A 72,089-nucleotide genomic window follows, 5' to 3' on the forward strand; every position below is an offset into this window, starting at 1 on the left:
AGGGGGCTTCTCAAACCATGCTAAGGGGATGAACTTTATAAAGGAGGAACAGAGAACCACTAAAGAATATTAAATGTGAACGGATGATAGCATCAAATCTATGTGTTAGAAATCTCACTTTATGGTGTGTGGAGCAGGAAATGAAACAAACCAATTAGGCTTCTATTAGATTTTTCAGAATGGGTGTTGATAAATGTCTAAATCAAGCCAGTGACAGAGTAGATGGAGGAACGAAGATGAAGAGGTGAAATATATTAAGATGGCAGAAACTTTAAGATAATATGTGCTTAGGTGGAAGGAAGCAGTGCAGTATGATTACAAACTTTCTAAGCCTATGATTTGATTGACAATAGTCTAAACCTATAATTTGACATCCACTAAAATGGGGATGAGGAATGAGAATATTCTGTACAGAGAAGGGTAGACATTTGGGGTTTGAAGTATCTGTGGGACTTCAGTAAATGTATAAGTATATTGAACTGAGACTCTGGAAGTCTCAGTAATTACTGAATTACCGATGGAGAGATTGCGTCTAGTTGCATTAATTTGGAAAATGTGTGTAAATCTTCTAACAGTCTCTAGCACATAAACTCTTCTAAAATATTAGTTATCCCTGTCTTGTTCTTTTATGTACCCAGAGTGCTCTGTACTTTTTAAGCATCCTCTGGGGCTGCACATAAGCCATGAGAACTTTGACAGATGGGAAGTAGACTGCCTCCTAGGAATGAAACCCTGAGACCAGCCACACATAGTTCAGAGCAGAGATAAGCAGGAGGCACTTGCTTGTTTCCATGGCTGCCTGATGAAAGGCCATCATATCTAAAGGGCACCTCGTCACATGTTTTTCTATATCTGTAAATGGGTTTTGTTCCAGTCATCCCTTCTGCCATTAATTCCAGAAGCAAGGTGAAAACTAGAGCCACAAAGGAGAACAGATGGAGGCTAGTGGGGAGGAGGACTAGAGACCTTTCTAGTCCTAGACACCACTCCTCGTGGTGCCAAAAGGATAAAGAGTTGGAGGTTCTTCAGGTGAATGAGATATGCTGCCCACCTTCCTCAAAGAGTTCTGACCAAAGGGGAGGCTAGAAAGGGAAAACAGCAAAGAAACCCCAGAAAGGCGGTGGGAGAATAGGAGACGTGTCTTCTGCCCTCCCTGCTCCATCTGGATGGTCTGGGGATGGGACAGGGCTGGAGAGCAGCAAGCAGATGAGAAGCAGGGAGAGAAAAGTCTCCACATAAATTGCAAAAGCCCTAGGGGTTTCCGAATGGGCAGGGACCACCAGAGGTGTTGACTGCATGGTGGACCCTCACAAGTCTGTGGCCAAAATGAGTCTACCCATTCTGGGGAACCTCAAGATAAGAGATGATGCAATAGTCTAGCATGACGATTTCAACAGTAGGTGCCAACATCGTGCTTAAAATGAAGACATGCCTATATACATACTTCTTTTCAAACTGTGATAGAGTTGCTTTACAATGTTGTCTTAGTTTCTGCTCCATAGCAAAGTGAATCAGCTACATGCATACATATATCTCCTCCCTCTTAGACCTCCAACCGCCCCCTATCCTACACATCTAGATCATCACAGAGGGTAGAGCTGAGCTTCCTGTACTATACAGCGGCTTCCCACTAGCTATCTGGTTTACCTGTGGTGGTGTATATATGTCATGGAGGTTCCTTGTGGTAATAGAATTACCACATGACGCAGAAATCTCACTCCTGGACATATACCCTGAGAACACCATAATTCAAAAAGAAAACACATGCATCCCAATGTTCATTGCACACTATTTACAATAGCCAGGACATGGAAGCAACCAAAGTAGCCATTGACCGAGGAATGGATAAAGAAGATACGATATATAAATATCAGTTCAGTTCAATTCAGTTGCTCAGTCGTGTCCGACTCTTTGCGACCCCATGAATCGCAGCACGCCAGGCCTCCCTGTCCATCACCAACTCCCGGACTTCACTCAGACTCACGTCTATTGAGTTAGAGATGCCATCCAGCCATCTCATCCTCTGTCGTCCCCTTCTCTTTCTGCCCCCAATCCCTCAAAGCATCAGAGTCTTTTCCAATGAGTCAATTCTTCGCATCAGGTGGACAAAGTACTGGAGTTTCAGCTTTAGCATCATTCCTTCCAAAGAAATCCCAGGGCCGATCTCCTTCAGAATGGACTGGTTGGATCTCCTTGAAGTCCAAGGGACTCTCAAGAGTCTTCTCCAACACCACAGTTCAAAAGCATCAATTATATATATATATATATATATATATATATATATATATATAATGCATGTATGACATATATATATATATAATGAAATATTACTCAGCTATAAAAGGAATGAAATTTGGTCATCTGTAGAGACATATGTTTTCTTTTAATTTTAAAGACAAAAATCCCAAAACAAAACAGGTGCATAAAGACCAAACCAGCCACACCAGTGAGGGCATGATGCCAGCCGGAATGCCCTTTTGATCGACATTATGTGAGTTTCTCTTGCACCAAAATGCCATGCCATGGAGAGGGAGAGAGGAAAAAAAAAAAAAAAACAGCCCAATTGGATTGTTTGAATTTCATCCTTTTATCTCTCCAAAGAGAGTAAGTTTAGTGGAAAAAAACCCACATTATCTCAAATAAGAAAGTAGTGATTATTGGTCTCACCCTTTCACCCCCTCCACTTCTAAGAATAAAAGCTTGTAAGAATATTTTGATCATTCATAGAAAAAAAAATAATAGCTCCATTCTTTTTCACACCTAGGGAATAATGGGTAAATTTTAGGCCCTACTGCACAATCATATAATCATCAAATTGTAGTAATAATGAGAGATTATTAGCTCTGAGAGTACAGCAAAACAACATTTTAAGTTGCAAACATGCTGGGCCACTCTAAGCAGTGATCGGAAAGGCAATTGATTCCTGGTGTGGAGATGGACGCATAGCAATGTGGCCCCTAAACGTCATGTACTTCCTTGGCAAGACCACTGTTACTGAGAACATACTGAAGAGGGCTGTTTCCTGGTGTTCCCCAGCATCTAGTTCCTTTCACTCACTCCAGATTTTATGCCCACAAACGCACCTTCTAGACTATCTCTAGGCTCATTATGTTTGACGTCAGGAAGTCATGTTCCAGTCACAGGAAGTTCAGATCGCATCAATGTAATCATTCATAGAAAACTAGGGAGGGACTTCGCTGGTGGCTCAGCAGTAAAGAATCTGCCTGCAACGCTAGAGACGTCAGTTTGATCTCTGGGTTGGGAAGATCCCCTGGAGAAGGGAATGGCAACCTACTTCAGTATTCTTGCCTGGAGAATCCCATGAACAGAGGAGCCTGGAGGGCTACGGTCCGTGGGATCACAAAGAGTTGGACACGACTGAAGTGACTTGGCACAGCACACGTGGAAGTGATTCCTGATGATGATTTTGTTTCCCATGTAGCTTGATTCCAGGGAGAGACTTTGATGATGATTCCAGTGCAAACTTCCTAATCTCAGAGTATTACCTCTCCAACTCCTCTCCATTTCCACGGCTATGGCACTAGTCCATGCTACCGGGCAACCTTCGCCTAGAGAGCTGCATGGCCTCCTGCCCCAAGGTCCTGCTTAGCCAAGCTGAAATTTTTAAGCTTGCCTCAGATCATGTTACCCTCCTGCTCAAAATGCCCCTAAATGGTTCACACTCAAAATAAAATTCACAGCTCATAGGACATTTAGGTTTGGCCCCTGCCCATCCCCATATCCTTCTCTCTGCCTTTTCAGTCACCCTCATCCTCTGCTACATCATCCGCACCATGTCACCCCCACACCTGGCTCCTCGTGGCCTCAGAGACTTGGCCTTTCCCGAATGTTCTCCCTGTCCTTCATTCAGGTGCTTCCTCCGGTGTCGTCTCATTTTTGTTTTCTAACAAGGCTCTGCTTCCCTGCTACTTTGGAACACAATATCCTGTTTTCTTCTTCTTCAAAGCACTTATCACTGCATCATTTATTACACGGGCTTCCCAGTCAGCCTAGTGGTAAAGAATCCACTTGCCAATGCAGGAGCCACAGGAGATGGAGTTTCAATCCCTGAATCGGGAAGATCCCCTGGTGGAGGAAATGCCAACCCACTGCAGTATTCTTGCTGGGATACTCCCATGGACAGAGGAGCCTCCTAGGCTACTGTCCGTGGGGTCACAAAGAGTTGGACATGACTGAACACACACAGAACATACACATATAGTACATACTGTATCTTTTTACCCTTTCACTATGGTTTACAACTAACATAGCTCACAGTTTACCACTGTGTCCCTAATTCTTGAAACTGTTTTGCACATAAAGAGGATTCTGTACATGTTTATTTAATGTTGAATAATTGAAGAAATTAACTTTCTGATTCCAGCATTGACTGTACATTCTGTACATATTAGTAACATTTCTGTCAACCCAGGGTACTGTAAGGAGACTGTATTTAGGTACCTTAAGCCTGTAGTGAGATTCTGGAACATACCTAATAGAAAATGGTGGCTTTTCCCTCCAACCCTAGAGTCAAGATAGGTTTGAATTCCATGACTTCCTAGCTGTGTGACTATGCATAATGCATTCTCTCTTTGAGCTTGTGAAATTTTTGTTTCCCCATTTGTAAAATGAAACAGTAACAGTCCCTACTTCTCAGGACTCATGTGAACATGCATAGAATAATTACCCGGAGGGGTGGGAATGGGAGCTGCTGCAGCTGCTGCTAAGTCGCTTCAGTCATGTCCAACTCTGTGCAACCCCATAGACAGCAGCCCACCAGGCTCCCCCATCCCTGGGATTCTCCAGGCAAGAACACTGGAGTGGGTTGCCATTTCCTTCTCCAGTGCATGAAAGTGAAAAGTGAAAGTTAAGTTGCTCAGTTGTGTCTGACTCCTGGTGACCCCATGGACTGCAGCCTACTAGCAGGGGAGGGATAAATTGGGAGATTGGGACTGACATATTCACAATACTATATATAAAATAGATAACTAATAAGGACCTACCATATAGCAGAGGAAACTCTACTCAGTACTCTGCAATGACCTATATGGGAAAAGAATCTATAAAATCTATAACTTATTCTCTTTGCTATATAGCAGAAACTAACACAACTTTGTAAATAAGCTGTACTCCAGTGTAAATACAATTATAATACATATGAAAAATAATACCTGTGAAGGCCTAGCCCAGCACCTGGCACAGAGTAATAGTAGAGACATAGATACAGATTTTTTTTTTCTTTTTTTAATCACATGGCCTCTTTTGAGGATACTGCTACCACCTCCTTCTTGGCACCATTTCTTACTCACATGCACAGTTCTACAGTCATTGGATATTCGCCTAGGATGCCTACCAGACAGAGAATTTCTTTGTAAGAAGAAACTTACTAAGCACCAAGCAGTGCGTTTCTTGTCTGTCACACATGCTCAGAGGTAAGCTACTCAGCTGAGTTGACTGTCCTTATATGTTCAACTTATCCTTATCCCTCTTTTGCTTATAGAGACAAAGGTGTTTAAATCTCCTCTTCTTTGTCTTTACCACTTTATCATAAAAATGACGGGTACTTAAAAAGTCAAAGCAAAGGTAGCAAGTGTATGGTGTCAACTTTTGATGCAGCCTGAGCTTGAATCTCAGCTATATAATTTATGATTTGGGTGGCCTTGCACAAAATGGTCATCCTTTCTGGTTCTCTCCTTCCTCTTTCAAACATGGGTGATACTAGCTACTTCTTAGAGTCGTGATAGGAATCAAAGAAAATATAGGTAAAGGGTCTGTCAGATACTTAGAAACCAGTTTAACTTTCCTGCCACATTCAAGAATCCCAAGGAAGGTTCTATGAATGGCAGACAAGGATGTGGTTAGGAGCACAGACTCTGAAGCTGGGTTTCTTGGCTTAATGCCTACACCCATCTCTCATCAGCTGTGGAACTCCTGTGTGTGCCGCTTAACCCAGAGGTGCCTCAGTGTCCTGACAAGTCAAAAGAGAATAATATTTACATCACAGGATAGACCCAACAATTAGTAAATTCTAAATGTGCCCGACCCCCCAACACACACACATTTTTACATATTAGTGGTCACCATGTCCCTTTTAGTTTAAAAACACTGTTTAAAAAGTGATATTTTTCTTCATTCTGGAAACTATTCCTTCATCTTTCTCCTCTAAAAACCTCCTTCCTCCCTGATCATTCAGTCTGTGTCATCACTTTAATATCTCACTAGAAAATACATCTTTCTTCTCATATTCAATAGTTTTTGTTCCTTTATGACCTGTAAGTTGAGGCTCTAGTCTGCGTGAATGATTCTTTACCAAATAAAGCTGAGTTATACTATACTCTAAGGAGCAAAAGCTGAACTTTGGTGTCTTTTTTTTATCAAATTGTATTTATTAAGGTCCTGTGTTGCTGGCAGTATGCTCTTCTTAAAAATGTTCCAAATACAAATGCCCTCCATGTGCTTGACACGTTATCTGATCAGTCAATTGGGGAAAATGAAACACTATGTTTCTATATCTCTTCCATAGGTCTGATTCTTCTGAAAGAACAAAACACAGCAAATCTTTTACTGTCCAATCATTCCACGTTTTCTCTAAATTTAAATTATTATCAAGTACTTCATATTTTCCAGTTGTTAAGAAGGTCACGGGGATGACTAATTCCTTTTCAAAATGTGGTTGCAATATAAACATCACCCATCATTCTTCTATTAAGTTTATGTTAAGTGATTTTCAAAATATATCACTGTTAATTAAGCCTCTTGCAGACCTTGAGTCTCATAAAAAACAAACACAACAAAACAAAAAACCTATGTCTAGCTTATCTCTGAGTGAGGAATTACAAACAGCTATATTTTTGTTCAGTTTGCTGTTTCTCTATCTTTCCATTTGCCAAGTGGTGTCCAGGGAATGATACAGCCTTGGGGGTCATGGAGTTCTGGCTGTCAATCCTGACTCACTACTGAAGTGAGCTACATTGAGTACTTACTTGATTGCCCTAAGCCTTACTTTCTCCATCTGGAAAATGAATAAATGATTCCTCGCTTTGTAAGGTTGCTGGGAAGACTAAAGCTTATGGAGTATCTAAAGTGTCTTGCTCCGTGCTGTGCTGTGCTCCATCCCTTCAGTCGTGTCTGACTCCTTGTGACTCTATGGACCCTAGCCGCCAGGCTCCTCTGTCCATGGGATTCTCCAGGCAAGAATACTGAAGTGGGTCGCCATGACCACCTCCAGGGAATTTTCCCGACCCAGGAATCGAACCTACATCTCCTGCATTGCAGGAGGATTCTTTACCACTGAGCCACAGGGGAAGCCCCTTACCTTGCTCATAGAAGACAATAAATGGTAAGGTTTTTAAAAAATATTTGCATACATTAAATTTTACATAAAAATGTGAACACCTACTTGCTTGCCAGAAGACCTCTTTGGCAGTTACTCAATGCAGCCCATATGAAAACAATGAAACAGAATATCTATGAATGAGAAGAGAAGTATTCTAACAGGAAACATTAGGTGTCGAATACAGATCATCTTCCAGGCAGGCAGAGCAATAATCATGGGTCTCAGGAAATAACAGAGAGAGAGTGTAGTAACAAAGAGAGAAAACAACATCCGGATAAAATATTCTAGACCAAAATTAGCACTAGATCCTGAAACAGAGAGAGAGCACAGAAAACCTTAGGAGTAAAAGCCTGAACTATAACTTTATAAGAAACTTGAAGCAGCCTTATAGCATTTGATTTTGCCCATTTTATAGCTGAAAGTACTGAGTCTCAAAATCTTAAGTAATGTGATCAAGATTATACTGCTATAAGTGGCAGAGATGGAACTTTGTCCTAAGACGGTTGTTTATTGCTTTTTTATGCATTTTGTTTCTTTTTATCTTTTATATTATTCCCAGAAATATGTATATATGTATTAAAAATATATAATTATTGATATGTACATGTATGTATATATACAGGGCTTCCTAGGTTGCTCTAGTGCTAAAGAACACACCTGCCAATGCAGGTAGAGATTAGAGACATGGGTCAATTCCTGGCTCAGGAAGATCCCTTGCAGGAGAGCATGGCAACCCACTTCAGTATTCTTGCCTGGAGAATCCCATGGACAGAGGAGCTGGTGGGCTATAGTCCATGGGGTCACAAAGAGTCTGACACAACTGAAGTGCTTAGTATGCATGCATGCATGTGTGTGTGTGTATATATATATTTATGTGTGTGTGTGTGTATATATATTTGTGTGTGTGTGTGTGTGTGTGTGTGTGTGTATATGTATATATATGTATTAGTTTTGAAGGAACTACCTTTTTTTTAGAGAATGACATTCAGTTTTGGTTTACCTTTCATTAAGAACCCTGATATAGTGAAATATGTCATCTTGGACCAGCAATAGAATTCTTTTCTAAACATCTAAATGCTAAGTTTCAATTTGGGATGGATGTCATTGTTAGAAAACTTAAATATGGTATGGGATGGATTTCAGTGTATTTAGTGAAATTCCTTTAAAAAAAAAAGAAAAAGAAAATGTGATTTAGATAAATGACCATGTATAAAATGTAGGTCTGCAGAAATAGGTCACCTACTAGAACATGGCCATGACCATCCGGTATTAAAATAGCTATGTGCTGTGCTGGTGGGCTGCAGTCCATGGGGAATCAGACACGACTGAGCGACTTCACTTTCACTTTTCACTTTCATGCATTGCAGAAGGAAATGGCAACCCACTCCAGTGTTCTTGCCTGGAGAATCCCAGGGACGGGGGAGCCTGGTGGGCTGCCACCTATGGGGTCACACAGAGTCGGACACGACTGAAGCGACTTCGCTGCAGCAGCAGTGCTGTGCTTAGTTGCTCAGTCATGTCTGATTCTTTGCAACCCCATGGATTGTAGCCCATCAGGCTCCTCTGTTCATGGGGATTCTCCAGGCAAGAATACTGGAGTGGATTGCCATGCCCTCCTCCAGGAGATTGTCCCAACTGAGGGATCAAACCCAGGTCTTCCACACTGCAGGCAGGTTCTTTACTGCCTAAGCCACCAGGGAAGCCAAAGAATACTGGAGTGCGTAGCCTATGCCTTCTCCAGGGGATCTTCCTGACCCAGGAATCAAACCTGGGACTACTGCATTGCAGGCAGATTCTTTACCAGCTGAGCTGGTAAAGCTACCAGGGAGCTACCAGGGAGGTCCATTAAAATAGATATAGGTTTTAACAAGAACATATTGAGTGTCCATAAAGCTACAATTATAATTATGAATCTGAGAGGAGACACAGACATGGTGACGAATAAAACACAATGAACACTTTTGAAGACATTAGAGTATATGTACAAAACAGTGTTCAGTTCAGTTCACTCATTCAGTTGTGTTCAACTATTTGCGACCCCATGGACTGCACCACGCCAGGCTTCCCTGTCCATCACCAACTCCTGGAGCTTGCTCAAACTCATGTCCATTGAGTCAATGATGCCATCCAACCATCTTATCCTCTGTCATTTCTTACTCCTCCTGCCCTCAATCTTTCCCAGCATCAGGATCTTTTCCAATGAGACAGTTGTTTTGGATCAGGTAGCCAAAGTATTGAAGTCTGCTTCAGCATTAGCCCTTCCAATGAATATTCAGGACTAATTTCCTTTAGGATTGACTGGTTGGATCTCCTTGTAGTCCAAAGGACTCTCAAGAGTCTTCTCCAACACCACAGTTAAAAGCATCCATTCTTCCGCACTCAGCTTTCTTTGTAGTCTGGCTCTCATATCCATACATGACTACTGGAAAAACCAGTAGTTTTTTCTAGCTTTGACCAAAGGGACAAAACAGTGTGATGAATGCCAAATAATCATAGTTGAAGCCATGGGATAAATTTTAGCTTACTAAAATATAGATGGTTCATGATTTGTTCAGTCAGCCAAAATAGCCATAGGGACTATTTGAGGTTGGTTTCCCCAGAAAGCAGACTCAGATTATTTTTAATTTATCAGAGATTATTAAAGAAATTATTTTTGAGATCGATGTTGTGGAGAGGAAAGTAAAGAGGCACCACTGAGCAGAGGCCCAAGAGCACCCCCAGCTGACCCCATGAGGGGTCTGTTGGTTGAGTGAGCTCTCACAGCTATCTTCTATTGCAATGATAAGGCTGGGATTGTACAGCCTCTGAGCCCCTCAGTCAAGGAATGCTGGCCACCCTAGGAAAGGGACGTGGCTTTAGGCAAGGTACCTGTGCACTTGACATGTCTCAAAGGAACTGACCAGTGAGTGCCACCTGTCAGCTGCATTCCCAGTAACAGAGGCAACTGTCTTTCAATCTTGCCTTGAGATCTGAGCAACATTTCCCAGCATCCATCGTGGAGACATGAACACTGCGCCCTTCCCTTCCTCCATCCTCAGCATGTGCCTTTTGTCCTCAAAAGATTTCAGAGTTGATGAGATACCTACCCAGCTCCAAACACGACATTTCCACACAAGAGCACACAAAAACAGGAAGCAAAGGGACTATCATCTAACACTATTCTTTGATCAGAGAAAAATCTTTCTTAATGGCCTTTCAGAAGAATTTCCCCTATATTTCACTGGCCAAAAATACTTCTAGAATGCAATCAACATTCATTATCCAGGAAGAAAGGAAAATGGCATTTTGTAGTGTTATAGACTGTATATTTGTGTCCTCCACAGTTCTTGTATTAATGCCCTACATGATGGTATTTGGAGGTAAAGCCTTTGGGAGGTGGTTTTAGCTCAGTTGGTAAAGAACCCACCTGCAATGCAGGAGACCCAGGTTCGATTCCTGGGTCAGGAAGATGCCCTGGAGAAGGGATAGGCTACCCACTCCAGTATTCTTGGGCTTCCCTTGTGGCTCAGCTGGCAAAGAATCCGCCTTCATTGTGGGAGACCTGGGTTCAATCCCTGGGTTGGGAAGATCCCTGGAGAAGGGAAAGGCTACCCATTCCAGTATTCAGGCCTGGAGAATTCCATGGACTGTATAGTCCATGGGGTTGCAAAGAGTCGGACACAACTGAGCAACTTTCACTTGTCCATGAGGGTGGAGCCTTCATAAAAGAGACCCCACAGTGCTTGCTCACCTTCTGCCATGTGAAGACCAGCGAGAAGACAGTCTCTTTAAACCAGGAAGCAAGGGATCACTAGACATTGACTCTTCCAGCACCTTGATCTTGGATTTTCCAACATCAAGGGCTGTGAGAAATAAACATCTGGTGTTTAAGCTTGTGTCTATAGAACTGTCTAAGCTCAAATGGGCTGAGACAGGTAGGTTGGGTCAGAACTGACCCTGGTGACACAGAGGCATGTCCAAGTTACATCCAGGATTTGGGAGAGGGGTCCTTAGTAGGATGTCACAGGGGAGAGGAGGATGCTCACACAGTAACACTTAAGGCTTCTGTGTTCACGTTTATTCCCAGGATTTTGAGTCTGAGGCAAGCCTGTGAAGGTTAACATTGCTCAGCCTCAGTTTCATCCTCTGTAATGGAAATAATAATAAAAAAATAAGGTAGTTAAAAGATGTGGGAGCTAATGGAGTTAAAAGCATGCTATAAACTGAAGAATTAGGAAAGAAGTAGGTATTAGTAGTAAGCAGTGCTAATAATGCTACCTATTGAAATTCACTAATGTAAATCCACAAAAACAAGAGGAGCTTAATACAGATAGATTCTAATAAAACATGCCATTAATTTGAAGACATGGTAAAAACACTCCTTAATACTTTTTGTGCAATGATCTTTGCCAAGCAAAGTTGATCCTGTTTTCTTGCTGGTTAAATATTTTCAAAGACTCCTGAAGCTTTCTCGTTAAATGTCAAATGCTTCACATGAGTGAATAAAGGTTCCCCGGTCATGCCCTCATTTTCCTCTGTAGTTCCTGTATTGTGAAAGAAAATGAAAGGGTTAGTCGCTCAGTCATGTCCGCGTCTTTGCGACCCCATGGATTGTAGTCCACCAGGTTCCTCTGTCCATGGGGATTCTCCAGGCAAGAATAGTGGAATGGGTTGCCATGGCCTCCTTCAGGGGATCTTCCCTCTTCAGGGATCAAACCCAGATCTCCCACATCCGTGGGCAGATTCTTTCCCATCCCAGCCACCAGGGAGTCACATGGCCTCATTTAGTCTTCGCCAGCCACAAAGTCTCACCGAGCCCCATGTGCATCAAGGCTTTTATTACATATTGTCTTTCTGCCTTGAATGTCCCTTCACAGTTATTTATCTGCTACTCTTCATGCTAGCCACTGCTGAAGACTGTCATCCTTTCCCTCACCTCCTTGACCTTCCCTCAGACTGAGATGCTGGTCATTCTGCTTGACCTGTGAGTATCACCATCAGAGCACACCGTGCACCTTGTCATTTTCATCTTCATATTCTCACCATGATCCTTTGATCTTCTTGATGGCAAGTGCTATTTGATGGCAAGTCTCTGCCCCCTGATAATGTGCTATATGTGTATGTTGAACGGAGACTCTGCATGCTGCATATCGTCATATAGTCTATAGACATACAGTGTTCTTAAGAGCATATTGGAGTCAGACTGCCTGTATCCAATCTTGACTTTACCATTTTCAAATTATATGACCTTTGGCAAATAGTTTACCTTTCTATAAAATGAAAACTACAGAAAAACTAAGAAAAATCATAAAAGATACCCAAGAGTGCCAGACACAAAGAAACACTAAAAAGTTTAGCCATGATGATGATAATGATGATATTAGGAAGAAATCCCATGGAAAGGTACCAAATCCTTCATAGCCTCCACTAACTTCTGGATGTGAAGATAGTGAAGAACAGGGCAGCCTCACATGCTGTAGTCCATGGGATTGCAAAGAGTCAGACATGACTTAGCAACTGAACAAAAATTACTTAATGCAAGTGGGATTCCTCATATTATGTTAGATATGTAACAGGTAATCAATAACTATAGATTAATAATAGTATATAAGTATATGTGTGTGTGGCTACATGCTACATGCCAAATAGTGTTCTAATAGGTTTCATATACACTAACTGATTAATCATTTGAGGAAGCTACCATTATCATCCCCATTTTTGCAGACAAGGAAACTGAGGCACACAGAGGTTAAATGATTTACCCTACTGGTCTGTGGCAGAGATGGGATTCAAACTTAAGAAGTCAAGCTCCAGAATCTGTTCTCTTTCTTTTCACAATATCATGAATGAGTAAGTGAATGAATAAACTTTATCACTTAAACACATTTAGAAAAGGCGTCTACATGTCCTGTTCTTAAACCCAGAATAATTTGAATTTACCAGTTCTATCTCCCTTTTTTCTGTAGCAACTTTTTGTGTTGCTTCTGCTTTTGGTTTCCTCAATGAATATACCAGGAAGTGGAAATTAATCACATGGAATGAGATGCTAGCATTGAAAACATCAGTGTGTCTGCATCTCTGTGTTTAACAATTAAGAATATAAGGTTGGTATATCAGATTAGACTGATCTTGCCATCTAGGGCCCACTCTACAGTCAACTAAAACTATTCTTGTCCCCATTTCTTATTTTCTGTATGACCCTGAGCGAGGCTGATCAGGTGAAATGTTTAACTACAACACCCAGCAGCAGCAAAGTCAAAGAGCAAATTTAAAACATGGTAGGGATCAAAAGTCAAAGAACAAGTTGGTGAAGTAATAAAAAGGAGGATAAAGTATAACCCTATGTGTAGAAGTGATCAAGTGTTGGAAAGTCATAGAGATCCACACCAGATTGTGAAGTGAACAGAAAGCAGGTCAGGGTAAGTGGTAACGCTGAGCCTGCTGTGGTGATTCTTCTGTGATGTCTAATTAAGACGTTAGGGATTTTCAAGCATCCTAGCTTCCTTATTAACCCATTATAAATTGGTTTTCAATTAATTTATCTAAACTTTCTCTTAAGATATTAACAAATTTAGTTAGAAACTAGACAGAAAAAGGAAGATAATTTAGAAATTGTCTATTTCTTTCATTTTAAAATAAGTCAACTGTACCTAAAAAAGTCAAGACATTGGTCTATAATCATTCAATGAAAGCAACATACTTTACAAGTTTGCAGCCCCTGCAGAAAGTGAAATTTCCTGATTCATCCTAAACTTAGTATTTTTAATTTCCAAAGGTACCTCCCCCCCTCCCAAGAAAGACCCATTTTGGAGATACTACAATTGAGCAGTATGTCAAAACTCCCATACAGATATAATCTCCAGTCTTGCATGTAAAAGTCTTTAAGAAAAAGATTATTTTTCACTATTTTTTGGAGGAGCCATCCATTCAGGATTGAGTGATTGGACATACATTATGAATTTCAGTTGAATGAAATCAGAGCAGCATCATGAAAACAGTTACCTTTTGATTGCAACTGCAGGATGTCAAAATGTGTGCTGCAAATAGACATAGCACAGGGAACTGAGGTTGGATTTGCCCCTGCAGAATTCCAAACTCTCCCTTACAGATAGAAGAATTAAACAAGTCAGTATCAACAGCTTCTCAGGGTAGTACACAGAGAATACATCATCACCTATGTGTGTAATGTTCAGGAAAAATAGAAGTTTAACCTACATCCAATCATGAGAAAATAATCAAGCCATACTGAGGGGTAGTCTACAAAATAAATGACCTGGAGATTTTGAAAATATCAACAATATCTTTAAAGTTTAAAGAGCTTCTACTGCCTAATGTTTATCTTTCTGGTGACCAGCCCCATCATGAGACGAGCTAGAGGTCTCCTTGGATGTCGTTGCATTAGCTGAAACTCAAGTGTACCAAATAAGTTCCTGATGAACACTAAAAGACACTCCTATCACTTAGAAAATTTCAGTTGCTTTATGGCAAGATCTGAGGATAAAGACCAGATATATTCCTTTGGTCTTCTGGAAGCCTGCAGGACTTTTCTCTCAGGAATGGGTCATTTGGCAAGTAATTTCTGAAGCTGGTAAAGGACATGGAAAGGCAGTTGTGGGGCAAAGAAAATGATCTTAACCTTTTATCAAAAACGTTTTGAAGTATCTTTCAGGAGGAGTTTGGGTGCCTGTATGTTCACTGAGTGACTTCCCAGATTCAGTTCAGTCCAGCCACTCAGTCATGTCCAACTCTTTGTGACCCCGTGAACCACAGCACGCCAGGCCTCCCTGTCCATCACCAACTCCCGGAGCCTACCCAAACTCAGGTCCATTGAGTCAGTGATGACATCCAACCATCTCATCCTTTGTTGTCCCCTTTTCCTCCTGCCCTCAATCTTTCCCAGCATCAGGGTCTTTTCAAATGAGTCAGCTCTTCACATCAGGTGGCCAAAGTACTGGAGTTTCAGCTTCAACATCAGTCCTTCCAATCAACACGCAGGACTGATCTCCTGTAGGATGGACTGGTTGGATCTCCTTGCAGTCCAAGGGACTCTCAAGAATCTACTCCCAACACCACAGTTCAAAAGCATCCATTCTTCAGCGCTCAACTTTCTTCATAGTCCAACTCTCACATCCATACATGACTACTGGAAAAACCACAGCCTTGACTAGATGGACTTTTGTTTGCAAAGTAATGCCTCTGCTTTTTAATATGCTGTCTAGGTTGGTCATAACTTTCCTTCCAAGGAATAAGCACCTTTTAATTTCATAGCTGCAGTCACCATCTGCAGTGATTTTGGAGCCCCCCAAAATACTAATTCCCAGGTAGCACCAGTGGTAAAGAACCCTCCTGCTAATGCAGGTGATGCAAGAGACGAGTTGGATCACTGGGTCGGGAAGATCCCCTGGAGTAGAAAATTGCAACCCACTCCAGTATTCTTGCCTAGAGCATCCCAGGGACAGAGGAACCTGGCAGGCTATAGTCCATGGGATTGCAAAGAGTCAGACATGACTGAGCAGCCACAAAGTTCATTGGATATCCATGTTGCTATCATTCGAAGTGTAAGGGCAACCATTGTAGCAAATTTGCTACAATTTCCATATTTAGCAAATTGTAGTTTAAACTATTCCACAGAGTGTTGGAGGGAACATTTTTCAAACAGACCCACATCAGCAGTCATCAAAGGGCTGAGATTCCAAGATTTAAAGGTGAGGCACTCTGAGTAACTTGAATGTTTTGAATGGGCTTCTGTTTTGGGTCTTCCCTGGTGGCTCAGATGGTAAAGTGTCTGCCTGCAATGCAGAAGACCTGGGTTCGATCCCTGGGTCAGGAAGATCCCCTGGAGAAGGAAATGGCAACCCACTCCAGTACTCTTGCCTGGAAAATTCCATGGATGGAGGAGCCTGATAGGCTACAGTCCATGGAGTTGCAAAGAGTTGGACATGACTGAGCAAATTCACTTTATCCTTTTCCCAGTTCCAAGTGGAGATCCTCCTACTGGTTCAGTTCGGGTAGGTAATTGCTCCAAAATCAAGTAATCATGCCTATGAGTACAGGGACAAATTCTTAGCAGCTTGTCATCCCTCTATAGTAAGGGTCTAATGAGCCTGGAGAAGAGAAAATATGTCTGTCAAGTAAATAATAAACATGCTAGTAACTTCAACTTCTAAAAAAAATAAACAATTGAAGAAACTATTTTTATTAGAAGAAATTATTATTTTCAAAATTGATGACAGGATAAGAGTTGAAATTACTTATGGTTTTTAAATACCCATGAGTGGGGGGATGTGTGTGCTCACATGTATGTACAAACATGTTTCAAAGAGCATAAAATGATAAGATAATACTGGAACTATGAGTTATTAGTAAATCCAAGCTGTGATTGACTTGATCAATGTCAGTGTTGTTTCCTTGCTGATGGTTTCCATTTATCAAAAATTAATGGGAACAGAATGGACTACTGCAGGTGATGAATTTTCAAAGATGGCTTTCATGCCAGTTGGCCAATCGGACACCCTACCTTGGCTCTGTTGGGCTTATTACTGATCTTTCAGCTATTTGAAAATCTCTTGACAATTCTCCTTCACACAAAACGGAGCCAGCACTTTCAAAAAGATCTCATTAGACTTCTTATAAAACTGCTACATGCTAGAAAGACTTTCCATCCCAGAAGGGTTTCTGCATTTGAACTTACCAAGCCTCTATACAGTTCTAGTCCTGATTAGTAATTTGTCCTCCTAAGAGCTTTAAAGATACACCTTTCTATGTCTGTAATTTCATGCCTTTCCCATTTTTTTTTCTTTATTGGCACATTCAAATGTATTTTACTCTCATCTTGGATCTGTCACTCAGCATATGTCAACTTTAAGAGTGCTGGACTGTAGCAGTGACTGTCAGTAATGTTTTAGGGAAAAAGAGAAAGAAAGAAAAAAGAAAAGGAATACATGCACCGGATCTCAGAAAGCTGCCTGCCTTGATATATAACATCCTGGCAAGTTATTCTAAATTATTTCCATCAGACAACCAAATGCCAATCTATACCCTTATCTGGGAGGAACAAAGGAATATTCTTTGACTGTAAGCTAGGAAATGCCATGTCTAATCTATTCATATCATCTTTTCCTTTTAAATTTTCCCAACACTTTTATGTAAAGCTCTTCTATTTCTGACCCCCTTCTCACTAAACCCCTCATCCTCAGCCCCCCATTTCTTCTGTGAAGTCTTCCTAACAATCCCTGCTTCCTGTCTGATGTAACCATCCCTCCACTCCCCTTTCTTTCATTCTCTGGTCAGACCTTGATCACTGTATTTGCCATATTTCTTTGAAGATTTTAATCATGTATCTGGCCCCAAAACTCAGACCCTCTCTGGGCAGAGACTGAAAATTATCATCTGAGCCAGGGTCTAACACATACATAAACAGCCCAGATTAGTGATCCAAGGATGCTTGCCTGTTGAATCAATAATCAGATGGGTATAAAGATGGATGGATAGATAGATGGACAGATAGATGAATGGATAGATGTATGGATAGATGGATGAATGGATGGACAGACATGAAAAACTGGGCTGCCTTCTGTAAGTATATGGGATGACACCTATACATAGTAGACATTTAGTAAAAGTTGTGAGTTAAGTTGTGTATCCCAAATATGAGGCAGAGATAAATAAAGCAATAGAAAGCCTTTAGAAAGATTACCTACTAGATGATTCAAAAAGTAAAGTGTGAGAGCTCGAAATAATTATTAATATACAAATTAAGTAGGAAATGAAGGGATTCTAAGGCAGCTATTTACATTTCTTTCAGCAGAGAAGGAATGAACTTTGACTCAAGGTAAAGTTAGCTTTTCTAAAACCACAAAGTGGCAGAAAGTAGCATTTTCCTTATGTAGTGATCACTTTTAAAGACAAGGTAAGAAATGTTGGATCACACTATATTCAATCTGTTAACTGATAGTTTTTCACCAACTTCCTTGATAGTGGATCTGGAGTCAGAAAAATGTGTGTTAAGTCCTGACTCTGCTACTAACTGTATGACTACAAATGTAGGAAATGCAAGCATTGAATTATCAGATATTTACTGAGTGCCTGCTGCATGGCAGACAACAAAGCAACTCATTGATTTTCACAACAACCTGATGAAATTTTCCTTTTTCCTACATAACAGATGGTAAAACTGAAGCACAGAGTGATTAGGTAACTTTGCCAATGGCACAAAGCAGCTGTATTAGTTTCTCATTGATGTAAGAAATTACCACACAGTTGGTGGCTTAAATCAACACAAATTTATTATCTCACAGTTCTGAAGGGCAGAAGGAAGGTTGCAATTCATTTCTGTAAGCTTGAGTTGGAGTGTCTACAGGGTGAGTTCCTTTAGGAGACTTAAGAGAAGAATCTGTGTCCTTGTCTTTTCTAGCTTCCGGAGGCTTCCTGCATGCCTTGGCTCATGGCCTCTTCCCTGCATCACTCCAAGCTCTGCTTGCAACATTACCTCTCCTATGATCTTCTCCATGTCAAATCTCCCTCTGTTCTCTTCCTATTAGAACACCTATGGTTATATTTAGTGCCTACCTGAAATAATCCCCCAATTTCAAGGTATTTAATCACATCTGTAAAATCCTTTTTGCCACCTAAGGTAACACTCATAAGTTCAAGCAATTCAATTCCAGGTATATTGGGGAGCAGCTATTCAAGCTATCATAGCTACTGAGTTTTGGACCTAAGATTCAATTCCAGAAATTCTGGTTCTACAGGAAGCTGGTCCTATCACTACTGTGTCTAGCCACCTCTCTATAATGGAGTGTAGCTGTTCAGACAAGAATTGTAAGAAAAAGAACCTACTCCATGTAGTCTAAGAAAAGTAGGGTATGGGGCTTCATGGAGCCCAGGGGCTAGGATTCAACAGAAGTTCAGGAAAGGTCCAAGTATATTTATGATGAACTCTTAGGACATACATTTCTGGGTTTGTCTGCATGTCTCATCCATTCTTCTCTCTCTGCAGCTCATCTTTCTCTGCACCCTACATGACAGGAAACTGTCATAGCTCAGTTTTACAAGTTTAGGGTCTATCCACACTACAAAACACAAATCTGTCCATCTTCCCCTCTGTAAGTGACCATGGGTTCTAACTAGCTATGCTGAGGGCTCAATCACAGAGCACAAATATACTTTCTGGGTGAAGTGAGATTAGAACCTGAGCCAATAGGACATTTTTTTAAGAGTTGAGGCTTAGAAGCTGAACAGAGTCCAAATAAGTCACTTCTACAGCTTTCATCTTAGTAAACTCTCTAAAAGCAGGGACTCTAGATTCTACTTTGATTTGAAATCCAGGAGAAATGTGACAGAATTTATTCTAATTCTGCAAGAAATGATAGCAAAATTACGAAAGCAGCCGGTCCCAATATACAGAGGGAGAGGCCCTAGGAGACTTCAGCAAGTGACTTGCAGCACAGCTGGAAGGTATTCCCTTCCTTCCCGCTTCCTACCTTCTTTCTTCTATCTTCCTTTCTCCTTTTCCCCTCCTTCCCTCTCTCTCTTCTTTCCTTCCTTCCTTCCTTTCTCTCTCCCTCGCTCACTCTGCCTTTTTTTTGGTTATATATTTGTTTGGTTGTTAGCATATATATATGTGTGTGTGTGTGTGTGTGATAAGTGAAAATGGCTCAGTCATGTCTGACTCTCTGCGACTCCATGGACTATACAATCCATGGGATTATCTAGGCCAGAATACTGGAGTGGGTAGCCTTTCCCTTCTCCAGAGGATCATCCCATCCCAGGGATTGAACCCAGGTCTCCCACATAGCAGGCGGATTCTTTACCAGCTAAGCCACTATATATATATACACACACACACATACATACACTGGGAAAAAGTTATTGACGTGAAGGAGAGGCACTAGGTTTCTTCCCAGAGACTTTGGGGAGCTGTGGGGGTCAGCTGGGCCTACACCTGGGGATGAGTATCACCTCAGACAAAGCATCGAGGGACTTTCCTGGCTATCCCATGGTTAGGATTTCCCCTTCCAATGCAGAGGATGTGGGTTTGATCCCTGGTCAGGGAGGTAAGAACCCACATTATTTGCAACTGAAAAAAACAAAACATAAAACAAAAGCAATATTGTAACAAATTCAAAAAGACTTAAAAAAATGATCTACATTAAAAAAAATATTTAAGACAGAACATCTATGATTACACAAAGTTAGAATCAGTGTACAATCCAACGCCTTGAAAGAGGTCAGGAACCATAATACTGAGCATTGGTAAATAATAGGAGATATTATTCAGTGGGTGTGGATTTCCTCAATCACGTTTTCCACCTAGGCAGCAACAGTGAGTAATTTTACAAACACTTGAAAAGCTAAGTTTGGGTGGGGCAGTTTCTAAATGATGTCTATTGACAATGCTAATGATGATATTAGAAGAAGACAAAACAGCTGGGGAGCACATGTATACCTGTGGCAGATTCGTTTTGATGTTTGGCAAAACTAATACAGTGTTTCAGGTTTAAAAATAAAATAAAATTAAAACAAATAAACAAAAAAAAACAGCTGGTATCATAATGTGCACTGGTCAAAAGTCATGGAATGCCACTTATACAGGTTCAAAGATTTTCCCAAACATTCTGAGCATTAAACAAATTAAGATGCTCTTAGAACCCTCAATATGGACATTCCATGGCAATGAGAATTAAAATACAAATTACCTAGAACTATACTATCAACCAGTCAATCCTAAAGGAAATCAACCCTGAATATTCATTTGGGTTGGATATTGGAAGGACTGATACTAAAGCTGAAGCTCTAATACTTTGGCCACCTAATGCAAAGAGCCAACTCCATTGGAAAAGACCCTGATGCTGGGAAAATTGAAGGCGGGAGGAGAAGGGAATGACAGAGGAAGAGATGGTTGGATGGCATCACTGACTCAATGCACAAGGGTCTGAGGAAACTTCAGGACATAGTGACGGACAGGGAATACTAAAGTCCATGGGGTTGCAGCGAGTCGGACAGGACTTAGTGACTGAACAACAACAATATTGAGCAAAAAGGGGCAGGCGAGCCTTCAGTTCAGTTCAGTTCAGTTCAGTTCAGTTGCTCAGTCGTGTCCGACTCTTTGCGACCTCATGAATCGCAGCACGCCAGGCCTCCCTGTCCATCTCCAACTCCCGGGGTTCACCCAGACTCACGTCCATCGAGTCAGTGATGCCATCCAGCCATCTCATCCTCTGTAGCCCTCTTCTCCTCCTGCCCCCAATCGCTCCCAGCATCAGAGTCTTCTCCAGTGACTCAACTCTTTGCATGAGGTAGCCAAAGTACTGGAGTTTCAGCTTTAGCATCAGTCTTTCCAAAGAAATTCCAGGGCTGATCTCCTTCAGAATGGACTGGTTGGATCTCCTTGCAGTCCAAGGGACTCTCAAGAGTCTTCTCCAACACCACAGTTCAAAAGCATCAATTCTTTGGCACTCAGCCTTCTTCACAATCCAACTCTCACATCCATACATGACCACAGGAAAAACCATAGCCTTGACTAGATGAACTTTTGTTGGCAAAGTAATGTCTCTGCTTTTAAATATGCTATCTAGATTGGTCATAACTTTCCTTCCAAGGAGTAAGCATCTTTTAATTTCATGACTGCAGTCACCATCTGCAGTGATTTTGGAGCCCCAAAAAATAAAGTCTGACCCTGTTCCCACTGTTTCCCCAGCTATTTCCCATGAAGTGATGGGACCGGATGCCATGATCTTCATTTTCTGAATGTTGAGCTTTAAGCCAACTTTTTCACTCTCCTCTTTCACTTTCATCAAGAGGCTTTTTATTTCCTCTTCACTTTCTGCCATAAAGGTGGTGTCATCTGCATATCTGAGGTTACTGATATTTCTCCCGGCAATCTTGATTCCAGTTTGTGCTTCTTCCAGTCCAGCGTTTCTCATGATGTACTCTGCATGTAAGTTAAATAAGCAGGGTGACAATATACAGCCTTGACGTACTCCTTTTCCTATTTGGAACAAGTCTGTTGTTCCATGTCCAGTTCTAACTGTTGCTTCCTGACCTGCATATAAATTTCTCAAGAGGCAGATCAGGTGGTCTGGCATTCCCATCTCTTGAAGAATTTTCCACAGTTTATTGTGATCCACACAGTCAAAGGCTTTGGCATAGTCAATAAAGCAGAAATAGATGTTTTTCTGGAACTCTCTTGCTTTTTCCATGATCCAGCAGATGTTGGCAATTTGATCTCTGGTTCCTCTGCCTTTTCTAAAACCAGCTTGAAATCAGGAAGTTCATGGTTCACATATTCCTGAAGCCTGGCTTGGAGAATTTTGAGCATTACTTTACTAGCGTGTGAGATGAGTGCAATTGTGTGGTAGTTTGAGCATTCTTTGGCATTGCCTTTCTTTGGGATTGGAATGAAAACTGACCTTTTCCAGTCCTGTGGCCACTGCTGAGTTTTCCAAATTTGCTGGCATATTGAGTGCAGCACTTTCACAGCATCATCTTTCAGGATTTGAAATAGCCTTGGGAGTGCACAAATCCAGGCATAAGTCAGACTTTGAATCATGCCTTCCTCACGTTCTAGTTGTATGGCTTTGGATAAGACTTTACTTTTTTAAGCCTCCATTTTGAAGTAATAGATTTCATATGGATGTTCAAAGCATTCACTGAGTTAATATAAGTAGGGCCTGCCACATGGTAAGGCTAACCAAATGCTTTTGACCGTCTATTTTCTTCTGCCTTAATCACTCTTCGCTTGGACTCTATACTCATACCTCTCTGTACAGTGGAGCATGTTAACCAGCTGTCACCAATCCACCTCCTCTCCACTGAACTAAATTTACCCTTCACATGGATTGCTCAAAAACCAAGTTCCACAAATACCAAACACTTAATGCAAAGTCCTTCATTGTCCATATGCTCTAAAAGTAAATGACCCAATTCTTCAGGCTATCTGCAGAAAGTAGAGCTCTTTGACAATTGTAAATTTTAGATTGTTTCTGTATCCCAGAAAATATCCAAGTGGCTTGGTCTTAATACAAACCATTACAGACTGCACAGGCCATAATTATAGGAAATTACATTTCCCATCCCACAGAGTGACTGGAGGCAGCCTGTCATCAGAGAGAGAAAGGTGGCGAGAAAAGATCTGACCGAAATGAGGACATAAATTAGGAACATGGGAGTTGGAAAGCAAAAGAGACTCAGCAGCAATGCAAGGCAGAGAGGGGTTAGAAGGGATGGCCAGTGGCATGGATGAAACAGAAGAGATAGTTAAATGATATTTTCTAACACCCTGATGGGATTGCGGAAGTAAAAACATGAAGTGAGTTTTTATTGTTTTATAAAGAGTATAAAGGGTGTTCTATAACTAAGGAATCCAATTCAAAAGTTTATATATATATAGCATAATATCTGAAACTAATATACACTAAATGATAATTTACTTGTAAATATGCTTATATCATATTCAGTTCAGTTCAGTCGCTCAGTTGTGTCCGACTCTTTGTGACCCCATGAATTGCAGCGTGCCAGGCCTCCCTGTCAATCACCAACTCCTGGAGTTCACTCAGACTCACGTATATCATATTAATAAATGCTATTTATTTATTGTATACTTTACATGCTTGGTACTTTTTAAAAGTTCAAAACTTTGTAAAAAGTTCAGATACACTAGGAAATAAAGATAGGTGGTAAATTATATATTAGAAAACAGAAAAATAATAAAACCAACAAGCAAATTTAAGAATCGGTTTCTTTGAAAACAAACAATTCAAAATTACAGAAACTCTTGCCCTGCTCCAGAATTCCCTCATGTTTTAAGTACTACAAAATTCAGTTTGTTAAACTCATAAGAGGACAAAAACATCTACTTTCCCATAAGCATTTTCCAGGGAGAATAGGGGTGTTGTAATTCTTTGACTCCTTGTTACATGTATTGCTTGCGCTTGTACCAAAGATCCTATGCATAATAAATACATTTCAAATTAACAACAACAACAAAAAAAATTACAGAAACTCCAGTGAACCTGGTAAAAGCAAAGAGAAAAAATTCAAATATTCAAAATCTGAATGAAAAGGATGGGAGTGGAGGACATCAGAGATATCAAGGAAGTAAAAAGAATCCTAATAAAAGTGCTTTGCAAGACTAATATTTTTGAACATCTGGATGAAATGAATGATTTTCTAAGAAACTATGTCAGCAAAGCTGACTTCCTAAGGACCAGACAACCCAAGCATACAACCCAAAACTGTCAAATTATCTACATCCAGCGTGAGCTGGCGCTGTCTGGCCCTGATTCGTGAAGGAGGCTTGTGCACTTCTTCCCACCTTCAAGTTCAATGACATCGTGTTAATAGACTTGAAATCAGCCCTGGTGGGAATATTTACAATGGAAATCAGGAAATGCTACAAATGAGAATTTTTTATTCCTTCTGAAGAACCATTTATTAAACATTTACCACCAGCACACCCCTAATTATGTAGTTCTAACAAATCTCAGGGTCAGATGACTTGACTCAAACTTTTAAGAAGCAGCCATTTCAGTTATCTGAAATACAGTCAGCGGAGGATGCCAGTGTAAAGTTCAAATCTTTGTTTGACAAGCCTTATACTGATACTGACACAAATGCAGAAAGCTTTGGACAAATCTTTCTCTTGTATATTAATGCAAAACAAAACCAATGTAAGTTAAAAGCAAAGAGAATTCCATGGTTTATCACCGGCTAATACATCAGAGCCAACTGGGGTGCATTCCCAGAGACAACGGTGGTCTGTAGTAGGAACTCCATTAATTCAATGCATAATAATGTGTCAACTGAGAAAATATGACTTATGTTCTCATGTGACTGAGGTGAACAAATGAAGAAGCAGTCAAACAAAATACAATATAGTTTAAAAGAGAAAGAAAATTTGCATTATCAGGGAAGAAAATCTGAACTCTGTTCATCAGAAGGACTTGGCTACTTTAAACTAATTCAGCTACCAATATTTTTATAAATATAAACAGGAACATGTATAGAAACCCCCCTTTGCTTTAGTTTGGAGTCACATATGATGAATATCTTGGGATATTTCCACCAACTTATACTCGAGACAATTATTATAATGAAAGGGAAAAGAGAAAGATCGAGGAAATAGGGTGAAAAAGAATGTCAAGAAAAAAGGGGGAAGGGAGAAAGGAAGATAAAGAGAAATAAGAGAGTGGGAAAGAAAAAGAAGACGAAGGAAGGAGGAAGGGAGGGTAGGGAGGAAGGAAGGGGAGAAGAAAACTACCTTCAGCCTTCCTTGTCCCCCTTTGTGATTTAAAAACTCCTTAAGGAGCGTGGTCAGGTTTGGTTCCTTGTAAGCAGCATCTCCTTCCCCTTCAAGCAGGTTTATTAAAGCACAAAAGGTCTGACTTGGCCCAGGCTCTACCAGTGAGGAGGCAGAAAATGAGGGGGACGAAAAGACCAAAGCTCTGAGGTTTGCGCTGGGGTGGCCAAGCCCTTGCCAAGTCAATCAAGGCCACCAGGGTCACAAGTGGCCGATCTGGCCACCCATGGAATGTGCTGCTGTGCCTCTGAATGCAGCAGGTAATTTTCCTGGAGAGGTCTGGATGAGGGCAAGGGAGCAGGTTCTTAAAAATAGCTTAACAGCTCTGAGTTGGCCAGACCCTTCTATGGGGCCTAAAAGTCACGGTAAATAACCCTTTCATAAGCCAGAAACCAAAGCAAAGAAGGAATGAGACATGAGAGAGGGATGAACTGTCTCCTGAATTTTTTTTTTCTTCTTCTTTCACTCATTAGAGAAGATACAGACATTTTTGGCTAGAGTACCTTAAGTCTCTTACATGTGAACAAGTTCCATTCCAACAGTGTGTTAATAAGTCCAATTTTTCATAAGTCCAACAGAGGTAGTCTAGACACCCAACTAACACAATCAACTGTATATTACTATACTGTAGTAAGTTTGTAATACTTCTCACATGAATAATATATATTTAAAAAAAAAGCACACAAAATAAAGGAAACATTTTTAATCTTACAGTACCTTGAAAAGCATAGTAGTATAATACAACAGCTGGCATACAGGGGCTGGCATCGAGTGAACAGACAAGAAGGATTATGGACTGGAGGGAAAGAGAGGGGGTGGGAGATGATAGAGCTGAAGGATCATCAGCGATGAGAAATGGAGGCCAACCTGCAATTTCACTCATGCCTGACGTTGATGGCACAGGTTCTGGGTCCTTGCTGGATTCAATTCCATCTACCCTCACGATTCCAGACATCCTGGGCTTGAAATAAAGCTACTGTACTACTGTACTCTATACAATACTGTACAATAAAGTACACAAAAGCACAGTCACTTTTGAGGATGCACACGTGTGACAGTGTAAGCCAGACGTGAAATAACGTGATTGAACATGCAAATGCATATTCACATCTTTGAAAGTTTGCAACCTGAAGGTTCCTATGTAGGGGACTTGCTGTACTGTAGGAAAAATAGTCATGTCCCAAGGTCTCAGGGGGCTTCCCTGGGAGCTCAGTTGGTAAAGAATCTGCCTGCAGTGCAAGAGACCTGGGTTCAATCCCTTGGTTGGGAAGATCCCCTGGAGAAGGAAATGGCAAACCACTCCAGTATCCTTGCCTGAAAAATCCCATGGACAGAGGAGCCTGGTGGGCTGCAGTCCATGGGATTGCAAAGAGTTGCGCATGACTGAGCGGCTAACGTTTTCACACTTTCACGAGGTCTCAAGTGAATCCCTGGGACAGGTCACCAGTGAGAATCCTTGGCTTTATGCATGTAAGAATTTAAGAGGAAGCCGTAGTAGACTGCAAGCAGGTTTATTCAGGGAGATGCACATGCCATAGACAGAGTGTGGGCCGTCTCAGAAGGCGAGAGGCAGCTCTGAAATACAGGATGCTTAGTTTTTATGGGTTGGGTGATTTCATATGCTAATGGGTGGGAGGAAGATTCTGTGCTGGAGAAGGGGCAGGGATTTCCAGGAACTGGGGCGCCCAGTTTGGGGCATTTTATGGTTGGCCTCAGAACTGTCATGGCACCTAGCAGGTATGCCATTTAGAAGTTAATGTGTCACAGTGAAGGCATAATGAGGCTCATGGTCTGCCAGAAGTCAAATTTTCTACCATCCTGCGGCTTGTAGGTTCTAACCAGTTTTTGTGGAATCCTATTCTTTTTAATTGTTGTTTCATTTGTTAAATGGTTGTGCTCTACCCCATTCCTTCCTGTCTTGGTATCCAGGCAATTAAAAAAAATTGTGCACATATTGCTCTGTTGTATTCTGACAGCATTCCTGAGAGATGTTCTTATCATCGGAGGAAGGAGAGGAGGAGAAAAAGAGGAAAGAGAAGTAACAGGGGAGTAGTGGTTGTATAAAATGGCTGTGGTGATGGTAATAAGCTGCGCTATCACTGTGGTTATTAGAAAGTATTTTGACTAAATACCCCAAGTACTAGGTAATAAAAGCAACTGTGATAAGAGTTATCAGATGTACATAAAGCAAAGAGGCAAGATAGAAAATCTTTCTGGGAAGATCTTAAACCCTCTCAAAAGCTTCTGAGAGGAACTCTTAGGAAACTAGAAAGACAATAAAGAGAATAAGAAAAGAAATAAGAAAGGACATTATGTGAGCTCTTTTTAGGTGCTTGTCATGGACTGAATTGTGCTCCCCTCCATTTCTTTGTTGAAGCCCTAACCCCAGTAGGTTAGAGATGTTATTAACTGGATAAGGTGGGGCCCTGGTCCAATCTAACTGTTATCCTTTTAAGAAGAAGAGATCAGGACATGCAGAAAGACACTGTGGATGCATGCTCACAGAAGAGAGGCCATATGAAGATGTAGTGTAAGAGTGACCACTTGCAAGCCAAAGAGAGAGGCCTTGGAGGTAATCAGACCTGCTGACACCTGACTTGAACTTCTAGTCCAAACTGTGAGAAAACAAACACTTCTACTGTTTAAGTCACCCAACTTCCTATTTTGTTATGGCAGCCCTAGGAAACTGAAACAGAGTTCAATTAAAGATGTGGTGTATAAAAAGAAGAGTCAGGGAGGGGTGGAAGAAAGGAAAAGGGAAGGAAGAAAACAAATGGGAGTGAACAAATCTCATGTTCCTTTACTTGATCAAGATGGTAAATATCACCATTTACTTCCAACTGCCTTACATAATTTTCTAGACCAATATTGCTAAATATGATCATAGGTGTTAAAACTGGGGGAATAAGAGACGCCTTCTAGAATGCGCTTAATTTTGGATGTTTAAATTAGAGTGTTTTTTTGTTTTGCTTTGTTTTGTTTTTTCATTTTCATATTCCTGTCTTCTCACATAAAGGATTATTTGGCGTTGCAGAAGTTATAATTCAGGGCCTACTTTGTTGATACACATGTATTTGCTTCTCCCTGTATTTATCCAAATCTTCATACACTGTCTCACACACACAGGATGTTACTAGATATATGAGTAATCCTTGGGATTAGTATACTGACTGCTTAATAAAACCCAGACGATTTAGCAATTTCCCCATTTACCTTTCCATCCCTCACTGTTCTCTTTTCTGAGGGGAAAAAAATTAAGATCGTAATAACATTAGTTTGTTGGTTCGAAAAGTTTCCACTTGGCAAATTAAAAGAGGGATTTAAACATCATTAAAGCATTAACACAGTGGTTACTCATTTGCTGAGCATTCGGGGGCAGGTCAGGAGACATAAAGATGCCACAGTGATTAAAGTTGAATAATAATTTGCTAAGTGTAAAGAGTCCAAACCATGCCTGCAAGGGCTCATTCACTCCCAGGCCATTGCTCTAAAGAATTCTGTGATGAGATGGGACTAAACAGCTTCCTAAGAGGACAGAAGGCTAAAAGTAGAACTCCCCCACCCCCCAAATAAGCAGGGGCTACATGAAAAGTAGTTGCGTGGGGGTGTCTCTGGCTGCCAGAATCCAACCCATCCTTCAAGGTCTGGCTTAAGAAAAGGGACCTGGCTCTATCAATCCCCAGATTTGGGGCATCCCTGAGCCCCATTTTCTAATCTGTAGAATAGAGATCATTGTATTTATTTCACAGAATTTTAAACTAGAGATTGTAGGGGAGAAAAATGTTTCCTCTCCTTTCTAGGTTCTTGTCTGAGACCCCACCCCCACCTATAGTACCAAAAAAGATTAACAGGAGGAAAAAAAAGTATCTACATACATACAGGAATCCCTCAAAGATGTGAGACTCAAGGAAGCCAGACTACTGAGGTTTATCTATAATCCTGAATTAAGGAAGGGAACTGGGCCCTGGGGGCTTCAAAGGGGAGCAGGCAGTTTGCTGGAAGGTGAGGAGAGGAAATGTTTGATAGGCAAATATTGGCCCTGCCTGCCCTGGGGCAAGTCTCTCGGGCAAAAAAGTGAGGGATCTCTGGTAATAGCTCCCTTCCTGGTTATAGGCCCGCTTTCTAGTGTAAATTTCCCTTACAAAAGGGTAATTGCTACTCTTTTTCAGACCTTCTAGTGTGTCTGCAGTTTCTCAATCAGCTGAAAATAATCAGCTGAAAAAAATAAAATGCCAAACAGATATACTTTGGGGTGGCATGTTCTGCTATATAAATGCAATAGAGACTAGAAAGCACAAGCTATTCAGTGTAAAGTGCTGTGTAAATGCAAGATGGCCGCAGTGGTGTTGTTGACAAGGAAGAAAACTTGATGAGGAAAGTGTGTTATCTCCAGAGATGGGAGTCATTGCTACCCTCAAAAGTGTCTCCTCTCCTCTTGCCCCAACACACCCCCACAGCTCCATTACCTTCCAAAAGGAAGTCCAAAAGCTTTTCCTGGTCCCCACCACCTATATCCCTTCAAGGATACACACAAGAAGTGAGTTTCTTTTTTGCTATTGCAAATGGGAATTCAGGCCTTATTGATTTCAGGCTTTTTTTTTTTTTTTCTTCCCCTTTCCTGCTTTCAGAAACACTTCTTTCTTGAAATGTTCCTCAGATCTTCAGCTTCCCCGCACCAAGGTAGTGAATGGTTTTAGGCTCAGGTACCTCGGTTATCTCTAGTTACAAAGCAGGAGAATGAATCCCGAGGCATTAACGATAATGCAGACCTGTTCACAGAGTCATTGTGTCTCCTGGCGTTCACTGCCACAGGCTGTTACTAACAACGTTGATGGGAAACCCTGAAAGAGGGAAGCCAGTCAGGTAGACTGAATGTGTACTCTCAGAAGTCATATGTTGAAACCAAGTCCCCAGTGTGTGGGTGTATTTGGAAGTGGGGACTTTGAGAGGTGATTTAGATCATGAAGTAGAATTTTCATAAATGAAATTAGTGCCCTTATGAAAGAGACCTCAGAGAGTTCTCTAGCCCCTTCATTCCACCATGTGAGGACGCAGCAAAAAGTTAACCGTCTTTGATCTAGGAAGATGGCTGTCACCAGACACCAAAACCCCAGCCTCCAGAACTATGAGAAATAAATTTCTGATGTGTATAAACCACACAGTCTATGATGTTTTTTGATTATAGAAGCCCAAACAGACTAGGACACCTGTGAGTGTCGTCCATCCAGCATACTCCCAGAGCCCTGACTGGATGCCTGGCTCTGCACTGGGTGCCTGGGGAAGAAGTGGATAAAGATGCCAAGCCAGGATCTGCCCTCAGGAAAGGAGGCTTTCTTGAGGAAAGAAGGCTTCTATATAACTTTGAGTGGGGGCTTAGAATATGGGAGCGAACACAGGTACAAAGTGTTTCTGAACCACTAAAGTGAAAGAAACATTTCCTGCTGAGATTAAGGAACTCTTCATGGAAGAGTGACTTATGGGAATAGGGCCTTCAGTTTGGGAACATTCAGTCTTGCTGAGGGCAGATAAGGAAGTACAGTTTAGTTGGGCTGAGAAACTTCGACACAAATCCCAGGTCACATTTATGCTTAAATATAGGAAACCAGAAGCCACAGTTATGAATATATATTTTTGACTAATGCTAGTCCATATTCTAAGTGCTTAATATATGTTTACTGTAATCCTTGTAATGGATCTACAGAATAGACACAATTGTGGTCTCAATTTAAGGTATGAAGAAATCAAGATCATACCACTATTTAAGTGTCATTTTTCATGATATTTGGACTTGTACGTGTAGATACTGAGATGAAGTTCAATTAATGGAGTTTCATGCAAAATGCTACAGGAATACAGAGGAAGTCCCTGCTGTTGTATTCAGAAGAATTATAAAGGAGGCAGGTCTTCACCAAAAACAGAAAGAGATAGCAGAGAGAATGGAGTAAGAAACTTCTAGGTGGAAGGAATCACCATGTGCAAAAGTTGACACAATCACGGGATTTAAGGGGAATAGGAGGAACTTCAGAAAACCAAGTATGGGGGCCAGTGGTCCATGGGAAAGTGTGAGACGGGGCTCTGGAGATATGCAAAGCCTACCACCGTACACATTTCCTTGCCAGGCTATAGAACTGTGCCTTAATTCTCAAGGCAATAAAGTTTTTTTAAATGTTTTAAATGTAGGAGGGTTCTGATTGTTTTCCCTTCCCAAAAACGACTTTAGCTACAGTAAAACCTGGATGGTAAATAGGACAGGCAGCAGGAGACAATTTGGAGACTCTTACAGAAGTCGCTCTATGATGTATACAGGCTCAAATGGCCTAGGAGTGATGTTTAAGAAGTTAAATGGTCCAGACTTAGTAAATGCTTAGATGGGTTGGATGAAAGAGGGAATAAAGTTGAGGATGACTCAAGATACTAGGGCTTCCCTGGAGGCCCATTTGGTAAAGAATCAGCCTGCAATGCAGAAGACCTGGGTTCAATCCCTGGGTTGAGAAGATTCCCCTGAACTGGAGGAGGGCTTGGAATCCCACTCTAGTATTCTTGTCTGGAGAATTGCATGGACAGAGGAGCCTGGCAGGCTGCAGTCCATGAGGTCAAAAAAGTTCAGATACAACTGAGCGACTAAGCACAGCACAAGATTCAAAGGCATCTAGTCCTAAAGACTAGTTAGATAAAAGAACCATCCTCCATGTTAGGAAATTCCAGTGTAATGGTGATGTTCATAGTCTCTTAATGAGCCTCACTACCTCCAGTCTTTTTCTGTTTCAATTCATTTTCTATAATATCTAATTTAGAGGATTATTTTTAAGGATGCTACAATGCCATAACAATCGAAGTACACTGTTTTCTTTTAAACATGGCCTGAGACAGACAGAGAGAAGAAGAAGAAGAAGAGGATAGGGGAAAGAAAGGAAAAGAAAAAGGAATGCTTGATTCCAATTTTAAGCAAGAGATTGAAAATTTTATGACAGCCTGATTTGCTGCTGCTTGAAAGTAAGAGTAAAAATATTATCAATTCATAGTTATAAGGTTTTTACTAGTAGCCAAGATTATTATTAGACACTCATCACAAATTGCTTAATTTAATCCTTTTATTTATTGTGTAATTATCCCCATTTTTCATATGAGGAAACCAAGTCTAAGAGAAGTCAAGTAATTGGATTAAGGACAGGCACCTAGAAAATAATAATTCTAAAATTTGAACAAAGTACTTTGGCTCCAAAACCATTCTTCCACTGTGTCATGACAAATGTATTTTATAGACACACTCAAGGGACAAAGAGTTTATGTCCATCAAAGTGTGGAACTGATTTACCAAGGAACCAGAGAGAAAATGTGCCTCAGTATTCTCGTCATAACTCATGGCCCACCGCTGACAAGGTATGAGGACTGATTGATTTTCACATGTTAACTGGATGCTCACCAGCTGTATAAACACAATTTCTGGAACCTAGGAGTGGTCCAAAATAGATTCCATTTTTCATTTTGTGAAACAAGAACTTGGCAACTGTACAACAGTAAATGTTGACAGTTGGGCAGCAAAGTCTTGAAGTGACAGCACGGGAAAGCGTGGTCAGTATTTTCCAAATGGCACTGGACCCGAGAGACCTGACCGAGACTGCAGAAAGTCCACGTGGAGAGTGGGTCATTTTGAGGATGACTTCCTAAATGGCTGTGCTCATTATTTTGTTTCTTCTCCTTTGCCAGTCATGCAAAATCCTGTTTTCAGCTTGTTCTTGATGCCATTCCCTCTTTACTTGGCTTGCAGCAGCTCCCATTGATAATACTGGACATGCTCACCTCTTGGATGACTAACACTGTTCAGTGATCAGTTACTACTTTTCTGGCACTGACATCTGGCATGTGCTTCTCATTCAGTCCTGTGCTAATCCTGTGCAATAGAATGAGACTTTGGCATGGGTGTATACTGGGAGAAAATGTGGTGGGAATGTAGATTCATTGTCCCACAAACCTTTCCTGAATTCGCATACAAAGCTATATATTATTATAGATCAATAGGTAGATGCTGCTACTGATGCTAAGTCACTTCAGTCGTGTCCGACTCTGTGTGACCCCATAGACATCAGTCCACCAGGCTCTCCTGCCCCTGGGATTCTCCAGGCAAGAACACTGGAGTGGGTCAATAGGTAGATAGAGAGACTATAATGCCAATGAAATAAAGGTCCGTGTGGTATTTGGGAGGCATTAAAAAGAAAACTCAGAGCACTGAGTCATGAGAATCCCCCGTTTCAAGTCCTCCTCATCTTTCTCCTTCAAAGTCCAACACTGATATTATCTTCTCCATGACATTATGCATGAGTGTCCTAAGCAGTATGAAAGCACAGTCATTAGAAACTCAACTGACTCATTTACTAAAATAACTGTGGAGTTCTGAGCCAAGCCTTGTACTGTAAACTGGGGTGCAGAAATGAAAAAGGCACATTTTTATCCCTCCAAGGAACCAAGCCACATTTCATTCCCCAGTGGCTCAGACAGTAAAGAATCTGCTTGCAATGCAGGAGACCTGGGTTCTATTCCTGGGTTGGGAAGATCCCCTGGAGAAGGGAATGGCTATTCACTCCAGTATTCTTGCCTGGAAAATTCCATGGACAGAGGAGTCCATGGGGTTGCAAAGAGTCAGACACAACTGAGTGACTACTAACACACACAAGGAACACAAGGAATTCTCATAGGTGAGATGTACAAATAAAAAACTAACTAAGGCTGTGGCTAGGTGTAGGGATGAATAGGCAGAGCACAGAGTATTTTTAGAGCAATGAAATGACTGTATGATACTATAAAGGTGGATACATATCATTATGCTGCTAAGTCACTTCAGTCGTGTCCGACTCTGTGCGACCCCATAGACGGCAGCCCAACAGGCTCCCCCGTCCCTGGGATTCTCCAGGCAAGAACACTGGAGTGGGTTGCCATTTCCTTCTCCAATGCATGAAAGTGAAAAGTGAAAGTGAAGTCTCTCAGTCGGGTCCGACCCTTAGCAACCCCATGGACTGCAGCCTACCAGGCTCCTCCATCCATGGGATTTTCCAGGCAAGAGTACTGGAGTGGGGTGCCATTGCCTTGTCCAACATATCATTATACAATTGTCTACTCATGGAGTGTACAGTGCTGAGAGTGAAGCCTAACATAAACTATGAATCGGGGGTTATTATGATATTTCAGTGTAGGTTCACAGATTGTAACAAATGTACCACTTGGGTGAGGAATGGTGATAATGGGGGTATATAGGAAATCTATAGGTCTTCCCAGGTAGCTCAGTGGTAAAGAATCTGCCTGCCAATGCAGAAGGTATGGGTTCAATCCCTGCATTGGGAAGATCCCCTGGAGTAGGAAATGGCAACCCACTTCAGTACTCCAGTCTGGGAAATCCCACAGACAGCAGATCCTGGTGAGCTACAGTCCATGGGGTCACAAAAGAGTCAGATACAACTTAGCAACTAAACAACATCAAAATAAGAAATTTATATCTTCTGCTCAGTTTTGCTGTGAACACAAAACTACTTTTTTTAAAAATAAAGTCTTACAAAATAAGAAGTAACCAAGATAAATAAACCTTCAAGACCCCATAGTTGATGTTATGACATAGGAAGAAATGGGTTTCATTGATGATTCAGACAAAGGCTGATAGTTTTACAGCACCTTTGCTGCCCCTTCTCCAGACCCTGAGCATATTCTTCCCTGTACAGGCAAGCAGAGAGAATCTGCTGGAACTGTGGTCAAGAATCCTGAAGATGAGTCCTTCTTTCACAGCTGACCTGCTCTGGGCCTGTGGGAGTCACTCAACATTCTATGGTTCAGTAAAGTTGTGGTGATAATGGTAAATTAAGAATTATTGTGAATGTTCAAAACAACGTATCATTTTTTAGAACTTGCCAGACAATTGAAGATGAAAGAACCTAGAGAATAGTGGTACGAGGATGGACTCCAGAGTCAGACTGCTGTATGACTACCTGTGGGGTCTCAGATATGTTGCTGAAGCTCTCATGCCTTAGTGTCTTCATCTACAAAATCAAGACAATACCTACTTGAGATACTATGGGGAGAGCTCTTACAATGGTGTCTGGTGTGATGAGTATTCACAAATGCAGGGTGTTATAATTGCTGGTATAGTGATATCAATTATATTTAGTCCTATTGTTGTTCTTGTTATTATTCGCTAAAGCCCATTGGATTTAGGCATATGTGCCTAGTGTATTCACACTTTTTGTTCTACATCCTTCTGTCCTTCCTTCTGTTGTTTTTCTCTTCTTCTTTTCATCTGTCTTCTCCCTCCCTCCCTCCCTTCCTTCCTTTCCTCTCTCCTTTCCACAAATATAACCTGATGTTATATTGTGCACACAGCCATGGTCTAGATATAATGAGGGACAAAATAGATCAATCAGATCACATCCTCAAGGAAAATACAGTTTTTATAGAAAATAAGAGAAAATAACAAATATAGTATAAACCAGTGAAAAAATGCTGACTATCACAGGATCAGTCAGTTCAGTTCACTGGCTCAGTCATGTCTAACTCTTTGCAACCCCATGGACTGTAGCATGCCAGGCCTCCCTGTCCGTCACCAACTCCTGGAGTTTACCCAAACTCATATCCGTTGAGTCGATGATGCCATCCAACCATCTCATCCTCTGTCATCCCGTTCTCCTCCTGCCCGCAATCTTTCCCAGCATCAGAGTCTTTTTAAATGAGTCAGTTCTTTGCATCAGGTGGCCAAAGTATTGGAGTTTCAGCTTCAGCATTAGTCCCTCCAGTGAACACTCAGGACTGATCTCCTTTAGGATGGACTGGTTGGATCTCCTTGCAGTCCAAGGGACTCTCAAGAGTCTTCTCCAACACCACAGTTCAAAAGCATCAATTCTTCGGCGTTCAGCTTTCTTTACAGTCCAACTCTCACATCCATACATGACTACTAGAAAAACCATAGCCTTGACTAGATGGACCTTTGTTGGTAAAGTAATGTGTCTGCTTTTTAATATGCTGTGTAGGTTGGTCATAACTTTTCTTCCAAGGAGTAAGTGTCTTTTAATTTCATGGCTGCAGTCACCATCTGCAGTGATTTTGGAGCCCCAAAAATAAAGTCAGCCACTTTTTCCACTGTTTCCCCATCTATTCCCCATGGAGTTATGGGACTGGATGCCATGATCTTAGTTTTTTTTTAATGTTGAGCTTTAAGCCAAATTTTTCACTCTCCTCTTTCACTTTCATCAAGAGGCTTTTGAGTTCCTCTTTACTTTCTGCCATAAGGGTGGTGTCATCTGCATATCTGAGGTTGTTGATATTTCTCCCAGCAATCTTGATTCCAGTTTGTGCTTCATCCAGCCTAGTGTTTCTCATGATTTGCTCTGAGTTAAATAAGCATGGTGGCAATACACAGCCTTGACATACTCCTTTTCCTATTTGGAACAAGTCTGTTGTTCCATGTCCAGTTCTAACTGTTGCTTCCTGACCTGCATACAGATTTCTCAAGAGGCAGGTCAGGTGGTCTGGTATTCCCATCTCTTTCAGAATTTTCCACAGTTTTTTTGTGATCCACACAGTTAAAGTCTTTGGCAAAGTCAATAAAGCAGAAATAGATGTTTTTCCAAACTCTTTTGCTTTTGCAATGACCCAGCAGATGCTGGCAATTGATCTCTAAAGTCCTGCTAAATTTCTTTAGAATCCTGTAGGTGGGAGTCCTCGCTTCTACCTAGAAAGAAGCAAGACTATTTCCAAGGAAAGTAGAATTGATGTAAATAATAGTAATAGTGATACATACTACTGACCTTTTTGAAAGTTTCAGTGTATTAGACACTTTACATTTTCTCACTTCATCCTCCAACTGATTATCTATCCCAACAGTTTCATCTCTTACCTACCAAGAGATATTACCTGCTGTAATCCATCTGGGCTTTGACAGAATGAAGTACAGTATGCACATTTGAGGATGGCAAAGAAAAAGGGAGAGAGAAATTCAGTGGAGTAGTAAACAATGGAAATTTAAGACCCTAAAGAGAGAAAGCTTATGGCATATCAGGAAATCAGAAACTATTTCATCAAGATGACCTGAAAGCAAATCAGGTAGGGGCATCATAGAAGCACACATGTATCAACTCTATTCTGGGGTCTGTAATTTCTTCAGCTTAATTAACCTGGTTCTTGCTTTGGGTCTCTGAGTCACAGAGGACTTGTCTTCAATCTCAGCTTTACCAATCCCGTCAAGGGGCTTCCCACAGTCATTCAGCCACTCCAAAGCTTCATTTTCTCCTTGGCACAAAGTGCAGAGTTATGTCTTCTTCCAGAATTGCTGTGAAGATTGAGATGAAGTATGAGGCCTGCCTGTCAGAGAGCTTGGCACATAGGACAGAGTCAACAAATGTAAAATGTCAAATAGTGCTACCAACCTGAAGGTTTGTTGTGAAACTGATGTATCACCCAGGAGTGTGGCTGACAGATGTTGGGACTCAGTAAATGTAGACACCCTTCTTCCCAGAGGAGGCCATGTCAAGGAAATAGGTAAGGGCTCTTGGAGCATCTGTAGTGAATATGAGGCCCTTTGAGGAATCAGATGCCTCCAGCAGTGCCATCTTGCCCGATATGGCAGGAGAGGAAGGACCCTTGCTGTTCCCACTGAAACCTCCCTGTCAGGACACCTGTCTGTCCCCCACCCCTACCCCACACAACCTAGACTGGGGAGGAGGGGCAGCTCGTGCTCTGTAGAGTTTAGTGCAAACCTCCTTCTGTGGAGAGCAAATATTATGCACCTGTTCTATGTGCATACTTGGGAAGTTTCTTTTCTTTCTTTCTTTGTTTTAATTAGTTTAATATACTCAAGATTGGGATTGAACAAAGCTGGAATGTCCTTTGTACCTTACTTTGCCTGGAAATGAGGAAAAAAGAAAAACGAATTTCTGTACTCAGTTTATGTGTTCTTCAATCATTCTATACATCTTTAGCTAAGGTTTCATGAGTTCAATAACTTGGTTTATTATACTTTACAGCAGAAAAAGATGAAAGAACTTGAATTTCTGGATTGTTCACATATGCTGGTCTCCATGCATGGACAGAGGAGCCTGCCAGGCTACAGTCCATAGTGTCACACAGAGTCAGACACAAGTGAAGCAATTTAGCATGCATGCATACACACATGCTAAGTTTTCCCATTGTTTGTCTAATTCTTACCCCTCTTGGGGTAGATCAGTCTGTCAGTTCTGGCGCTCAGTCATGTCTGACTCTTTGTGATCTCATGGACTGCAGCCCACCAGATTTCTCTGTTTCTCTATCACCAACTCCTGGAGCTTGCTCAAACTCATGTCCATTGAGTCAGTGATGCCATCCAACCATCTCATCCTCTGTCATCCCCTTCTCCTCCTGCCTTCAATCTTTCCAGAATTAGGGTCTTTTCCAATGAGTCAGTTCTTTGCATTAAGTGGCCAAAGTATTGGAGCTTCAGCTTCAGCATCAGTCCTTTCAATGAATATTCAGGACTGATTTCCTTTAGGATGGACTGGTTTGATCTCCTTGCAGTCCAAGGGACTCTCAAGAGTCTTCTCCAAGTAGATAGGGTAGGGTTAAGTAGATTCCCAAAGACTTACACTGAGTAGGACACAAAGCCAGTATTCAAAAACAAGATCTTTCTGGTTCCATTGTTCATGCTACAGCCATTATGTGGCTCTATCTCTAGACTAACTGATTAGTTAGTTTAGGAAAAGAAAATGAGTCCCAGGAAAATAATGTACTCAAGGGCCATACCTTGAAGTAGGTGACAAAGTTAGGACTCAAATAATGTATTTCTCACCCGTAGTCCAAAGTAATTTATTTTTATATCTGCCAACTTTTCTTTCATTTCCCCCCTCATTTTTATAAATGCTATTTTGTCTCTACAATGTGCAGAGTACTGCTTGAGGTGCAATGAAAGATACAACAGTGAAAACTAACATAAACCCTGGCCTTAACCAACTGAAAGTCTGGGGAGAGAAATATTAGCACATTAATCATAGAAATGAGGAAATAAAAGTTTTCAAACACTAGTGCCCTGAGAAAGGTACAAAAGCTTTTTAAGAGAGACACGAATGAAAATATATTAGGGTGTCTCTTGAGAAAGTGGTTGGGGCTACTTTATATTAGATGACTAGGGAAGGTCTCTTTGAGAAGGTGACCTTTAGTCTAGCGCAACAGTTCTAAAGCAGAATGGAATGAAGGCAAGTACACTGGAGTCCAGTGAGCAAGGGAGAGTTGCTGAAGGTGTTAGAGAGATGGGTCAGGTAAGGCTGCTGCTGCTGCTGCTAAGTCACTTCAGTTGTGTCCGACTCTGTGCGACCCCATAGACAGCAGCCCACCAGGCTCCTCCATCCCTGGGATTCTCCAGGCAAGAACACTGGAGTGGGTTGCCATTTCCTTCTCCAATGCATGAAAGTGAAAAGTGAAAGTGAAGTCGCTCAGTTGTGTCCAACCCTTAGTGACCCCATGGACTGCAGCCCACCAGGCTCCTAAGGCTACTCAATTTTATTACAAAAAATGGGAAGTGTTTGTGAAAAATACGCAGAGTTTTCACAAGATCATTCTATTGCTAGGCAGTAAATGGCTTATAAATGGGCAAGTATGGAATTAGGGGAAGAATAAGGCCAGTGTGGTTGTCCCAAGGAAAGAGGATGGTGGTTCAGAGTTGAAGTAAAGATGGAGAACAGTGAACATATTCAAGATGGGGGTCAATATGCAAGTATGTAAGCCCATGAGGGTAAGAATGTTTATGTTTTGTTCATATCTCTATCCTTAGTGTCTACTAGGTTATCAATAAATATTTACTGAGGAAATAAATGAATTGAAAGTATAGTATCTTAGCTGACTCAGGCTAGTGCTGCAAAATGACATAGGTTGGGTGGCTTAAACAACAACATTTTAACAACAAATAAACCACAATTAAACAACAACAACAAATAAACAATGTTTATTCCTCACAATCCCAGAGGTTGGGAAATCCAAGATCAAGGTGCCAGTAGATTCTGTGTCTGGTGAGAACTCTCTTCTCATTTGCCAATAGCCACCTACTTTCTGTATCCTCACATGGCAGAGAGAGAAAAAAAGAGAAAGAAATCCTGTCTCCTCTTCTCTCTTTATGGTAGCATTAATTTCATCACAAAGGCTTTTGATCCTCATGACCTCGTACATACCTGCTAAGTCACTTCAATCATGGCTGATTCTTTGTGACCCAATGGACTATAACCCTTCAGGTTCCTCTGTCCATGGGATTCTCCAGGAAAGAATACTGGAGAGGGTCTCCATACTCTCCTCCAGGGGATCTTCCTGACCAGAGATCAAACTTAGATCTCTCATATCTCCTGCATTGACAAGCAGGTTCTTACCACCTGGGAAGCACCCCCACCATTAGCACCACTGCCCTGTGACTTCATCTAACTCTAAATATCTCAGAGATCAAAGGTCCCACTTCCAAATACCATTACACTGAGCATTAGGACTTCAATGAATTTTGAGAAAACAGACATTCAATCGATACCATGGAAAGAAAGAAGAAATGTGACATCAAGAACAATTCAGGTACATGTAAGCAGCTAGGTAAATGGTTCTGCCATTTGCTAAGGATTTGGAAGTTACTGGGAACACATGCAGGAGTTGTTAGTGATTCTGTCAAGTCTGAGATGCATTTTAGACATTCAAGTGGCGCTATCAAGCAAGCATCCAGTGTACCAGTGCTCAGGAGAGAATTCACTTAGAAGCTATAGTCACATACAGATTATTTAACTTCATAGGCTTGCTTATATGAGATCACCAAAGGAGAGAGTGTGGATAGAGATGAATAGAATTCTCCAGAGCCAGGAGACTTCTATTAATACTTGTAGGTCAAACAGAGTTAAGAGCTGGGAAAGGTTTGAAAATGCAAGGAGGGCTACTCCATTTTCTGAGATGATGCTTAGTGGTCAAGGAAATGATTTTAATATTGCTACTACCATAGAGTCAATAGCAGTCAATATCATCATCATAATATTGCCTACATTAACTTAGCACTTACTCTATCAGGCACAGTTCAAATGTGGCATGTATTTATATATTTAATTATCATAAGACATCTAAGAGATACGGTACGATTGTTATGTTCACTTTTCGGATGACAGAATCAAGACATTGAAAGATTAGGTAACTTTCCAAAGGTCACACAGCTGTTCAGTTAGCAATACTGGGACATAAAGCCAAAGGTCTACTATCTCAAGAGCCCACCCACTTAACTCTTATCCTGTGTAAAACACAGGAAGAGGAGGGACACTAGAATGGCGATGGGAACAGAGATTGAGAACAGCAACAAAGAAGGTGCTGCATCATCAGGGAATGCAAAGGACTGATGGGGAAGCAGGCAGCTGGCAGCAGTAGGAAGGAGAGCAGGTGACGTAATCTAATCCTTTCCATGTCAAAGGAGTCAGGTTTCTGAAGGAGGGGGAAAAGGGAAATGTTTGGAAGAATGGAGTGAAAGAAGGACAGCCAAGACCCAGTTCTTGACCTTGGGAATAAATGCAAATATAGCCACACTAAAGATGGTTCTGGGGAAAGCAGTGAACCAGTGACCCAGTGAAGGTGTTGTCATGTCCGACTCTTTGCGACCCCATGGAGTGTAGCCCACCAGGCTCCTCTGTCCATGGAGTTTTCCAGGCAAGAGTACTGAGGTGGGCTGTCATTTCCTTCTCCAGAGGATCTTCCCAACCCAGGGATCGAACCCAGGTCTCCCGCATTACAGGCAGACGCTTTTACCATCTGAGCCACCAGGGAAGCCCAGGCGAAAGCAGTGCTAGTAGGTAAAACAAGAGGTGAATGGAATGAGAACTTTGAGAAAGTAGTCTAAACAATTAGGGAAGTATGCTGCCGGCTGAATATGGGTCCCAGAATGCACAAAGGGAAACATAAGTGATTGTAGAACTTGGGGTAGAGTTGGGGTGCTCTGGTGATAGCAGACGCAAAGAAGAAAGAAGGGCAGATAGATGCTGTCAAGGGTCTTAACAGTATCAAGAAGGAGGAGGATAATTGTTTACCTTGGAAAGTGTGGGGGAAATCTTCCCTCCAGCAGCTCTTGGAGTTGTGATAGTCCAAGGGATGAGAGAAGTCCTCTTCTGAACATACTGCTTTCTCAGGCAGCTAGGAGCCTCAGTAGCCACTGAGGTTCTCCTCCCTTCCAGCCAAAACAAGTGTGCCAACTCCACAGAGGCTAGGGCAGGACCACAGGTTGGAGCAGGGTGATGTGTTGGGCAGGACATTGAAATGATCCGTTCTCTCCTGCAGTGAGTGATGGTTGGAAGGGAGGAAACACACCCATCTTTACCAGGTTATGACCTCAGTGTGTGCTGAACACTTGCCCATTTTAGTACTTTGTTGCATATGCACCATACAGATCCTGAATACAGACTGGCAGACATCTTCTGATTAGGTTTATTCCTGACCTCTCTGCAGGCATATGATATTGCACATGATAGGAGAATCACTGTAGGCTTTGGAGCCAGATCCTCCTGGGTTTGACTTCCTTTTCTGGTCCTTATGAGTTAGGTAGGTGGCTATAGCAGACCCTGATGCCCCCTGCGTTCCTTCTATCTTTTAGGCCTCACTGCTTCTGTGGGTACCCACTGACTCCAGACGACTGTATGTGCATTTCTTTGAAACACAATTTTCTCTAAAGTAGAAAAAGGAACACTCTTCCCAGGTTTTTGGCAGACTAGAAGGGGCAGGAAGCTACCTCTCTGGGAGTAAATCTTAAGCAGTGGTTGACAGAGGTTTATGAATGATATTCCAACTGCCATATCCCTCAGGTGGGACAACACAGTGAAACCAGAGTTTCATCCCTGGATGGAGCTCCAGTGAGCCCCAGTGGACCTTGGTGACAGCTGGCTTCATAAAGTGCCTTTCATCAATGCCTCCCTCCCTTGAGTCCCTTCTCCATTTCTTCAGAGGTTTTCTGCAAAATAATCCACCCGTAATCAACTCCTTGTCTCAGCATCTGCTCTGGGGAACCCAAACATAAACACTGGCTTATAATCACCTGAATTCTTTGAGCCTCAGTTTTCTTCTCTGAAAAATGCCATCATTTCAGATTTCAGTGAAAGACTATGAATCAATCACTTAGTATACTCTGTGGTACAGGCAGGTATTAGGTCAGGAAGGGATTCCTCCTTTTCACCACCCACCTTACCCCCCTCAGGAGGCCTCGCAGCAGCAGAGGGAGGCAGGAGGCAGGAGAGGTAACTTAGTCCACAGTAACCTCAAAGATAGCTTTACCCACCTTGCCACAGCCCTGAGCTTCCAGCTCTCAGTAATGGGGAATTTGGCAGGGGTAAACTTAAGGTACTTGATAGACTTGTGTTGACTGAAAGTTGGTTTATAATAATCAATAATGAAATAGTTTAACTTAACATGTGCTCAGTAGCTCAGTCATGTGTGATTCTCTGGGACCCTATGGACTTTAGCCCAGCAGGCTCCTCTGTCCATGGGATTTCCCAGGCAAGATTACTGGAACAGGTTGCCATTTCCTCTTTCAAGGGATCTTCCTGACCCAGGGATCAAACCTGTGTCTCTTGTGTCTCCTGCATTGGCTAGTGGATTCTTTACCAATTGCGCCACCTGGGAGAGAGTTTAACTTAATCGTATTTTAATTAATGTTGATCCTTTAAAGCAATTATTAATTAAATCATAATAATTTAAAAATTTCATTTGTGGTGTTTGACACTGTACCAAGCACATAGGAAATAAAGGCCAGCAGCAACCACAGTGACATGTGGGAAGAGAAGATTCTCTATGTACCTGGGTAGAAGCTACTGGTGCTTTTTACAGAAAGGATATTGTCTTAGGTTGAGGAATTTGGTTTCCTGAAGGCAGGTCTTTTTTTTTTTTTTTTTTTTTAAATAAAAGTGTTGCTTAAGGCCCATCCTGCCAGTCAAAATATCAGAAATGAGCCATAAACAGACAAGGGAGTTGAGTAGCTGATATGTTTATAAAGCCTGAAACTATGGTATAATGAGCTAGTTTTATCTAAATCTCTTCTAACTGTGGAGCTGGACATTTTCAAAGGCCAGTGTCACCTCTCAGGAATGCAGGAATGAGTCTCTTTTCCCTCATTTCTTTGTTATTGAGGCAATTTGCATAAAAATGGGATTCCTATTACTTCTCTGCTTCTTGGGCTTGTTTTCTTCTGCAGCAGAAAGTTACACCCTGGCAAGCCAGCTGCAGGCATTCATAATTAAAAGTAAGCAGGGACTTAAAAGAATTCACTGCAATTAAAAGAGTAACCTCTGCATTCTGGGATCCGAGAAGTCAACCTGAGCTGTAATTATGCGACATAAAGTGTGACCAGGAGCTCAAAAGAGAAGGCGGCCAGAGCAGGGAGCGTTTGAGAAAGAGAGGCCAGTGAGATGGATCATTAAATTGTGGCATGCGGACACTGTGGAATAAGCAAGCTTTGTCTGATGGCTGGGGAGGGGGAGGGACAGGATGTGCTAGCCACAGAGTTACTGCTTGATGGAGGAGAATGCCCTGGAACAGATTCATTTTTAATGGGTTCCGTCATTGGTGCCTTCTCCCTTCCTTCCTCTCTCTTTCTCTCTCTCCTTCTCTCTCTATCTCCTTCTGCCCATCTAATCTGGTTCAGCCTCTCTCACTAAGCACTGTGAATCTGCAAGGTATAAAGACAGCCAGACCAAGGGCTTCTGGCTCTTCCTCACTGGGCCAGTTCAGCTAATATTCACTGAACATCTACTAAGAACCAAGCACTATGAACACAGAGATGAATAAATAGGATTGCCCATGAGGTGTTCATACTTCAGAGTGAGAGAGAAGAGGAGAGCAAAACACTTCTAAGAGATCAAGATGGATACAATAATAGACAGATCTGTGATGCTCTGTAGTTGTCCTGGAGTCCATGCTTTCTGTCATTGTCTTTGTTTCTTATAATATCTCCATTAAATTAAATGTATTCATTCTAACTACATTTATTTAATTCTTAGCAGGCATCACATACACTGGTTGGTTTCTCTGATAGCTCAATGGTAAAGAATCCACCTGCAATGCAGAAGACCCAGGTTTGATCCCTGGGTTGGGAAGATTCCCTGGAGAAGGGAATGGCAACCCGCTCCAGCATTCTTGCCTGGAAAATTCCACGGGCAGAGGAGCCTGGTGGGCGATACAGTTCATGGGGTTGCAAAGAGTCGGACATGACTGAGCAAGCTAATACACAACAATACACTATCACATACATTATATATTATTACAAAATATTATTTTTCTGAGATCTTAAGTGGTTTGCTATGGTTATACAACTACAACACGGAAGCCCAGGATCTTTCTGGTTCTGAGTCCATGCCAAATACAGAAATCACATAGAAGACAATATGTGTATTTCTTTCAGGAGTGGGTGTGGGTTGGGGAAGATTGAAGGGAAGGAAAGTCAGGTAAGACAAGACCTCAAAACAGAGGTGATGACTGAGCCGAGTTTTGGAGGGTTTGCCAGAAAGTCCAGAATTAGATAAAATAATGTAATGGCCCTCTCACCTCTGTAATTCTGTCTCATTTTATTTCATAACATTTTATCATGCTTCTTCTGATCCATTTTAATGATAGGAGAAAATATCTATTTATTTCTGTTACATACCCATACCCTGGATAGTCTGAATAAAGAGGTTGATCATAAATATGCCCAGGAGGCAGTGCATTTAGATACTGCATTCATGGGTGAGCATACCATATATTTGTTGCAGAAGATGAAGCTCGTATTTTCAAAAGCAAGGACACTGTACTTTAACATGTTCAGTTATTCCATCTTCAGCCTCATTTATGGGGTTCACTCACCCTAGGCACTAGGCTTCCTAGAGTTCAATACTGTAATCTCAAACTACCCGCTGGTCAGCTCCACTTAAATTTCAAGAGCCTTCAACATGAAGAGTTCTAAGCCTGGCTTCATCATAGTCATCCCAACCTACTTCTCCTCTCAAGTTTCCAGCCTTGATTGGAGGTATGTCCATTCACAGTGCCACCTGACTCATGTACACATCCCCCTTATCCTCAGTGGCCCATCTCAGGAGTTGCTATGGGACTCAGTCTCCCTTTTCAATACATATTACGTTTGTTCAGACCATCCCACATCTTACCATCTGCAGAGCCTTTGTACCAGTATCTCCGACTCCAGGCTTTCCCCACTCCAGTGTTTCCTTGCCAGCACAGTGGACAATGGAATTCTGTGTGCCTGGCTGTTTCCTCCAGAAGATTCCAAGTCACTTGAGGGACAGGATGGTATCTTCTTGTTCATCATGTACTCCAAGGCATGGTTTCTAGCATGGCCTAAGGGTTCAGTAAGGACTTCCCTGGTGGCTCAGATGGTAAAGAATCTGCCAGCAGTGTGGAAGACCTGGGTTCAATCCCTGGGCCGGGAAGATCCCCCTGGAAGAGGGTATGGCAACCCATTCCAGTATTCTTGCCTGGAGAATCTCCACAGACAGAGAAGCCTGGCAGGCTACGGTTCATGGGGTCACAGAGTCGGACATGACTGAGCACCTAAGCAGCAGCAGGGGTTCAGTAAGTGTTGCTTACTGGACTTAAAGGCAGGGCAGATGGAGAAGAAGAGTTCAGCCAAGTTGGTCTTTCCTGAGCCAGCCCCTTTTATAAGACAGCATTGTTCAAAAAGGTATGGTTTGAGAGAAAAAAACTGGTTTTTGTTATCTGCACACATTTAATACCTCTATCCAAAATACCTGTTACGCTCTGAAAATCCTAGAATAACTGTTTGTTGTTGGCAGAATTTAATGGAAATGGTTCATCTCAGGATCAGAAGAGGAATAAGAAAGAGAGTGCTCAGAGAATAAAAGCAGAAGTGATAGAAAGGACCAGTCAGGGTAGGGGCAGAGGAAACAGCATGTGGATTCCAGGCAAAGAGTGAAGAGACTTTAAATCCTGATGCACCAAGTGCCCGCCCAGACAAAATACACTAATAGTAGATGAATTACAAATGCAAATGCTGCGTTTGTGCTACAGTTTTACCTTAAAATATATAAGAGTCTCTTCTCAAGACAGATAAAGAAACTAAAAGTCAGGTATCTATCCATACCTACAGTGCCTGACCTAGCACAGGACTATCCATCAGGGATACAGTGTGAAGATGGTGAGTGTAATCCCAGCTAGTGGAAGAAATAGAAAAATAAAATAGTGGCTGACAGGAAGGGGACTGGGGCTGTGAGACAATGGCTAATTCTCTCCAAAGAAGACAGAAATGCGGAGGATGACTAAGGTGACCATGCTGAATGGAGGGCATAGAGCAGCTCTGAGGGACTGGAGGTCGCTATGGCTGGTCAGTGGTGAGAAGTAGGCCAGAGAGAGAATTTTCATTTCACAAATGAAGAAGCAAAAGAGCTGCCTGGAGGGTCATTCATTGGCCCTCCATACATTTTCTATGACATTTCTACAAGAGTTGCTTCCTTTTTGTTGCTCACAAGGCTGGCCTTCAGATTGCAGACCAATCATTTCTGAAAAGAAAATGAAAAAAAAAAAGAAAAGAAAAGAAAACAGTGCATAGCCCATGGATGGCTTTGCTATAGACTCCTAAATTTATTACCAGGTGTTCTAGACTCAAGTTCTGGCCCCAGTGTTGTTATGGGCAAGTCATTGAAAGTCACTGACTTTTAGTTTCTTTACCTGTCAAATCTGTCAAGAGAACACAAACACATACACCTAATCTACGCTAACATTAGAGAAGAGGTTGATACGGAAAGTTGATATCAGATAACAGGTAGTGGTAGTAACAGCATCAGTTTCCATGAATAAGAATATCCATGAGTTCCATATACCCAGCCATTTCATCCTTCAGCAGAATTTTTTTTTTCAAGCTCCAGACTGGAATCAGTGATCTTCCCCACACTTCTGTATCACCCAGCCGAGGCTTAGCCTGTACGACCTTGTATTAGAATATTCTCTCTCGCCATCTTTTTCTTGGACTGCATTGGCCTTCTGGAAGGAAAACGTTTTGTCCAGTTCATCTCTGTAATCCCACAGCCCCAATACAGAGGGTAGAGTTAGTGCTTGGCCACTTATGAATCCCATCGAACTTTAAGTTCATCAAGAAATTCTGTGATAACACAGACTAGAAGTGAAGAGGGGGTGAAATACTAGCCTGTCCCATGCTTTCCTGAAGTAGCCAGAAGTGTAATTGAAACAATATAGACTAGAGAGGTCAGTACATTGCCTCTGATTGAGACACAGAGCGGTACCAGGACCTGTGCGAATAGCCAGACATATTTCAGAGCACTAGTCACATGGAAACGCTGGGCTTGTCATCTGTTATGTATAGGGTTTGTGTGTATGTGTGTGTGTGTGTTACAGAAAACCTGGAACTATCCCAGATGGATGCCCACTGACGGGAGAATTTTATAGTGTGGACTTTTTTTTTCCCCCTCCAGAGTGATTTGTGTGATTATCATAGTCTCTCAAACATAGTAATCTGCTTTCCTGAATTCAGCTTGCTGAAGTAACTTCTGTCATTTCCAAGAAAGAGTCCTCTTTGCCAGCTTTTTCCTGGCCTCCCAGAGACACTGGAATGTTACAAGCCATCGGTCAGATGGTTAGACAATTCATTCTCCCCTCTTGTTTCACTTTGTGTTTCCATTTTCATTTCTCTAGTATACTATTTCCATAATAGAGAAGCTGGTGATTGATGGAGCAAGGAAGCAGGAGTCTCGTACATCAGCTGCATCAGTGATGCCTGGTGAGTGGCATGTTCCGAGCAAGCCACATTCAGCATTCTTTGGGACCCACTGTCCTGGAGACACAGGGCTTAATGAGACCAGAGGGAGACACCAGGGTCAAAAGGGTGAGCCTATCAATGCCACAGGCAATTCAGAAACATATTGTTCTCCAGGTGGCTTTTTGTTTTGTTTAAGTCTATATATATATATATATATTTACCATTTTTTGTATGCACATATAGCTGGGATTGGAGGTAGATGAGGGGATATTGGAAATGCAGAATCTCAAGAATCAAAGAGAGATTCAAGGTTATATAGGACAAAAGCCCATCTTATTTTGGATCTCCTCAATAACATTCATTTTAAAAGTTCTCCCAGTTTCTCACTGAATCTATCCAGAACAGGGAACTCATTACCCAACAATGCACCCAGGATCATCTCTGGGCACCTCTGAGCAGCATAAAACCATGGGTCTCATTCTCTCACTTCTACCTACTACCTATACAGCCCTCCTGACAATGTAGAGACCATGCCTTTCCTATAAGCTAAGCATTCCATATGTGGTATGGTTTGGGTTTCCTTTAAGATCTAGTTCATCCTCTCTGAGTATATTCTAACTGGCCCCGAAGATCAAGCTTACTATCATCAGGAAGTGCTCTGACATCTCACTGTCATTATGTGCCTCACTAGAAGCTAGGTAGTAACCCATCAGAATTGATGTGGTTCGTGCCAAGAAGCCTTGTGGTCCAGTTAGTTACAGCATCTACTCGTCCCATGGAGCTATTGTTAGTTTGTTCCTCTGGGCTGCCTTTGATCATGGGCTACAGATCATATGAACAAGGATGGTTTTATCGATTCTAATCATAAATACCCTAGCAGGACTTTGTTCGCTCTTCGTTACTGCTGGGACACAGAACGGCTACAGCTGTTCACAAGGCAGAGGTGAGAGCCTGCCTAGATTTTAGAGGTGGGTGAGGAGAAAGACAACCTCTAGAAGGTTCAGGAAGGCAGGCTAACCAGGCAGAGGAGGTCCATGGGAATCATCTATATCTTGGAAAATAAAAAAAGAGGTTTTTGTCGTGTTTGTTTATTTACTTAAAAAAATATATTGAGACTGCTAAGGATGCAAGTTTGCATTCCACCAAGTCAACTAAGGCAAATAGGTTCTATAAACCCGAAGAGATAAGGTCTATGAGATCAGTCAGGATAGAAGTTCCAAGGGGATAAAGGTTATGAAATGTACTGTAACGTGCTGGACAAATGTAAAATTATTATTCATTTTCTTATTTTTATTGTTGCTTTGTTTTGTTTTGCCTGAGACAGAAGACTCAGGAAAAGTATCTGGGAAACCAAACAACCTGGAATTATGAACTGCCATTATCAGAACATGTTACTTGTTATTCCCAGCACTTTGTACATTACCTGGCACATAAATTTGAATAGCTATTTAATAAGCAATAATTTTTAAAAGCATCTTTTGAATAATAACTCATAGTCTACTTTTCTCTTCATTTGAAAATGCCCAAGAGAGTAACTGTGAGGTGGAAATGCTTTTGATTTAAAAGATAATAAATTCATGTGTGCTCAGCTGCTTCGGTCCTGTGCAACTCTTTGTGACCCTATGGACTGTAGTCCACGAGGCTTGTCTGTCCAGGGGATTCTCCAGGCAAGAATACTGGAGTGGGTTGCCATGCCCTTCTCCAGGGCATCTTCCCGACCCAGGGATCAAGCCCCCATCTCCTGCGTCTCCTGCGTTGCAGGTGGATTCTTTACCACTAGTGCCACCTGGGAAGCCCCTTTAAAAGATAATAACATATTTTATCACTCTAGGGCTGTTGACATATAAAAAAGATCTGTTTCTATGTTTCCTAGTACAGAGATCTTAAAATCCTTGGAATTTCCTGAGTGTTAGGAGAGTCTTTTGTTATTCATAATCAGTGCCTTTGGAACATAGCTAAATCAGAGCTAATGAGATGTCTCAAGGCGAGGGCCCCAGAGAGCTTCAGGATGTTGGCTGGTCATCAGAGACCAAACACCAGATTATAGAGTGAGAACTCTCAGACTCTTTCCCCACTCAGACCTCCAGGGATCGGAAAGAGCTGGAGATTAAGTTATAAAAACTCATGAGCAATAAAGTCCAGTGAGCTTCCAGGTTGGTGGGTCCATTAGGGGCTGGGAGGGAGCTGTGTGCACAAAGAAAATCACACTGCTCCATGGACCGTCTGCTCATCTGTCCCCCTCCACCCATTCCTTGTCCTGTGCATCACTTCCAGTTAGCTGGTCCTGAGTTGCTTCCTTTAAAATAGACCAATGAACATAACCAAAGTATTTTCTTGAGCTTTGTAAGTTGTTTTTAGCCATTATTTAACCCAAGTGAGGGTAGTGAGAATGCGAGATTTGTAGCCAAGTAAGACAGAAGTATGGGTAGCCTGGGGGCCCAGAACTTGCTTTGGCAACTGAAGTATGTAGGGCTGAGCCCTTAAATGTGTAGAGTTTGATGCTAACTCCTGGGAATATCAGAAAAGACTGAACTGTTGAACACCTTATAGGTGTCAGAAAATCAGACAGCAGCAATAAGTATAGGAGAAAGATAAACTTCTTAAAGTTCAGAAGCCTTAGATTCTATCCTTGGCTTTACCACCAACCTTAGTTGTGACACCTGTCATCAAGGAGAGTGAAAGTTGTTCAGTCGTGTCCGACTCTTTACGGTCCCATGGACTGTATAGTCATCGAATTCTCCAGGCCAGAATACTCTTCTCCAGGGGATTTTCCCAATCCAGGGATTAAACCCAGGTCTCTCACATTGCAGACAGATTCTTTACCAGCTGAGCCACAAGGGAAGCCCAAGAATACTGGAGTGGGTAGCCTATCCCTTCTCCAGTGGATCTTCTTGACCCAGGAATCGAACCTCAGTCTCCTGCATTGCAGACAGATTCTTTACCAATTGAGCTATCAGGGAAGTCACTAAGGAAATTATACCCTAATTTAAGATAAAACATAATAATGAATACTAGAGAGATAAGGCACCAACTATAAAAGTTTGTTGTTGTTGTTTTTTTTTTTTTTCTGGGGAATATAGACCTTATTCAATACTTAACCATCAGTTACACATATTCAATTATTTCACTTACTTGCTCATAAATCTTTCATAACACCTTCCAGAATTAATACCAAACATCTCTATTTGACTTTCAAAACTCTGTCATTTTAGCGCTTACCTACATTTTTAGTGTCGTGCACAGATCTGTCAGGTGTCTATGATATTGGAATTGCAGACTCTATCAGTGTGTTGGAAAATGTGATGACTTCATACATTGGTTGTCTCATGGACCAAAACAGTGCCCTGTATACAGCTAATACTCATTTTGTATGCCTCACATACATCATATATTGTGAGTCTCAACTTTCATGCTTGTAAATGGGATACTGTTGGGGATTGAACTGTGTATTCCCAAGATTCATATACTGAGGACCTAATCCCCAGCACTTCAGAATGCAACTGTATTTCAAAGTAGGTAGTTCCACACCAAATGGTTCATTGGAAAGACTGATACTGAAGCTGAAGCTCCAAGACTTCGGCCACCTGATACAAAGAGCCGACTCACTGGGAAAGACTCTGATCCTGGGAAAGATTGAAGGCCATAGGAGAAGAGGGCAGCAAAGGAAGACATGATTGGATGGCATCACAGATTCAATGGACATGAACTTTGGTGAACTCAGGGAGATGGAGAGGGACAGGGAGGCCTGCTGTGCTATAGTCCACGGGGTCACAAAGAGTCGGACACAACTTAGCGACTGAACAACAATGAGGGTCCTTGTAAAATAGCCAGTGAAAATTAAGTCATAATGGAGTAGAATGGTCCCCAAATCCAATATGACTGGTGTCCTTAAAAAGGGGGAAATTTGGCCACACGCAAAAGCTCAGGGAGAACATCCTTTGAAGATGAAGGCACGTACCAGTGATGCATCTACAAGCCAAGGAACACCAAAGATTCCCAGCCAACTCTCAGAAGCTAGGGGAAAGTCTGGCTCAGATTTTCCCTGATAGCCCTCAGAAGGGACAAACCCAACCTTAACCTTGGACTTCTAACTTCCAGAACGGTGAGACAATGAGTGTGTGCTGTTTAAGCACCTCAGGTTGTGGTACTTTGTATAGCAGCCCCTATGAAACAGTGTGGTTATTAATATTACATTATCAGGCTTCATTTGACTTTTTTAAAGTAAAGTTTAAATGAAAATGAAGAACTGGGTCTAGAGTCTAACACAAAATAAGAACTCAGTATAAATAACTTGGTTAAATAAATAAATGAACTAATGAATTTTTTTTAAAAAAGTGTTTCCATTGCATTGTCACAGTTCTTGCAAAGAAAAAAAAAAAAAGAGAGATGCTGACCTCGAGAAGAATGATAGCAATTATTGTAAAGGTCAAGTCTGTCCTTGGAGGGTGAGAAGGTTTGATGTATGCTTTTCTAGGCTGTTCTGAACTATCCACACTCCAAGATCAATGCCCCTGATGTTGTCTTTTGTTGCCTTTTATTTTGAGGATTTCATGCAAGGAGAGACAGCTTTGATTTGGAAAGAGAGGGAGGCTATCTAACCTAGTTGTATTTATTATTTTCACCGGACTTGTCTGTTCTTCCTGAGGAATGCCAGATAAGACATTTAAAGTTGGCAGGGGGTGGAAATAAAGAATCTACAGAAAGCACTGGATCTCTGCAAATGTGACCTCTTTAAACTTATCTACCTTGAGAGTTTATATTGGTCGTCTTACAAAAATCAAAGAAAGCCATGAATATTGACCCTTGAGAACAATTAAAGCCATTTTGTACATAAAACTTGTAATGACTAAAGAAAAAAAAAAAGCCTTACTAATGATATGTGGGAACATGGGCTGATAGGGTGTTAAAATATAGATCAAACTTTCAGGAGAGCAAATAGAGAGTATGTATCAAAGCCCTCACAACATGTATTTTCTGTAAAACTCAGCAATTCCAGTTTTAAGAGTTGATCCCAAAGAAATAATATTGGATGTGAGCCAAAACACTGTCCAAGGATGTTTATAGCAATGTTACTTATAAAAAAAAAATTAGTTAATTTAAGGGGCTAAGATTTGAGGTTGGGTTAGTTAATTATACTGATTGTTAAGAGTAATTTTTTAAAAACCCACATAATGGGTATATATGCAGACAATGAAACATATTCTATAAAGGAAAACGAATTAATTTAAAAGTATAACATATTATTTATTTTAGTTGTCTATATCTATTGTAAAGCAATTATATTTTATTTCACAACATGTAAAAGTAGGACGTTCTGTATTTCTTTATATAAAATTAACCCTGCGGCAACATCCACCACTTACATGGTGCTACATTCTTTCTCAGACATCAGTGAATGGCACCCAAGAGATGCTACGAGGACTTTAGGTTTCTGTGCTGTTGTAAGGGTTCCTGCACCAGTTTAGAGATGCTCGCAATCCAAGCTCATTTCTTCTTACAAAAGCTGGTGGTTCTACAGATTCAACTTGAGGATATTTTGCTGCCACTTCTAAAACCATGGCTCTGGGTGGGAATTCCCTCCTGCATCTGTACCCCACAGGCTGAAGTCCTTTTTTTGCTCACAGGAGTTCTATGGAAAGAAGGGCTTCCCAGGTGGTGCAGGTGGTAGAGAATCCTCCTACCAAAGCATGAGACTCAAGAGTTGTAGGTTCGATCCCTGGGTCAAGAAGATCCACTGCAGGAGAAAATGGCAGCCTACTCCAGTACTCTTGCCTGGAAAATCCCATGGACCGAGGAACCCGGTGGGCTACAGTCCATGGGGTCACAAAGGGTCAGATGCAACTGAGCACGTGTGCACATGGAAAGAATTTGCAAATCCTTAAGGGTTTAGTCTTCTCCTCAGCTTCAGGGCGCCTTAGTCTCCAAGGTAGGGACCTCTTGCAAACTCTCAACTCCAAGCACTAGCCTCTATGTCATAGAAATTAAACTACCTAGAGCAGTGTTCGGAGAAGGCAATGGCACCCCACTCCAGAACTCTTGCCTGACAAATCCCATGGATGGAGGAGCCTGGTGGGCTGCTATCTATGGGGTCGCACAGAGTTGAACACGACTGAGTGACTTCACTTTCACTTTTCACTTTCATGCACTGGAGAAGGAAATGGCAACTGGCTCCAGTGTTCTTGCCTGGAGAATCCCAGGGATGGGGGAGCCTGGTGGGCTGCTGTCTATAGGTTCGCACAGAGTCAGACATGACTGAAGTGACTTAGCAGCAGCAGCAGCAGCAGCAGCAGCAGCAGAGCAGTGTTCCTTGCTGAGTCTGAAATCCTAAAGCTAGAAAGCAGTATCTGTAGGAGTTGTGGGGTAGGAGAAAGTGGAAGAAGGTGGAAGGGAGAAGCTCATACCCCAAGAGACACAATTCTGTCTTTTCTATTTAGATAGGAAAAATTGATGCTAAAATCAGTTCTTTTCTTAATTATTGAACTGGCTTGTTGCAATCCTGGATCTCAACAGTAAGATAATACTGGAACCCTATTCAGCCCTTTCCTTTCACTAGGACCAAGAGTAACTTGCTTTTGTCTTTCTGCTTCAGTTTCATTATCTATGAATTGGGAATTTAAAATATGACCTAATAATATTATCTACCCCTAAGTAGTAATCCCAGGTTGGGAGTTCACCCGGGAAGCCAACTGGGACAGACATAAGCTTGTAAAATTTTATTGAGGATTCCTCTTAGAATCAGCACCTTTGGAGGAAAGATGGCACAAAATTGACCGCCAGGAGGAGCTCCCAACCTTCTCTTCAGAGTGGTCCCAAGTTGGGGCAAAGAGAGGATAGCAGTTTATCCCCCATGTTGGTCACTATTGGAAGCAGACTGACTCTGGAAAATGGTGAGTTTGGGAGGCAGTTTTTTTTCTTTCTTGGGGGAAGTCACATCACACAGCTTGCTTTTGAACTGTAGTGCTAGAGAAGACTCTTGAGAGTCCCTTGGACTGCACGGAGATCAAACCAGTCAGTTCTAAAGGAAATCAGTCCTGAATATTCACTGGAAGGACTGATGCTGAAACTCCATTACTCTGGCCACCTGATGTAAAGAAATGACTCACTGGAAAAGACCTGATACTGGGAAAGATTGAAGGCAGGAGGAGAAGGGGACAACAGGATAAGATGGTTAGCTGGCATCACCAACTCAATGTATATGAGTTTTTGCAAGCTCCAGGAGTTGGTGATGGACAGGGAAGCCTGGCATGCTGCAGTCCATGGGATCACAAATAGTCAGACACAACTGAGCAACTGAACTGAACTGAACTGAACTGAACACAGCTTGCAGGGTCTTTAGTTCCCTCACCAGTGATTGAACCTCAGTGAAACTGCTGAGTGAGTCCTAACCATTGGATTGCTAGGGGGCTTCCTGGGTGGCAGTTCTTTACTGCTAAGCACTGTCCACAAGCCACGCTTCCCAGCAGTAAGAAAAATCTGTCCTTCAATTCTGAAGGGATGCTCTGGAAGGTACAGCATATCTATGACAGAAATAATACAATACTTGCAAAGAAAAATAACACCCAGTGTCCAACCCATCTTAAGAGTTCCATTAACATTACCATGTATGTACTTCTGCTTTATGAAAATTCTTGGAATTAGATGTACTAAAATGTCAGTGATGTTTAACTTTGTGGTGGGACCATGGCTGCTTGCTTTTTTTTCTTGGTGTTTTTCTGTGCTTTTGATTTCACAGTTCTCTTACACTAGGCCACCTTCCAACTACCTGATATAGACATGGACAGATGTCAGACTTGCTGGGTACCTGAGCTGTGTCCTGTGAAGTAGAAGGAAGCACACAGCATCCTAGTCATATACTTTTATACAACTTTGGTTACACTTGACTCCTGTGTCCAAACACTGCCCCCAACACGTTATAGAAAAGTTGGCATTTCAGAAGCACCTCTTAAATGTCTGTACAATGAATGAAAATAAAATACGGCATCATCTCATATACTTTTTGCATACATTCCTTCCTCTATTCATTGGTAATTCATGAGTTTATTCATTTATTTGTGCATTTATTCAAGAATCATATATGAAATTAATACCCTGAACCAAATATTCTAAGGGCAAAGCTACTGCTAATAGGAATAGCTTTAGACTGGCATGAAGAACATTCCAGGCATCACTTGGGTAGGTCAATCAAGTTTGGATTATCTAACGCATAAAAGAAAGTCGGTGCAGTAAAGATGGTAGAGGAATCAGCAGCATTACATAGAGGGTTTACAACTTCAAAATCTTGGAAGAAGCACAGTTGCAAATGATATTTGAACAAGTGGAGTTAGATCCAAGCTATAGAAAGTTCAATTATGCCCAATCTACAGCCCAAGTTTAGCCAGTCAATCCTAAAGGAAATCAGTCCTGAGTATTCATTGGAAGGACTGATGCTGAAGCTCCAATACTTTGGCCACCTGATACAAAGAGCTGACTCATTAGACAAGACCCGGATGCTAGTAAAGTTTGAAGGCAGGAAGAGAAGGGGACGACAGAGGATGGGATGGTTGGATGGCATCACCAACTCAATGGACATGAGTTTGAGTATGCTCCGGGAGTTGGTGATGGACAGGGAAGCCTGGCGTGCTGTAGTCAATGGGGTCACAATGAGTCAGACATGACTGAGCACTGAACCAAACTGATGTATATAAGATTAGTGTAGTTCTGTGAAAAATAGGACTATGCAACATAGAGCATGACTAGCAAAGTATAGTATGGCACTATACTCTCAGCCTTGTACATAATTCTCATGTATTACCCAGTCTTCTCGTGCTGACTACACCAGTAAATGGGCATTCCTAACCTTTGATCCGGAGAATTAGATTAAGGGTCAGCCACCTGTGAGGCTCTGGGGGTCATGATAATAGGACCTAAGCCAGTTACAGGGTGTATCTTTCAAATAACCAATAAAACTTAAGATACCCAAAGTCTTCTTGGTCTCGTTGATGAGACAGAACAGGAGAAAAATGATATAAACGAGTCTGGAAAAGATAAGAAGTTGAAGTGGACGTTAGTGTCCAGTGAGACCTGGATAAAAAGAAAACTAGGCGTGCAAGGTGATAAACTAAGCAAAGCATTCCAAATAAAGCTGACAATGTGAACCAACACAGAGAAACATACACTGCCTGTGAACTTTTGGAGGCAAGCCATGAAAAAATGTAGGTCAGATGGTCTTATAACCTTTAAAATGTGAGGCATCACATCAGGTATCAGTTATTGTTATCCACAAACTCCATCTTATCTGTGGGACAATATTTCAGTGTCCTTTTTCTTGGGAAGCATACAGAAGAACATGTCTTTTTTTTTTTTTTTTTCTCTCACACACACCTACTAGTCAGCTTCTTTCCAATACTGTGTCAACAGTCCTTCCCAAGCCCTCTTGACCTCTTCAGATTACATTGCTCGCTTTCTTAAGCATTAAATAACTGGAGGAGAACCACTGGCTGAGGTCAAATCATTTATCAGGATCAATAGCTTTGACTGACTCTGGGTAGATGTGGTACACTTTCCATATTGAAAGGTCAGAATCTGTCAACTAGCAGGAAATGCTCTCAGCTCAAATAACGCATGTCAGGATAGCATAAAATGTTGATTGTACTGTCCAGGGGCCATCTTGAAACATCCTTATGCTTTGGTGTCTAAAATAACCACTAGATGGCACTGCGATTTCAAAATGGATCATCTTAGACAAGAAGGGATACATCATCTGCTCTCCAACCCTATCACCACCCCCACCATATTAATGTATACATTATGCATGCATTATAGATTGAACTCAAGTATCTGTTCTTCATTGCTTATGCTGTCAGTTTTCACACATAAGATATGAAGGTGGTGATAACTCTTGGTGTTCTTGTGAGGGTCACATTCAGTAATGGATAGTAACATATTTTATATGAAGAGTAAGGTATTCTGTGGACTCTAAAGCACTAAATAGATATTAATTTGTCTAGTTAATACCGACCAGTGTAAGTCAAATGAATATAAAGGTATAAGAATGGAGAATGTACTGATGATGATTCCAATAACTGAGCTTCATAAATCATAAGATAGGCAGAGTGGAGACACTGAAAAGCACCTTAAATTGTCTATCTCAAAAGCCCAACTGAGAAAATAAATACTGAAGGAAGCTTACCTAAGTACTGCATTATGTATCTATATCTTTAAGTAGTCTCAATTCTAGGTACTGTTTTGGTCTTCAGCAAACATCGGAAGAAAAATCCGTATGCGTTAGTTGTAAAATACATTGAAAGCATTATTCATTGTCTTACCTAGTGACCCCTTGTATAACATCTCAGGAGATAAAGTTTCCAATGGAATTTAGTATAAGAAAAAGGAAAAAGAACAGGTCTATGACACTTTATCAGATAGTAAGAGATTATGTAACATATCATGTGTTTATCTCCTTGTCTACCAAGAGACTCAGAACCAATTTTCATGTTCATCCCAATATTAACCCTCCTGGCTAGCATACTTGATGCTTCCTCTTTTCCACAACTTGAGATGGATGTCTACTTCTTTTTCACAACGTGAGATGTGTGTCTATTTCTTTTTCAGAAATCTTTATGTTTGACATTTTAAAAGGGTCTATCTCAAATCCTTTCTGGAAGGAGTGGCAATATTGATAAATAACATATAATATAGTAAATGTATTTTTAAATGCTTTGGCTTGTCAACCCAGTAAAAAACACATGCATGCATGAATGCCAGGCTTCAATTAGAAAGTAGTGTTGTTAGAGAAACAAAATATATCATATGTTGTTTTGAACAAAATATATCACATGTTGCTTTCAATGGCATTATCTAATTTAGTGCTAAGGTGAGTCTGAGGATATCAGAAAAGATTCGGAAAGATCTCCAGGTTGGAGAGATCTGGAAAGGTCTCCTAGAGAAGTATGGCTTAAGTATGTTCTAAGGGTGAAGGAATGTTTAGATGAGCATAAGGAAAAAACACGTGGGAGAGAGGTGAACATAACTGAACTGAACTGAAATGTATACATGCATATATTTATTATAATACTTACTATATATGTTTGGAGAAGGCAATGGCACCCCACTTCAGTATTCTTGCCTGGAGAATCCCATGGATGGAGGAACTTGGTAGGCTACAGTCCATGGGGTTGCAAAGAGTCAGACACGACTGAGCAACATTTACCTTACTATATATGTTAAGTATAGAAACAATATCTGAGCACAAAGAGTGAGCAAGGTCATCCTTTTTATTATTATTTTAGTAATTATTCATTCATTCACATCCAGTCATTCAGTAAATATTCATTAAGCACCTGGAGTGTGCCAGGCATTTTACTTAGAAAAGTGTGTGTCCTCCCATGGAGCTTGCAACCTGAAGGCAAGAAACCAAACAAACAAAAGCTATCACTGCATTAGTGATAATTATGTGAAGACTACTTTGACAGTGTTGCAAGAGTTGGGATGTGGTGGTCAGGTCTGTCTTCCTTCAGGAAATGATCTTAAAAGCTGAGACTGAGAGAAGGAATAAGAGTTGAAGCAATGGAGAAAAAATAAACAAAAAGCAATCAAGCTGTCTGGGATGGAGTAAGCTATTAAAATTTCTGTGCCTTAGTTTCTACATCTGTTAAAAGGGAGCAATAACAAAACATATTAGAAAGAGTCTTGGGAAATAAATGAGATAAGGAGTTAGAAGAGGACGGGATTGGAGACGCTGATGATGAGGGTGGTGGCGGTGATAATGACAGTGACAATGATGAGTGTTATTTTACGAAGAGGGAAGAGCCGTTGGGAGAGCCCCAAGGGAGGCATATGCTAGGCTTTGGTCAAGAAGCTGAATGAGGAACAAAGGGGACACATGGCAGAAGAGTGGGAAGAGAGCTATATGTGAGACAGGGGAGGCTCTTGGAAACTGTGTCTGCCCTTTGATAGACTTAAGCCTACTATTGAAGGGAGAGCACAGCAAACTCCTACTTTCCCCGTTTTTCCTTGGCTGCTCTTATTTGTTATGTTGTTGTTTGTTATTCAGTCGCTTAGTTGTGTCTGACTCTTTGTGACCCCATGGACTGCAGCACACCAGGCTTCCCTGTCCTTTACTCTCTCCCGGAGTTTGCTCAAACTCATGTCCACTGAGTCAGTGATGCCATCCAACCATCTCATCCTCTGTAGCCCCCTTCTCCTCCTGCCCTCAATCTTTCCCAGAATCAGGGTCTTTTCCAATGAGTTGGCTGTTCGAATCAGGTAGCCAAATTATTGGAGATTCAGCTTCAGCATCAGTCCTTCCAATGAATATTCAAGGTTGATTTCTGTTAGGATTGACCGGTTTGATCTCCTTGCAGTCCAAGAGTCTTCTCCGGCACCACAATTCAAAAGCATCAATTCTTAGGTGCTCAGCGTTCTTTATAGTCCAACTTTCACATCCATACATGACTACTGGAAAAACCATAGCTTTGACTATGGACTTTTGTCAGTAAGTGATGTCTCTGGTTTTTAATATAGTATCTAGTTTTGTCATAGTTTTTACTCCAAGGAGCAAGTGTCTTTTAATTTTGTGGCTGCAGTCACCGTCCACTGTGACTTTGGAGCTCAAGAAAATAAAATCTGTCACGGTTTCCAGTTTTTTCCCCATCTATGTGCCATGAAGTGATGTCATGATCTTAGTTTTCTTAATGTTGAGTTTTATGCCAGCTTTTCACTCTCCTTTTTCACCCTCATAAAGAGGATCTTTACTTATTTGCTTTCTGCCATTAGAGTGGTATTATCTGCATATCTGAGGTGTGGATACTTCTCCTAACAATCTTGATTCCAGCTTGTGAGTCTTCAGACCTGGCATTTTGCATGATGTACTCTTCATAGAAGTTAAATAAGCAGGGTGATAATATACAGCCTTGACATGCTCCTTTCCCAGTTTCCCAGTTTTGAACCAGGCTATCGTTCCATGTCCGGTTTTAACTGTTGCTTCTTGTCCTGCATTACAGGTTTCTCAGGAGGCAGGTATGGTAGTATTCCCATCTCTTGAAAAATTTTCTACAGTTTGTTGTGATCCATACAGTCAAAGGCTTTAGGGTAGTTAATGAAGCAGAAGTAGATTTTTTTTTTTAATTCTTTTGCTTTTTCTATGATCTAGCAGATGTTGGCAATTTGATTTCTGGTTCCTCTACCTTTTCTAAATCTAGCTTGAACTTCAGGAGTTCTTCAGTTCACATACTGTTAAAACCTAGATTGAAGAATTTTGCACATTACCTTGCTAGCATGTGGAAATTTTATAGGACCTTGTTGTAATATGAATTTTAAGTAATAATTTTATGATTTTTTTAAACTTTGATTTTACTTTTTTTTTCTTCTAATCTGTTCTTTGACTTAGGTGTTGCCTAAATTATACAAAACCATTCTTGTCCTGCCACCCCTTGGAATGACCTTGCACCTTTCTAAGTGTGGATATATGTTGGTGTTTCATTTTCCCTGTTGCCTTCACCAAGCTCAGCTATACAATTAACTACTTTAATCTTGTCTCACCCAGTTAGTCCCATTTTCTTAATCATTTTTGTTCCTCCCCTCACTATTCCCTTGAAAATTGCTTTATCTCATGGTCAATTTATCACACAGCCATTTAATTTTTACCAGGCGTATAAACCCCTTGGTAGAAATAGCACTGAGAAGCATATTAGCACTCACTGAAGCTCCTGCTTTTCTGAGGGTATTGCTCACTCTTGTCTTATAAATTAGTTTATCTACGATCTCCAAGAGGTGAGTGCAATTAACAGGTGTCTGTCTGCTGACGACACTGCCATTTTGACAATTCAGTCTGAGGCAGGCTGATGCAGAGAGTATAGCTGTTAAAAGAACATGGACTGGACCATTAGGAGACCCACCTAAAAGTTGTGTGACTGACTTAAAACTCTCTGAGCTGTAGGGTCTTCTGTGTTAGATGGTGGCTCAGCATACAGCTGCAGCATTAGACTGCAGGGTGTCAATATCCACTCTGCTCTACTGTGATATGACCTCAGCTCAGTGACGTAACTGCTCTTTACCTTCGTTTTTCCTTGTATGTGAACCAAGGATGATGGCCATACTTCTGTGAGAGGGCGTCTATAAAAGATGAATAGCAAAGTGCTTGAAAGAGAACCTTGCAGAAACCGAGGGCTCAGTGTATTTTGGCATTATTTCCTATAAAATGGGTACAATAAAACCTAACTTGCAAAGTCACTGTAGCCATTACATATCTATGACTTGTAAATCACCTGGTTATTGTAAAATTGTGTAGAGGTACACTAAGGGTTCATCTCTTGATCTTTGCCATTTCTTTCATGAATGCACAGTGTGAAGTTTTCAAAAGATATTTAAAAAATCATCAGGTGATGAGTAGAAGATACAATGAGTGCATATACTTTCTTGGAGGATGGATGGCTTTCTGAGGTTTGAAATAAGAAAGGAAATCACAAAGAAAAGATTGACATATTCAATTGCATATGATTTTAAGATGTATGCACAATGAAAATATTATAACGGAAATAAAAAGGGAAACAACAGATTGAGAAAAGTATTTCCTCAAATATGCCAAAGGAAATTGCTGTGAAGATTAAATGAGATGATGTGTATGGAAATGCTTAGTCAACTGTAAAACATAATAAAAATGTTTATGTTGTTAAAAATTGCGCTTCAATTTACTGAGCAAGTCTTATGCGCTGAGTACTTAAATTCATATAATCCCAGTGCTAATGGAGGCTTCCCTGCACCTTAATATCTCTCTAAAGATGACCAAAGCCTTTTTTTGTTTGTTTTTTTCCTTTAGCTGTGCTTTATGTGGGGTCATAGTTCCCTGACCAAAGATCAAACCCATACCCCCTGCAATGGAAGTACAGAGTCCCAACCACTGGACTGCCAGGGAAGTCCCAACAAAAACCTAAATGGGGAGAAATCCATCTTTACATGCCATCTTAGCAATGTTCTAAGGGCTCTCTATTGTCCCATGTCAAGCTCAGTCCTTCCCCATAAAATGAACTCACTCCATATATTTTGTGAGTATAGGATTTTTTTTTTAAACCCACTGTGATCATTTTCTCAGGAAATAAATGTAAAAGAGGCTAGAGAAAAGGAAAGGAGACTTCCCAGAGGAGGAGTATCAGAGCCTGTTTTGGAGGAAGACTTGGAGTTGTCCAGGTGGGGACCTGCTGGCAGGGGAAGGCTGGGAGATGGCAGGGCAAGAAGCCGCAAGTCCAGAGTCCCAAATCTTGAAAGAGGATGAGCCCAAGAGCAGCCAGGACTGGAAAGGAACATCTGTCATCTGTTCCAGTGAACACGAGCATCCTTGTTCAGTGCCTTTGCAAGTGAAAAGCAGCTCATGATGTTTGTTTATCGAGGCTGATGGAAAGTTATGACAATAGCAGGTTCCAAATCCTTCCACAAACTGGGGGTCATGGCACACGCTGGTCTGGGGATCAGGTGGACCATGTGTGGGCATTTTGCGAGTATAGGATCTTTAGGGAGATTGTGGAATATCAGCGGGTGACAAGGATGTCACCACAAAGCCTTTGTTGTATTTTTTTCCTGCTTCCTCCATCACTCTCCTCTCTCTTCTTCTCAGAAACAATTTTCTCCCTTATCTCATGAAAAAATGGTTTCTTTTATTTCATTAAAGCCTTGAAGCCCACCTTAAGTGGGCTTATTATGGCAATTTTTGAACAAAGGAGGCCTTCTTCCTGAGGTATTTCCTACATTAGCCTCTAAGAGGATTAAATTTTCTCTGTTTAATTATGTACATTATTTCAAATCCTCACAAAAGTCGTGTAAGTTATGTCCATTCTTGTATTTGTTGCTAGAAGAAATGGAGACAAAAAGAGACAAAGTACCTCCTTGAAATTATCCATTAACAGGTAGCCAGCTACATGCCCTTAATAATAATTAACACAGTAATATGTAAATATATTGGTAATGGCAACCGACTCCAGTGTTCTTGCCTGGAGAATCCCAGGGACGGGGGAGCCTGGTGGGCTGCCGTCTGTGGGGTCGCACGGAGTCAGACACGACTGAAGCGACTTAGCAGCAGCAGCATGTAAATATAGAAATAGTATTTATTCAAAGAGTATATATATAAATAAATTATGGAACTATAGCCCAAAGGATCAGCACCATCAATCCTCATAATAGGAAATAGAAATCCTACTCCTCTACATCTATTGATATAAAACCACTACTTATCCTCCAGATAACAGCAACGACAATAATAATATGTAACATAAGTTCAGTGATTATCATGTACCAGGCATCCTTCTAGGTGCTTTATATGTATTAATTTATTTAATCCTCACAACAGTCCAACGAGATAAATTCTATTATCATCCCCATTGTGTCGATACGTATAAATAAACATCTTGTCTAAGCATGCCACCGTACAGAGAAGCCTGTAACCCAGTAAGTTCTCATAACCTCGACACCAACACAGAATGAAAACTTCACAACTGCAATGGAAGACCTTAAAAAATCACACGCTACAAGTCATACTTTTGCATTCTTTAAAATTAAATTTAAATAAAAACCCAAAACAGTACAGGGTAATCGTGACATTATTATGAAACTCCATATAAACATGTGTTGAGTGATCATGGAAATTTGACCTTTTTGAGAGACAAGATGATGATTTATAGTTCTTGACTCAACAATCTGTTTCTGGGTAATTCATTATTAAAAATGAGGGAAGTATAAAAAGAAGATATATTGGGTTGCCTATGGCATGCTGTAGTCTATAGGGTCTCAAAGAGTCAGACACAACTGAGCGACTGAACTGAACTGAAAAAGTCATTTGGGTTTTTTGGAACAGCTTGTGGAAAAATCTAGATGAATTCTTTGGCCCACCCAATAAACCATATTACTCATTGCAGTTGAACTGTCTCACACTGGGTAAATAAATTATGGTACATCAATTCAATAGATGCTTTAATGCAATCATTAAAATTTCAACTATGGACTATGTATTTATAGGGGGAAATGTGCACGTATGAAATAACAAAGATCAATCAAATAATCAATGAACAGAGTGCCTATATATACTATTGCTATTTTTTTTAGCCATGGTGGGTCTTTGTTGGGCACTTGGGCTTTCTCTAGTTGCGCTGAGTCGGGGCTACTCTTTGTAATGGTGGGCAGGCTTCTCATTGTGGCGGCTGCTCTTATCGCTGAGCACAGGCTCTAGGCTTCAATAGTTGCAGTGTGTGGGCTGAGTAGTTGCAGCTCTCGGGCTCTCCAGCACGGTCTCTGGAGCTGTGACTCATGGGTTTAGTTGTTCCGTGGCATGTGGCATCTTCCCATACCAAGGATCTAGCTGGTGTCCCTTGCATTGCTCGATCTTAACCACTGAACCACCAGGAAAACCCATATTGTTACTATTAAATAAGATATATGCTTATGGACAAAGACTTAATAATCAATACAAAGTGTATGAAGTTAAACTGGTGGAAGATGAGTGTTTGGTTTTTTTTTTTAACATTTCTACTCATATTACTTTTGTGTTACAACATTTGCACACTAGAATACAAGTGGTAGACAATTTGGGGTGTCATTTGCATTATTCATAGCCACTCTTGGAGAGGGATCTAGTTTTAGAGAGTGACCTGATACGAATCTTTCACTCAGCCTAAGTCCTTAAAATTCTACAAACCAATTAGTTTTTCATCAACCTTGCTTACTCAGTGTCCCTCAAGCATTCCCTTCCAAAGAGCCTTTCTCTGCCAAGAGTTCTCAAGGGGAAACTGACATGCTCAGTCTCCAGTTTCCTCATGAATTCTTACCCTTCTGTGTCACTATTATGATGAAATGTGTCTGTTTTGTGCTGTGCTATATGCTTAGTCACTCAGTCATGTCTGACTCTTTGCGACCCCAGACTCCTCTGTGTGTGGGGATTCTCCAGGCAAGACTACTGGAGTGGGTTGCCATGCTCTTCTCCAGGGGACCCTCCCAACCCAGGGATTGAACCCAGGTCTCCTGCATTGCAGGCTGATTCTTTACCATCTGAGCCACCAGGGAAGCCTGAAATGTCTCCTACTATTCAAATATGTTGGGATTGAGGAAAAATTTAGAAACCCGTGTTGCTGTTGTTGTTCGGTTGTTCAATCATGTCCTCCTGTTTGCAACCCCATTGACTGTAGCCTGCTTGGATCCTTTCTTCATGGGATTTCCCAGGCAAGAATACTGGAGTGGTTTGCTATTTCCTCCTCCAGGAAATTGCCCCAACTCAGGGATCAAAGTCCTGTCTCTTGCATCGGCAGACGGATTCTTTACCACTGATCCACTGGGGAAACCCTGAACCCCTGTAGAAATAACTAAATGCTCTTACTCAGAAAAGTTCTTGTCCAAACCGTCATCGCCCCTTTTAGCACCTACATTGTCTTCTTTGTGTAGTTGAGTGTCTTATGTTTGCATCCTCTTCTGACATTGGTTGGGAGCTCCTTGAGGGCAGATAGGACCAGGATCTATTCATTTTGGTGTCATCAAGTCACAATGATTTGCCTAAATTGCCCCTCTAATTTCAGATGCTTTTTTTTTTTCTCCTTTTTTCACCTCTAAGGAAATACTATTCAGATTTCTAACTATGCCTGGGAGATCAGCTCTCTACAGAGTTTCCCAAACCTGGTCCAACAGAGAAAGGAGTTCCCACTTCTCACTCACAGTGACCTTCTGAACACCCTCTAAACTAATATTTCTGAGAGTGGATGTTAAGTTCCACCATGATAATATCCTCGTAGTTATTGCCAGTTACGCAAACAGTATGTCCACTTGGAAAATGTTTAGATATAACTACATAAAGAAAAAAGGGAAAGCCTATACCTTTATCTCACCCCCTGATAATCATTTCAGTGAATATTAAGTTCAGTTATGTAATTGTATTCAATTATCCACTACACTTAAATAATGCTGTAGTGAACATATGTGTGTGTGTGTGTGTGTGTGTATGGAAAAGGCAATGGCACCCCACTCCAGTACTCTTGCCTAGGAAGTCCCATGGACGGAGGAGCCTGGTGTGTATTTCTTTCCGTGTTTTTCTAAGACAAATGCCTAGAAGTGAAAGTGCCATGTAAATCTATACATATATGTTAAATTTTGATGTATTATTGCATTGCCCACCAGAAAGACTGGACCAGTTGGAACTCCCATGAGACTGTATTGAAGTCCTTGATTTCCTATGCCCTTGCCTGCACTGATTATTTTTATATTATATTTTAAGTGCTTGTTTATTTCACTGCCTTCCTACTAGACTGGTTTTATAGAGATCAAGGGTGGATATTTATCATCTTTCGATATCCTATTAAGTTTTTTTTTTTTTAATACATATGAACACTTGGCTAATGGAAAGCATTTTCTTTCTAAAATAAATGTGAAAACCTGAAAGTGCTAAATCATGAAGCAGATTATATATACTCTACCATGTGTTTGAGGGAAGGTCTGAAAGGACATTGGACCGAGAGAGATGGCAGATTCAATTCTGGCTCTGTCTCTTTGTCACTAAATCCCAAGCCAGGGAGCATAGACTATTTGAGCCAGTCTTTTCTTCAGTAAAGTGAACACAATAGTTTCTCTAAAATTATTGTAACAGCATTAATGTGAGGATTAATTTTAAAATGCTGTAAAATGTTGCTCCTCTTAATAAAATTTACAAAAGCACGGCAATCGCATCAGCTGGGAGCTGATTGTAAATGTAGACTCTCAAGCTATCCCCAGACCTCCTGAATCACAATCTGCATTTTTTGCAAGAGCATCAAGTGATTCTTACTCAGGAAAGTTTGAGAAACACAGAAAACATTAGGCACAGCATCAGACACAAACAATCAATAAAATAAGTGATGACAATGATGCTGATGATGTGATGTATGTCAAATATTCAGCATTTACTAAGCCATAGTTACTCTAATTTTTATTAACTGTTCAAATTTGGCTTTAAAATAACAACCTGGGCTTTTGTAAAATGTTGCCATTTCTTTAATGGATGCAAAAGCCCTATTTTGGGATGTTAAGTGATGTGCTTTACAGCAGAATGAATGTGATTTACACTTGGTGATTCATTTGGGAGGCTGTGGAGCATGGTCTTGGGAAGCAGAAAAGGCTGGATTAGAATCCCAGCTCTGCTTCTTGTGAGCTATAGGTTCTGAGCAAATAACTTAATACCCTTGAGCTCTACTCTCTGAGGCTGATTATACTGAGACTTTTAACTCTTTACCTGTACAACACTATGAACACTAGCTGGCATCTTTCAGGAGTCAGGGATAACATCTACTGGTTGTCACTGTGCGAAAAGTGCTCAACAGTGTTCTCAATGCCTTATTAGTGACTTCATTTCCCCCTTGTGAAAACCTATGAGCTAAATATTTGTCATCATCCTCATTTTATGGAAGAGTAAGAAGTCTCAGAGTTAGGTTAAATTGCTTGGTATAACCTGTAAATGGCATAGCTGAGGTTATAATCCCAGACAGTTTGATGTCATAGCCTAATTCATTTTTTTCTTTTTCCTTATCTTTTCTTTTTTCCCCCTTTAACAAAGCTACCTTCAGAAAGTGAAGCCTGAGATGGGTTTTTGAAGATTAATAAGAGTCTGCCAGGTGCCAATTCTTATGGAACATTTTCTAAGTAACTGTTTTTTTCTCTCTCATATTTTTCATATTTTCTGTTTTTTCTCCTTTCTTCCTCTCTCTGGAATTCATTCTTTGATCAACTGATGATACTGAAGAGTTTAGTGATACTGGCAGATGTCAAAGATCACTGATTTGAGGAATGTCTTCTTTTTTTTCTCTCCTCACTATCTCATGTTTGACAAGGCTTGTAACAGCTTTGAATTTCTTTAAATAATATTTAACACATTGATGTTAAGTGTCAGACACTGTTCTAAGCAATTTACCTGTACTAACTTAGTCAATCCTCAAAACAACTCAATGGTATAGGTACTATGAAAAGTGAAGTGAAAGTATTAGTTGCTGAGTCATGTCCAACTCTTGCAACCCTGTGGACTGTAGCCCACCAGGCTCCTCTGTGCGTGGAACTCTCCAGACAAGAAAACTGAAGTGGGTAACCACTGCCATCTCCAGGGGATCTGCCTGACCCAGGGATAGAACCCAGGTCTCCCACATTGCAGACAGATTCTTTACCGAGTCACTGGGGAAGCCCCATCCCCAATGTACAGATAAAGAAGCTGAGGACAGAGAATGTATGTCACTTGCTCAAGGCTATACATTTGGTGAAGCAGAGATTCACACCCAGGCAGCCTTGCTATAGAATCCATGCTTTTAACCATTACATCTATTGCTTCCCTCTTGACTCTCAAGACAGTATTGAGACATGAGTAGGATGGAGCTAGAATAACCACTTTATAGATGAACAGATAGTTTCAGAGTGGTATATGATTTGCCTGAGGTCACACAGATTGCTAATTGAAAAGCTAGGTTTAAAATCCAGGTCTCCTAACTCCAGGCTTGCTGAAGCAAAAAAGACCACTCAGGAGAAACAGCCGTAGAGAAAGCCACAAAGGAGTCTGAATGGGAACTGAGGCCTATAGCATGCCCAAAAGGAAGGGACCTCTGAGTTTCCTCTGGGTTTGATTTGTCAGTAGTGACTGAAGCAATATTTTTTCTCCTTCCCAGCAAGTCTATTCTGCCACCATTTGTGTGACATCAGGAATCCTGTTTGACTCTGAATTTGCAATGCAAAACAATGTGATTTTGTTTTTGTTTGTTTTTCCTGTTCAGTTTCTCCGATTCCTTTATTAGCAGTCTGTCCCTTCCACTTTTTGATCTTCCCAGATGCCACTAATGGTAAAAAACCCACCTTCCGATGCAGGAGGCATGAGAGACTTGGCTCTGATCCTTGGGTCGGGAAGATCCCCTGGAGGAGGGCATGGCAACCCACTCCAGTGTTCTTTCCTGGAGAATCCCATGGATAGAGGAGCCTGTGGGCTACAGTCTATAGGATTGCAAGAGGAGCCTGGAGGGATACAGTTCATAGGGTCACAAAGAGTCAGATATGACTGAAGGGACTTAGGATGCGCACACACACCTCCCTCCCTTACCTCTGTCCCCTTCTCTGTGTTAAGAGGAAAAAAATTTCCCCTAATGAATCCACCATTGGTCCTATTCTCTGTGGTGGGCTGGTAACATGTCGTTTCTGTTTTCTAATTATTCACTCAATTGTTTCATCCCTTCTTTTTAAAACCTGAGTCTCTCTTCCCATTTTCCAGATCATGTAGCTTGTAAATGCGTTCCATTTATCTTTGATTCTGGGCTCTAATTTGTTCCCAAAGTGCCAGCTGTCAGCATTCTGAGACTCAATGTGTTGATTTAAAATATTAGATCCTGCCTTTCTCGTCTAGTAAAAAATAAATGGATTTTGTTTAGAATTACTAGAAAAAAGTTATTTTTAAAATGTGCAAAGCATGGTTTCCGTTTAATCTGCCTTCTAGCATAAAATAAGCAGGAAAGATGATATCCTTTTTTTTTAATGGAAAAAAGCCTGAGGTTCAGAGAAATTAAACCAGAGAAACTGAATGAGTGACTACAAGAAGGGAGCTGCCATTCTGCTAGACCCTAGTAATTTCTTTTTCTGCATGATCTAGGGGAAGAAAACAGGCTAACCCTTGGGGTGATTCCTCATTTTTCTTAGTTCTGTGTAAATTTGGGCATGCTACAGATCTTTTCTAACTAGGGATGACTATCAATTAGAATAGACATGATTAAAGATTATATTACCCACATTTGAAAACAAATTCAATACTGGGGAAAGTCAAATAT

Source organism: Bubalus bubalis, chromosome 5, assembly GCF_019923935.1.
Source record: "Bubalus bubalis isolate 160015118507 breed Murrah chromosome 5, NDDB_SH_1, whole genome shotgun sequence".
NCBI classification, from domain to species: Eukaryota; Metazoa; Chordata; class Mammalia; order Artiodactyla; family Bovidae; genus Bubalus; species Bubalus bubalis.